General features: G+C 38.5%; 3 protein-coding genes and 1 long non-coding RNA gene across 6 annotated transcripts; 1 reads left to right on the top strand and 3 right to left on the bottom strand.

The window, feature by feature from the left end:
* Positions 1 to 3,257: 3,257 nt before the first annotated feature.
* On the bottom strand, positions 3,258 to 16,308 carry LOC109184393 (carbon catabolite repressor protein 4 homolog 6). Of its 3 annotated transcripts, none has more exons than XM_019334392.1 (16): positions 16,083 to 16,308; positions 15,516 to 15,993; positions 14,892 to 15,058; positions 14,081 to 14,146; positions 12,739 to 12,791; positions 12,147 to 12,228; positions 11,998 to 12,044; positions 11,377 to 11,458; positions 10,594 to 10,686; positions 10,463 to 10,495; positions 10,261 to 10,349; positions 6,786 to 7,533; positions 6,573 to 6,658; positions 5,898 to 5,982; positions 3,674 to 3,760; positions 3,258 to 3,572 (listed from the first exon to the last, which is right to left on the bottom strand). In XM_019334392.1, the coding sequence occupies exons 1-15, from the start codon at positions 16,212 to 16,214 to the stop codon at positions 3,677 to 3,679; spliced, it is 2,325 nt and encodes a 774-aa protein (XP_019189937.1). In that variant the 5' UTR covers positions 16,215 to 16,308; the 3' UTR covers positions 3,258 to 3,572; positions 3,674 to 3,676. The 3 variants fall into 3 exon arrangements, with proteins under 3 accessions (XP_019189937.1, XP_019189938.1, XP_019189936.1); XM_019334393.1 differs by having other exon boundaries at positions 3,258 to 3,760; positions 6,786 to 7,182; positions 7,222 to 7,533; XM_019334391.1 differs by having other exon boundaries at positions 3,258 to 3,760.
* Positions 16,309 to 35,361: 19,053 nt separating this feature from the next.
* LOC109184397 (N-alpha-acetyltransferase 50) lies at positions 35,362 to 39,436 on the top strand. Its single transcript, XM_019334398.1, has 3 exons — positions 35,362 to 35,625; positions 38,198 to 38,320; positions 38,978 to 39,436. Exons 1-3 carry the CDS (start codon positions 35,478 to 35,480, stop codon positions 39,193 to 39,195), a joined length of 489 nt encoding a protein of 162 aa, XP_019189943.1. The 5' UTR covers positions 35,362 to 35,477; the 3' UTR covers positions 39,196 to 39,436.
* On the bottom strand, positions 39,402 to 42,290 carry LOC109184396. The gene is made up of 7 exons (XM_019334397.1): positions 42,100 to 42,290; positions 40,952 to 40,994; positions 40,771 to 40,863; positions 40,612 to 40,674; positions 40,334 to 40,429; positions 40,140 to 40,217; positions 39,402 to 39,715 (listed from the first exon to the last, which is right to left on the bottom strand). The coding sequence occupies exons 1-7, from the start codon at positions 42,234 to 42,236 to the stop codon at positions 39,629 to 39,631; spliced, it is 597 nt and encodes a 198-aa protein (XP_019189942.1). The 5' UTR covers positions 42,237 to 42,290; the 3' UTR covers positions 39,402 to 39,628.
* A 14,138-nt stretch (positions 42,291 to 56,428) lies between these two features.
* Positions 56,429 to 71,874, bottom strand: LOC109184361. The gene is made up of 3 exons (XR_002054752.1): positions 71,863 to 71,874; positions 58,729 to 58,736; positions 56,429 to 56,501 (listed from the first exon to the last, which is right to left on the bottom strand). It is a non-coding gene; the product is annotated as an uncharacterized LOC109184361 (long non-coding RNA).
* Positions 71,875 to 72,089: the final 215 nt, after the last annotated feature.

Raw genomic sequence — 72,089 nt, 5'->3', positions numbered from 1 at the left:
CAACCAACAACAGTTTTACCAGGAGGGAGGGGGACTAACTCCCATATGTCACTAGACTCCCGGGCCTCCATCTCAATCAACATGGTTTGGCGCCAACCTGGATCCGAGAGGACCTCACGAGTGGATTTAGGTATAGACACAGAAGAAAGGTGAGAAAGGAAAGCAAAGTTGATAACTCAAAAAGGTATATATAGGATGAGGGTTACGAGTAGAGCGTGTACCTTTTCGGATAGCAATAGGTGCCTCAGTGAGATCAGTGTCGAATTGCAGTTGAAGTGGTGGAACCGCAACCGGAGGATCGGGTGGCATGGATGAGTCAACAGGAGCCTCAACAGACACAGGGCGTGGACGGCGTTGGTAGACTTGAAGGGGGGCGGTCAGGAGCATTAGGAGCAGTTGGAGGAATAGGATCCTGGGCAAGAGGAAGTGGACCAAGATAAGGAAGAGGGAGAACCTCTGAAATAGAGACTGTGTCACCTGGTGAGGGCTGGAAAAAAAGAGTAGACTCAATAAAAGTGACATTAGCAGACACAAAACAACAATTAAGTTCTGGAGAATAACACCGATAACCCTTTTGGAGCCGGGAATAACCCAAGAAAATACACTTGATAGCCTTAAGGGCCAATTTCGAACGCCCACGAGTCATGTCATGAACAAAACAAACACACCCAAAAATTCAAGGTGGAAGAGGGAAAAGATCAACCGAAGGATACACAATGGAATATGGGGTCTCATTGTTTAGTACTAAGGATGGCATGCGATTTATCAAGTAACACGCAGTAAGGATAACATCTTCCCAAAAATGACGAGGAGCATGAGAATGAACTAACATAGTGCGAGCAATTTCAATTAAATGTCGATTCTTACGCTCAGCCACCCCATTCTGCTAAAGTGTGTAAACACACGACCGTTGGTGTAACATACCCCAATATGTCATATAGGATTGAAAGGGGTTAGAAAGATATTTTTTAGCATCGTCACTACGCAGAACACGAATGGGTTTACCAAATTGAGTTTGTATTTCAGCACGAAAATTTTGGAAAATCTGAAATAACTCAGAACGATCTTTCATAACGAACAACCAAGTACACCTAAAATAATCATCCGTAAAAGTGACATAGTAACGAAACCCCAAAGCAAATTGACACGACATGAACGCCAAACATCAGTATGAACTAAATCAAAAAGAGACGCTGTCGATTATTGACTCTCCGTGGAAAGGACTTACGTGATTGCTTTCCAAGGTGACACGACTCACAGTCTAATGACTCTATAGACAGACCTAGAACCATCCGTCGAAGTTTAGAGAGACTAGGGTGGCCCAAAGCCCCAAACGACTATGGAGAAGCAAGTGAGAGTCTGTGGAACCACAGGCAGCAAGATCATCAACACGAAGGTAATAGAGGCCTTGTGCCAATCACCTTCCCTGTACTATGATCCTGCACAACAACCGAATCAGCACAAAAAATTACGGAACAATTAAGGGTACGGGTGATTTTACTCACAAAGATAAGGTTGAAAAGACTATTAGGAACATATAAGACTGACCCTAAGGGGAAAGATGGTATAGGATGAGCTTGACCAACACCGGCAGCTGGTGTTTGATGACCATTAGCTAGGGTAACCATGGGCAAAGCCTTAGACTTTGTGACACTAGTCATAAGGGATATGTTACCCGAAATATGATATGAGGCAACTATGTCTAGAATCTAAGTATTTGTGTTGCTAGCTTGAGAGAAACACAACATAGAGGAGTTACCAACAGTGAGATATGAAGCCATAATATTATTCAAAAGGACAAGGAAAAACTGCCTCAAGAGATGGTTGGCCGGTAAGTTAACAGCTGACCAGTGAGTAGATCGTTGACGATAAGTTGACCGGCAGAGATGAGGAAACGGAAAACACAATCTAAAGTGTTTCCTGGAGACGAATTCAACGGTGGCAATGGCGTCTCGATCGGAGATCGGAACAGGGAAATATGGGCGGAAAAAAATCCCAAATCTTGGCGACGATGATGGCGTGTGGCGGTGCGTGAGCTCTCCTATGGCGGTGGCGGTGGCGGAAAAGCGATATTTTAGGGTTTAGGCTCTAATACCATGTTGAATGATGTGAAAGAATGAAAGGATTATCTTATTCAATTTAGAACTGTACAGGTACGAACTATTTATATAGGAATAAACTATAACCTAATGGGCCCATTCCTAACAAGCCTAAGGTTTCAACAATTTTGCTAAGGTCACAAGAGGATTATATGTATGGGAAGAAAAAAGTGGAAAATAGGCTAGAGTTACCCGTCATATGATCTGTGGCACCCAAGTCTATGATCCATTTGGAAGAAGACAAGAGAAGGCATGAGGTTGTGTTACCTAAGTCGACAATAGTCTGTCGATAATAGTAGTGACTGAAAAGGCCTAGTACTAAGAAAACTTGGTAAACTCATCAGCAGAGATCAATTCTGACTTGGCGAATGTATCATATTTATTTTCAGCCATACCCAAAAATAAAAAGAAATTACAATGTACAAAAAATTCAAAATGGAATGTGTACGTGACAAACTAACTATGAAGCAAAAGTCATCGACGATGTAATGGTCCAAACCAAATCAATCAAAACATTTTCCAATCACTGAAAACGCCACACGCGTCAATGCATGGAGAGAATGACAATGGGTGACAGTGGCGCGTGAGGCTCACACGCCGGGCAAAATGTCATCAAAATTTCCAGATTTAATCGCCAGACACCGACGTTCCACCCTAGTAAGCGGGCAATGAAAACACTAAAGCGAAAAAAAATTAATTGTAAAGACATGATACCATGTACAAAAGTGAAGAGAATTAGTGAATAGAAAGTTGAAAACACAATCCTATATATACATGCTAAAACACCTCTAAGAAGAAAACAAAGACAAATTATTTCCTTATAACCACCTACCCAAATCCCTATAAATCTCCTACTATATATACATTCCATAACACACTTGAAATTAATTGTATTTTGTACGTTGACTTTTATAAACTTGCCAGTTTTCGAAATCAAATATCAAATTTAATCAATTTTTAAATTAAAAGTGAAAAAGAAAAATGAACTTTTCGTCCATCAATTATACCATTACAAAATTTTTATCCCCAAGTGTGATTCTTTTCATCCCTGAACTGTATGCACGGTGACTTTTTTAATTCAACATGAGATCAGATGGGTGCAATAAACCAAAAAATCAGATAACGCAGTAAAATAATACCAATACACGCGCAAACAAATTTCAAGAGATAATAAACGTATATATATATTTAAATATTTCTTTATTTTCCATGAATTTCAACAACATATTCCAGATAGTCAATTCTCACTGTAAAAATGTATAAACATAAACATATTCACGACCCCCATCTGAAGAATACAGAAAAAATGGCATCACTACTCAAATGAGTGTTATAGAGGTCTTCTGTCATCGGCCTATAAATTTCATGAAATACAAATGAAATGGGTCAATAAATATTGGATCGTTTATACCTGTGGATCGAGTTCTGAATTTTCAAAATCGGATCCTAACGAGAGTGGAGTTTGGGAGAAATCTGTACAGAAACCTCATTGAAGTGGTTGAATGAGTGCCTATCGATGAGAATAGAAACTTTGGAGCTCTTAAAGAGCAGAAGCTAAATGCAAAGTGCAGCACCTGCTACTCAACGTCGATGTCCTTGACAGGAATGTCTTTTGTGAACGCCAATTCCGAAACCAAAGCAATATGATCACTTCCCCATTTCTGAAATAGCATGGCAAACCAATTAGTAAAGAGTATCTGATGAAAGGCACATGCACGGTTGTGATAGAAATAGATTACATCTGTAGTCAACTCTATATTTTGGTATTGGGTAAATAGCAAACTTTGAGTAGGTTCAAAAATTCCTATCAAATATACTAATATAGTGTAAAAATAGTAGAGCATAGCTACAATTTAATGGTTGTAGGCTACTAGTAGCATCATAGCATGTGATTGAGCAATAAACTATCAAAAATGTAACTATCGTGGTACACCTATTGTTCTAGTCACTATTGCAAAAATCGATCTAGGCGGCCGCCTAGGCGCTAGGCGCTCCTAAACCATGACGATTTCCCCCCTAGGCGCCTAACTCGATCGAGTTAACTCGTCCATTTCGGTGGAGTTAGCTGAGTTAACTTGGCCGACTCAGCCTTGCTCATTTTTTCATTATATATATATATATATATATATATATATATATATATATATATATATATATATATATAGAATGAGTGCGAATGCTTCGCCCAGGCGCGAAATAGGAATGAATTCTGTTCGTCCACGTGTCCAGATCTAATGGATGAGAAACACTGATTTTTTTTAAAAACGCGGTGGCATTTTCGTAAATAATTAAACATCAAAGTGCAAGTAAAATGTATTACAAGTGCATGTAAAATGTATTATTGGTGTAAGTAAAAATTTACACTGAGCATCAATACTTAGTTGCACTTATAGTTCTAAGTAATTGCACCTATAGTTCTAAGTAGTTGCACAAATAGTTATAAGTAGTTGCACCTAGGTGTATGAATGTTTGCGAGTGGTTTTCAGGGGTATTACTACCCGCTGAACTCAGATCAATGAATGTTAACAAGACAAATTACATGCACTTATAGGTGAAAGTAGGTGCACCAATAGTTATAAGTAGTTGCATCTATAGTTATAAATAGTTGCACATATAGTTATAAGCACATCAGGTGCATGAATGTTTGCGGAAAGTGAATGCTAACAAGGCAAAATCACATGCACTTATAGGTGAAAGTAGGTGCCTATAGTTATAAGTAGTTGCACCTATAGTTATAAATAGTTGCACACATAGTTATAAGCACACCCAGGTGCATGAATGTTTGCGGAAAGTGAATGCTAACAAGGCAAAATTACATGCACTAATAGGTGAAAGTATATAGGGATGCACTCAGGTGTGAATAAGTGCTCAGGAGGGAAATGCAAACGAATCAGCGCGCGACACGTGTCCAGATCTAATAATTTAAAAAAAAAACGCGGTGGTATTTTCGTAAATAATTGAACATCGAAGTGCAAGTAAATCACTTACAAGTGCACCTACTTTCACCTATTAGTGCATGTAATTTTGCCTTGTTAGCATTCACTTTCCGCAAACATTCATGCACCTGGGTGTGCTTATAACTATGTGTGCAACTATTTATAACTATATGTGCAACTACTTATAACTATATGTGCACCTACTTTCACCTATAAGTGCATGTAATTTCGTCTTGTTAACATTCATTGATCTGAGTTCAGCGAGTAGTAATACTCCTGAAAACCACTCGCAAACATTCATACACTTAGATGCAACTACTTATACCTATGTGTGCAACTACTTAGAACTATAGGTGCAACTACTTAGAACTATAAGTGCAACTAAGTATTGATGCTCAGTATAAATTTTTACTTGCACCTATAATACATTTTACATGCACTTGTAATACATTTTACTTGCACTTCGATGTTCAATTATTTACGAAAATGCCACCGCGTTTTTTTAAAAAATCAGTGTTTCTCATCTATTAGATCTGGACACGTGGACGAACAGAATCCATTCCTATTTCACGCCTGGGCGAGCCGTTCGCACCCGAGTGCAACTCTATATATATATATATATATATATATATATATACCCACACACGTGCACTGTTTTATATTTTTTAGTTAGCCAACTAAGCGCCGCTTAGGCCGTCTAGACGCTACTCTACCGTCCGACTAGCGACTAGTGCCTAGCACCTACTACAACAATGGTTTTAGTATGTGCTTTAATGGTCATGCCAACTTTAATCCATTTCACCTCATGATACCAAGACAACTGTACCATCTCCATAGCATTGTGTATAGGTTGCAATCATACCTTGGTGGGGAAACCCTGAACCCACTGCATGGCTTGTTTTGGAATTGGAGCAAGTACCCTCACAGTTTGAAGACCTTCAGAACGCCTACACATAAATTTATCATTTATAACAATTCAATCAACACTATCAACAAATATAATATAATCTTAAGCTCCAAAAGGTATACTGTTGAGTTTATCTCATATAGGGATTAGGAAAATGAGTGTGAAATAAGGAATAGGAGTGAAGCGGTTGTACAGGGATTAGATGCCTATAAATACATTGGTTGTATCCCTAGGTGTTGGATTACCATCATCACCATCACAAGTACTTAAAGAATAGTTTCACTCCTGTGGACATAGACACATTGTCAAACCACGTAAATCTTGTTTTCTTTACTTTTCTACTATTATAATTGTTTCTCGTTCTTGTTAATCTCAACATATACAGATGCACCAACATGTAGAGATGTGTTTATGTGTGTCTGGAGGGAGAGAGAGAGGGAGAGAGAGTGGGTGGCTTACGGCTTGACAACTTTCTCCAAACTCAAGAGAATTGAGAACATTATATATCTTAAGGTCCCTTCAATGAAAGCTAACCTTGCTTGCGTTGCAACCCAAATAGGTTCCCACAAATTATGCAGAGGCAACTAGCTGCAACCCAGATCAGTTATGAGGAAAACTCTAAAGACTTACCATATGTAATCAACGGTACCCAGGAAGCAGCTGTGATAACTGGTCACTTCAGGTTCTCCAGTAGAATCTCTCGTTCCTGTGACTTCCTGCAATATACAAATGAATGTTGGGATAGAGCAACAACTTATAACAAGCACAGTACCATCTTGCAGGGTCGAGGCATAAAAAGGTATGGAGTATATTTGAAGCTACAATTAATCTTGTAAGAGCTACCTCTACTTCCCGATACACACTTCTTAGCTTCAAACGGTGTTCCATTACCGTGCAATCCACACTGCCCGTTGCAGTTTGTATCTCTATTGGAGTCCAAGCTGATGGATCATAAGTGAATCTGTCGTAATAGAGAATTTCTTTCCCCAAAGCCGATCCCTGAGATTGCTCATCTAATTTTTCAGACTCATATACTTGCAATTGAGTAGATTCAGTTGCACCACATAGCTCAGATAAAAATGCTTCACTGTCTTCACCTATAGACTGATCCTCTGCCTTTTCAAAGACATTGTCCAGTGATAAATTATCCATTTTCTTATCGAACAAAGCATCAGTCTTTTCAGTTGTGTAATTAAATTCATGCGGATTTGGATCACAACCCTCCACATTACCATTTGAAAGCAGTGATACATCTTTCTCTTTAGTTGGAGAGATTGAATCTTCATTATTAGGAGAGACAGCCGAACTATCTTTTGAGACACTAAGAGGAACAGAAAGAGATCTTTGGGAATCATGGAAATTTTCTACTGTTCCTTCTCGACTTTTATCTTCAAAGTGGACACTCACAAAAGAATCACTGGAATTATTTACTACAGAATTCTGATTTTGAGACCTGATGCCTCTGGAAACTCCATCTACAGACTCAATTTCTGGGGACCATGTCCTTACATTTGGTGTTGAAGAGCTCTCTCTTCCTTGTTCCTCCCGTGACACCGGGGAATCTTTAACCGAGTCAGCTGAAGACTGGGCCCTAAATAACAATCAAAGCAGCATGTCAGATCCAAGGATAGATATATTATGCACATAGAATGTTGTTAATTAAAACAAATGCACGAGAAAAGACCGGGAAAATTAATATTCAATAACCAAGGTTGCAAAACACGTTAGGCGCCCCCTAGGCGCCGATTTATTTTTATTTTTTTAAAATTTTTTTTTATTTTTTAAAAAATAACAAAAATTAAAAATTTGTGAAATTCACTAATAAAACATAAGGTTCCTCTAGTTTTTTCTTACAAATTATTTACATAAGTGGTTGTAAAATCGTTTTGAATATTGTTAAAACCATCTAAATACATAAAAAATTAAAATTAAGAGCAAAAGAAGCATTTTTTGGAGAAATTAGAGGGTCAAACCGCCTTGAAAAAATACGCGATTTGAAAAAAAGAATTGTCCAAAACAGATAACCGAGTCAAAAGTTATGTCTTCCCGAACTTTTAACACTTTAAAACGCAAAAAAAAAAAAAAAAAAAAAAATTCAAAAATTCAAAAATTAAAAAAAAAAATTAAAATTAAAATAAATTAAAATAAATGGCCGAACCGGCAACGGAAGAGGCCGATTCCGGCCAGCGGCCGCCTAGCGCCTAGGCACGATTTTTGCAACCATGTCAATAACACAGATAAAAAAAAAAAAAAAAAAAGAAGAAAAAAAAAAAGTGTGTATACCCAAAGCTTTGACATTGAATACAGGACACCAGAAAATAAAAACTGGTAAGGATTTTAATCAATCTAGCCTAAACAAACGCGCGCACAATATTTTTGAAACATGGAAACACCTCATGTAGCAAACATGTTAAATCTAATTAGTTTATCAATATTAGATATTAGAATTTGTTGAATATTAGGAAAGCTGTCTTAGTTTCCTATTCTTATTAGTAGTTTCCTAGACTAATTTAGTATCTAGTTTAGTATATATAGAGGTCCATTGAAGTATAGAACATACATTAAGAGAGACAATCTATTGTAATCTTTCATTATAATATATTCTCTTTATTCTCTTGTTCTTTGGTTCTCACATATTTTGCTTCCGCCTAACTGGCGGGAGGTGGTTATTCTCCACCCGCCAGACCTATCAATACCTCAATTTCAACATGGTATCAGAGCCTACTTTCCTAGGCTGTTTTTCTTCAAATATTAAAACCCTAATATAAACCCTAGCTTTCCGCCGCCGCCGTCACCACCGAAGTTTGCCGCCGCCACCACGACTGCCAATCTCAGATCCGACGTGTCTTTGTGGTTTTTCTTCCATTCTTGCACCACAGCCTTTCTCGGATCATTGTCGCGAGCCTACACCTGGAAACTCGTCACCATCCGCCACCGCACGCGCTGTCACGCGCCACCACCGCCGACGGACTGCTTCAGTTTTTCCGGTCAGATCTCCTCTTCTCCGGCGATTTTCTGGTCTCACCTCCTTCACCGCTGGATTCCTCTCCCTCTTGCGACCTTATCTGGAAAATTTCATCGCTTTCCTCCATCGCCGTCGTCCTCACGCGCCACCGCTTCCGTCACGCGCCGGCGACCTTCCTCACGCGTCGGCGCGTGAGTCTGCCTCCGGCGAGATTTTTCAGATGGTTGTTTTGCCCTTCTTTCGACTTCTTGGTGAAATTTGAAGGCTTCTTTGGGTTTGTTGCCGAACATTTTCCCATGGTGTTTGTGTTTTGGTATAACCGTGTTTGTTTCTTTATCTCCGGTATGCCTTATCCCATGGATGGTCAGTTTCAGCACTACTATAAAGGCCTTTGATTATTTCCCATGTTTCAAGTAAGGGGGAGTGTGACTATCTACAATCGGTGTGCTATCCTTTACTATCATTTGCTATTTTATCTATTATGGGCTCTACTGCGTCCTTTGCTATTCTTTGCTCCCTTTTTGTCTCTACCGCTCTCGTGTTATCTGGAGGTTGTTCATGTTCAACTCTATCCTTGGTGTGTTCATCTTCATTCCCGAGATTCGTGTTCAATTCCGTCCTCGGTGTGTTCATTCCCAAGATCGTGTTTAGCTTCGTCCTTGGTGTCTTCGTCTTTATTCCCAAGGATTGTGTTCAGCTCCGTTCTTGGTGCCTTCGTCTTCATTCCCAAGGAAGGGTCAGACATAGCGCAATCTCTTTTGAAGTCATCCATCCTCGAGTGCTTATATTGTTGTGATGGTGTTCGTGTTTTCCCTTGGTGCCTCCATTCCCAAGGATGTTCGTGACAAGCTTTGCCCCTGGCGTGTTCATTCCCAAGGGTTGCATTGTCCCTCCGAAGCCATCTCGCATTGTGTCCTCTAGTTGCATTTAATTTTCACTTGTAATTTTGAGTGAGGTAGAGTGCTTGTTTTAATCCAAGCTTGGAACTTCAGGTGTTCCAGCTTGAGGGGGAGTGTTGAATATTAGGAAAGTTGTCTTAGTTTCCTATTCTTATTATAGTTTCCTAGACTAATTTAGTATCTAGTTTAGTATATATAGAGGTCCATTGAAGTATAGAACATACATTAAGAGAGACAATCTATTGTAATCTTTCATTATAATATATTCTCTTTATTCTCTTGTTCTTTGGTTCTCACATATTTTGCTTCCGCCTAACTGGCGGGTGGTGGTTATTCTCCACCCGCCAAACCTATCAATCCCTCAATTTCAACAGAATTTAAATGATCTAATCTAAAACTTGACTAATCTAAAAGCAAATACAATTTTGGAACTTCAATTACAGTGACTCAATACCTATTCACAGGAGGTGAGGGGTTCAGTAAATTAAGAGTAGCAGACTCCTGCCCAGAAACCTTATCACGAGGCACTTCTAATATGTTCAGCTGCAGAAGAAAAAGAAAACAAGTAGAGCATTTACATTTGTCCAATGCACAATTTGTAGAGGTAGTTAGGTAGAGGCAACAAAATGAAAGCAAATGTAAAGAACAAATTTTACCTTTTGTTCTGCAATAAAGTTGTACAATGGACTCTGGTAAAAGAAGGGGAAATGCACAAATAAATTAAGCAGTTTGTTGAGCACAGCACAAGTTTAGAACAATAAATAAAGTAGAATGTAAAAGAACACACCTTGGGCGTGCTGTTAAAATCTCCACAAATTACAATAGGAGCACCATCCCACAGTTTTGAAAAATAATCAGCCCTATCAAGAAGCAGTCTTATCTATTCACAAGCAAAATTAAGTTGAAAAATACATTTCATCAGTAAATTCTTTCCGCTTAAACATATATGCAACTACAAAATTTTCAAATGAAAGCACAGCAACTTTAGTGACAATACCAAATACTATAACCATTGATAAATGACATGGACATTTACGACTTGTCCGGAGGTAACAACGGTTGAAAAATAAAGAGTTAGTTTTATTTGTGTCTGTTTATGAATAGGTGTCAGTTATGAATAGTTACTTACAGTTATGTGTTTGTATATATATATGTACTATGTTTCTTTGTTAGAAACATACAGATAATACAGAATCATACATTATCTATACATTTTCCATTCCTTGATTCTTCATTCTTGCTTCCGCTTAACTGGCGGGTGGTTGTTATTCTCCACCCGCCAGGCCATTCCATCTTCCAAATTCAACACAACCAAGGAATAAAAAATTCTTTCCCTGGGTTACAAGCTGCCTCCTTAAGCTAAGGAAAAAGGTATGGAGTGGAAGGCTGTTGGGTCATAATGGATAGCACAATGGAGAAAGCATTTGAAAAGAGGAAAAGAAAACATGGCCTAAGTGAGGCACAAAGAAACAAGAATATCATATTGTTTCCGAGTAGATAATACGAAATTACATGGCGTTCTTACAAGACTTTCAGCAACCTAATAAAGCCCATTTGTAGAAAAGCATACCTGTCCAAGCTTCATCTCTCCCCTTCGAGGATTGAAGAGTACGTGAACATTACAGATTACAACTTTATTTGTATTTGATGAGCTGCAATAGAATTAAAAACTAAATTACTAGAATTATCCCTTACGTATTAAGAAACTGAGTGCATTATAATTGATAAGAACACTAGTTTGCAATTATGAGTTATGACCCACAAATAATTAAAATAGATCACCATAAAAGTTAACTTGGATGACCAAAACTAAATCAAGGACTAAAGAAAGTAATGAAAGATCATACCACCTGAAAATAATGTTTTTGAGCTCAAGATAAATCTGCACTTCAGAATTACCCAAATAAGCCTTAATACTTTCACTTCCCTAAGCTACTTACCAAGATAGTACAAAAATGACCATTTATGTGTACTGCAATCCACCTTCCCCAACCTCCCTAAGAGGGGACAAGTAAAATGTTCTTAATCCTTGTCTCAACATGAAAATTATAGTGAGGATCTTACGTATGTGGTACAAAAATGTTCTATAGAAACTATTTTCTTTGAAAGGAACAGTTCAGAAATATAAAAGATCACATATTTTACAATAAAAAACAAAAATGAATAGGTATATTTCTAACATAACAACTACCTTGTTGAGGAGGCTGCACTAGCATCACCATTACGCTGATCCAATAACTGTTAACAAGAATTGAAGATTAAACCGTACAATACAAAATGACAGAAAAATGGAGAAAAAAATCTGTAAAAGTGGTCAAGTAACACTTTGGGATTATATACCTCAAATACACATATCTGGGCAACATTATCCCGAAGACCATGATTTTTGAATTCAATGGAATCTTCATGCAGCAACTTGAATCTGTAAATTATCACAGAACTAGTTCAATGTAAACAATGTTATGTTGCCAACCTCAAGTATCAATGCCAGGGAACATGGTAAGTGGTGGTGCAATGATGAGACTCGAAGAAAGTTGTCTTTATCTCACACAATTCATAGAGCAATGAATGCACAACTTACATACAGAAGTCACTATCTTTAGTTACAAATCTCAGCTACTATGGAATAAGAACAAAACAAAGACAGTATATTACATAAGTAAGAAAGCCATTTAGATTAAGTGCATTATTCTGTTAAAAGTCAAATATCTTGCTGTTTCCAAATTAGTAAGTTACGTACTTCAGGATGATATACAGTAAAATGTTCTCTTCAATGAATGAAACAACGCATGCATGTTTACAACTATAAACCATGTTCGTAATTAGCTCAAGAACACAAGAAGAAGTTAAACTTGTATTCATTGTTCACAGCAAAAAAAAATATAGATTAATTTAATATTTCATCTCAGCACTGTGAAAGTAGAACTTTTACCTAGAACCACGCCAAAATATTGCACACCCATCAACTGCAACACCAGTTCGCATCTAAACTCAATATTGAATATATGATTAGTCCATACTTCAAGAGAATTCAAATGTAAAGTTTATTTCACTAAATATGCAGTACGTTGAAGTGGATTGTTGTGCTCCTAACAGAATTTCACACCTATAAAACTTTATACTATAGTATTTATTATTGATAAGTACAGAATCCATTAGGAGGCACCAAAGAGATTCCACCCATACAATAAAGATTGTACAGCAAATATACTACAGTATTAAAATCAAAGTAATGTTTAAGAAGTTCTGAAATCAAGATTTCTGAAGATAGGAACTACGGTGATGGATAATCTAGCTGAACCTCTGGTTTCCCAGTGCATCAGTACAGGATGGCAATTTGCTCCTTCACAATAACCCGCCCCTACTAAACTAGAATGGGGTACAGCAAATATACTACAGTACTTTTTTTTTTGTAAGTACATACTGAGAGCTCAAATTTGTGTTTTCAAAAAGAACAAACACAAATTACCTGTATTAATTTTTTTGATAGGTAAAGCAAATTAATTTGATTAGGGAAATAAGAAAAAAATTCAATTGTAACAGGTGTCAAGAAAGGTATTTTCACAAACAATTTTAATCTCTTATGTTCACTGTCATAGCTAACAGCAAGTACAGCACTGCCAATTAATGCCATAAATTTATTTTGAGGGAGAGAGAGACAAATTGGAGAAGTGTTCACACTCAAAATGAGGGACTAAATATTTTTTTAATCGACACATCACAATTAGGTATACAAGTAAAAATTTTTACTTTTAACAATAATAATTAGCATGTATGTCAATATAAATGCCAAATTATACATTTGTTAATATAAGGTAAATGAATGAACAGACGAATGAAAAGCAAAAGTAGAAAAGATTTTAAACCACATGAAATTCAATTAAGCAACACCTAAGCACCTATCATAACCTTGTCAAGCCAGTTCCATGATCACGATTATATTTGACTTTTTGCAGAATAATATTCCTAGGTACAGGGAGGCCCAGAGACACCCAAAAGTTGAACTTTTCAGTGAACCAGTTCACAACCTGAACTATATCTAGTAAAACCAAAAGCTAATCAGCTCTTGTTGATTACTATATAACCATAACTACTGATTACTGAACACTAATATGAGGCCCCTATTAGAGTACAAATATCAGGTATGCATCATCAACTACGTCTCACTTTGTATGCAATAGTAACCTCTGTGTGTATATTTATTTATTTATTATTAGTACTAGTATGAGTATTAGGATTAAACATAAAATACATGTGCATTCTAATTAAAACACCTTCCATATGCCACTGTATCCTCGCAACTGCAATTCAGCCTCTAAGTCCTTAAATCTGTCGACCTCCTGATATGTTTAGAATAAAACAAGAACCAAATGAATATCATCAGGTGTGCAGCAATTTTCAACTGAATATTAAAGAAGATAAAATATGAAAAACATAACATGTACAAAAGTGCTAACGTTTTTCCAGATTCTCTTTATTTCTTTTCAACTTCACATTTGGGAGGTCAATTTAAATCAAACATAACACATGTATTAAATGGAATATAGAAACTAATTTGTCCAGATGAACAAACTGTCACACAACAAACTCCAATTCCAACCAGAATGACTGGACAATGAAGACCAGACAAAGTTCAAAACTTTCTGGTATTATTTGAATGACTTGGTCCATGAGGACTTAGTATAACTAATGGCAAGCACCTTTTTTTCGTAATAGATACTAACCGAAGCATCACATCAGACAACCCTCCATCTAGCTTACCTGTCTATACATGCTGTCTTATATGTTTGAATAAATCTCATGATATTATCACCACCAAAGGACACGCATCAAGGAAATACCCGTTACTATCTTATTTTAATCAATTAAACATCCAAACAAAAAAAAAGGTCTGAAATAGTATTACGAAGTTCCTTTCCTGCTTTTATCAATGGTCTCTTCATTTTAAATGCAATCAAAAATCAGTGAGTATGTGGCATTGTGGCTACAAAATGGAAGTCACCAAATATTTATTCCACGTTTTGTAAACTATCAAACTCTATTTTCAGAAGTCCATAACATGAGCTAATGCATCAGAATGATAACCTGTAAACACAGTATATCAGCTGACCACAGTCCAAGTTCAAAAATAATACTTCTCTTACGCCACTCCCAGTCCAGAATATGCCGAGGTATGTGAAAGTAGAGTCTTCTCCAATGGTCAATTGCATGGCAATCAGCTAGTATGTTGTATGATAGAACAGTGAATCGGTCTGCAAGAGAAGTAGGAAACTGGACCATTTAGTAATGAACATAATTACACATAGGCTTTCAGCAATCAAATCCACAAAGCCAGCTCTAGAAAAGGCCCATTTGATCATGAAAATAGTTGAGCAACACTGCTAGAAACCAAGTTATGCTCCATGACATAACATCAAGCTCTTTTCCCACAAGGTTTCCCATTCTGTGGGTTTTGCAGTGCAGGAAACTGAGGTTTACTTAACTATGGTTTTCTTCTATCACTCGAGGTACCTTTTAATTAGGTATATTCAATCAATTCACAGTTAAGAAATCTAGACAAGGATAACTTGTAATCTTTCTCTTAAATTATAAAATCATGATTTTTTTTCCTGAAAAAAAAAAAAAATCTATGCCAAATATGGAGTGGTGACATACAATCCCTAAATGCCAATTTGAAAGTGAAACGGTAAGAAAGAAAAAAAAAATTACCATAATGTGGCGGAGGTTCAGGTTTGGCATGCTCCCAAACCCGGAAATTCAACGCCTTGGGAGGCTGCGGACGCGGCCGGAACTCATGCGGCGGTCGAGGCGGCCTGAACTGCTGGTTCTGATCAAAAGGCGGCCAGCCTGGGGGTGGTAGTGGTCTATTTAACTGCTGATTATAAAATGAAGGCGGCGGCGGTCTATGAAACTGTTGATTGGAGTATAAATTCGGAGGTGGAGGATGAGCGGAATAATAAGGAGGATGATGAGTGAAAGACGGCGGCGGTGGTCGCGGACTATATGGCCTGGGTTGCGAACGAGAATTCGGAAAGTTCCCACCACGGCTATATGATGGCCGAAACCCTCGATTAGTGTCCTGTACCGACCGGAAATGAGAGTCCCCGGATACCTGCTGGTCTCCACGGCCGCCTCCAGAAGGATGGTCGGAGTAACTTCTCCGACCGCGGCCCCTGCGGCCTCCGAACTGTAAACAGTTGATTAGAGTGAATTTTTATATACAGCGTACTTGAGTGGTTGTCGGTGATGATGTGAAAGTTTAGAATGGGGACTCACGTGCGTATGGTTGTACATGGCAGTACGGGATGCGACAGCGGAGGCAGCGTCAGAAGGCGTAGCGGCGGCTGTGACACCGTCGGAAGACGTTGCGGCGGCGAGGCGGTGGAAGGAAGGAGGAGAGCGCTTCATGAGAGCTCGATTCAGTGTCCGGTACTCCGTTTGTTTTGCAGTAAAGTGATTCTTTAACGTTAACGATCACAGTTACCATCTTTTATTAATTACACTTACAAAAACAATGACATTTTCTTTTCCCATGAATTGAGGGAGGTGATGACAACTATATAAAAGGGTATGGAGTAAATTACAGTTTTGGTCCAATGACTATTGATGTTTAGTTAATTTCAATCCACGACTTTTAAAACTAATAATTGAGTACCTTAACTATTCAATTTTGGTCCATCCTACCAAATTACCGGCGAAAAGTGGCCGGAAATTTTTAATGGCTAAAATCTTGAGGGCAATTTAGTCATTTCTACTTCCTCTTTTCTTCTCCCTCGTTTCTTCGCTTCCCTAGGCCGGAAAATTTGAGATCGAAGAAGGCGACCTCTTTTGGTACTCAAATCTCTCCCCCTCTAATGTCTGTTTTCTATAGGATATATAACTTTTGTATTTTCATTTATGCAGCAAACTTAGTAATCAGAGTCTTTGCGCAGTGAGTTTGAACTCGATCTGAAGCCTTCAAGTGCTTATCAATATCTATTTTTATAAAACAGTTTGTTGAATTTTTTTCTTTGGGGTTGGGAAAGTTGGGTGGTCTTTTCTGGATTCCTCACCTCATATTTATGTCAAAATAAGTATTCATATTCCTATTATTTTTCCTTCAAGTACCCACAACAGTGAAGCATGAGCCAAGAAATGGGAGTTCTCTAATCTGAAACATATCTCAATGACTCGAACTGCTGTTCGATGAGTCAAAGGCGGTGAAATGGACCACAGAAGAAAACAAGAGGTTTGAGGATGCACTCGCCTGTTCGTCGATCTCGAATTTTCCGACGTAGGGAAGAGAAGAAACGGGGGAGAAGAAAAGAGAAAGTGGAAATGACTAAACTGCCCTCAAGATTTTAGTCATTAAAAATTTCCGGTCACTTTTCGCCGGTAATTTGGTCCGATGGACTAAAATTGATAAAAATTGAATAGTTAAGGTACTCAATTGTTAGTTTTGAAAGTCGTGGATTGAAATTAACAAAACATCAATAGTCATTGGACTAAAACTGTAATTTACTCAAAGGGTATATTATGAAATGTAGTTACAATATACATGTAAGAAGAATATATGTACAAGAAGAATTATAGAAAGATTAAAATAGGGAGTCATGCTATAATTTAAATACAAGAATTCTAATACTAGTCCTAATACTCCCCTCAAGCACATGGCATACTTGTAACTCGTAGTTTGTTGAGAAAAAAAATCTAGGATCATATAATGTTTGGTGCGAGCATGAAAGATGGGATTGGCACACATAATATATATATATATGTAGCTCCAAGATTATCACACCATAATTTAGGAACTGAAATACCTGGAACATGAATTGCGCGTAGAAGGGACATGATCCAAATTACCTCAACACAAACATCTGCTAGAGTTTTATATTCAGTCTCGGATCTAGCAACAGTTATTTGCTTCTTGCAGACCCATGATAATATTAGACCAAGAAAAACGGCAAAGCCACTTGTGAATTTTCTATCCTCCGAACAGCCAGCCCAATCAGAGGATGATTGTCTGACTCGTAGACCAAAATTAACAGTTCATTTAACATACCTTAAAACTCTCTTTAGTTGTTCCCAGTGAGTAGGGGCATGCATATGTTGACACAACTGATTTGACTGCAAAGAAAAGATCAAGACGAGTGATAGTTAAATACTGTAATACACCAGCTAAACTCATACTCCTGTAATTGTAAGCAAATAAAATTGAATTACATATTAAAATTCAAAATTCAAAAGTATGGGCCCTGTTTGGTAAAAAAATTGACTTATAGGTCAATTTTGACTTTTTTGATCACTATTAATTGTTTGATTTAGCTAAAATATCAATATAAGTGTTTGGTTAATTAGCTTTTTGCAACTCCAAAATGCTAAAATTCAAAAAGCTACTCCAAGAAACTTTTTCAATTAGCTTTTCTAGAAAAAGAAATTATACCAAACAGCTATCACCAAACACTTTTCTACAATAGCTAATGTTATCAACTAGTTATACCCTCTAATTAACACAATCAGCTAACCGTCATTTACCAAACAGGGTCATGGTGTAAGTACAAGATCTCTGGATCTCTGGATGGACCTCCGATTCTTCAATTGGATGTCTTAACCTTCGAGCTTATATGTTTGTTCTTCGTTGAAGGGACTCTGGGTTCAAATGGCTTGATCAGATTGACAATTTCGCATGATCTTCTGGATCATTTTATTGTGATATCTAAATAATATTTTAGTATGTATATTTTCAGGATGTTTACATGATTTTTTCTAGGATGGTTACCTAGAAATGAGAGGGATGAAAGAGTTTTGATAGGTTCAAACTCTTTTGATATTATATAGTTAAACAAATTTGATATATTTGATAATATCAATAATATTCAAAATATATTCAAATTTAATAATATAAAACAAATCTTTTATCAAATTTTTAGTGTCAATAGTGATATTCAATATAACAACCAATTTAGTATTGCTAAAGAAAAATATATTTCAAAATGAATTTTGAAGATTAATGTTCGATTTTATCAATTTTTAAAACATTATCAACAACAAAGCTACCATTTTACAGATTTACATTTGCATACCCAAGCATAGAAGAGATCTGTGATTTTTCAAAATCAAAGAAAAAACAAAAACGAAAGTACAAAACAATATAGATCTTGAAAATAAGTAGAAAATTATGTGTATTACTCAATCTCACACACAATATTAAAAAAAAGTCTACATTATGACAATCTTATAATGAAACCACACCAAGACATAAATAGAGAACAAGATTATAATTGGACTCCACATATAAAAAGGAGAAATTAGATATAAAATCAACATAGTTGTTACATAAATAAATTTTACATAATATATTTATAATTCAAATTTAATAAGATGAGTAACAATCATATAAGAATTCATTCTTACGTAGGAACCTAGGAACTCACTATAGCCGCCATTTATTTAGGGTGATCAATGATTTAGATTAAAACTTATTTTTATGGAATTTTATGGATATTTTTTTATTTATTTTAGGTAGTTGGGATATTTAGGGTATTTTAATATGTGATCCGTATGTTTAACTATTTCAGTCTGATTTCATTGTTGGTTTCCCTTTTCCTTCTCGATTACGTATTCTCGATCGAAAGAGTACCACTATCGGTGAAACTCATGAACGGAGAAGGAATGAATTATTGGTGGTGGTGGTGGTGGTGGTGGTGGTGGTGGAGGAGGATGTTGTGGATGGAGAGCAAAAGAGAGTAAAAGGAAAGAGAACTTTTCATCATTATTACAGCAGGAAGAAGAAGCCTTCTTTTATACAGAGGAAGGAACCAAAACTGCTAGCCTGCTAACTAACTGATCAGCTAACTAACTGAACAGTTTACACAATTGCTACAGTATTAACTACTTTAACTAACTGCATTATACACCTAAAAGCCCCCCTCAAGCTGGATTGTACAAGTCCAACAATCCAAGCTTGGAGATATAAGAATGGAAAGATTTTGGGCAGTGAGATTTGGTAAAAGGATCAGCCAACTGATTCTCTGAAGTGATGTGCAGCAACTTGATGATCCCATTGTTTAATTTCTCCCTTACCAAGTGGCAGTCTAGCTCAATGTGTTTAGTCCTCTCATGGAACACTGGATTTTCTGCAATAGCAATAGCAGATTTACTGTCACAATATACAGCCACAGCTCCATTGTGATTAATACCCAAATCTGTCAGCAAGAAAAATAGCCACTGTATCTCACAAGTGGTGGCTGCTAAAGCCCTGTACTCAGCCTCTGAGGATGACTTTGAGATTGTGGGCTGCTTCTTGGACTTCCAAGAGATCAAAGCATTCCCTAAGAAAATACAGAAGCCTGTTACTGATCTTCTTGTGTCAATGCAAGCTCCCCAGTCAGAGTCAGAAAAAGCTTTCAATTGCAAGTTGGAGTCTGTTGGAAAGAAGAGCCCTTGGCCAGGGGCAGCTTTTATGTATCTTAACACTCTGTGGGCAGCCTGGAGATGTAAATGAGTGGGTTTGTCCAGATATTGAGATAATTGTTGTGTAGCAAACCCAATGTCAGGTTTAGTGACAGTTAGGTACAGGAGCTTGCCCACTATTCTTCTGTATTGTGTGTTGTCCTCAAGAGGTTGGCCCTCATTTTTACTCAGCTTTTGTGAAAGAACTGTTGGACTATAAACAGGTTTTGAATTTATGAAACCTGTATCATCAAGCAACTCTAGAGCATACTTTCTTTGACAAACAGCAATGCCTTTTGTGTGTCTAGCCACCTCTAACCCAAGGAAATATTTCATAGGTCCCAAGTCTTTTATCTGAAACCTCTCATTGAGTTGTATTTTAACTCCTTGAATAGATTCTAAGTCGGCACTTGCAACCACAATATCATCCACATAGACTAGTAGGGCCATGAAGAACTTACCCTGTCCTTTTGTGAATAAAGAATTATCAGGCAAGGACTGTTTGAATCCCATATCTTGGAGTGCAACATTCAACTTGGTGTTCCATTGCCTGCTAGCCTGTTTCAATCCATATAAGGATTTGTTAAGTCTACAAACTTGTCTTCCTTTATTGGTTAGCAAACCAAGAGGTAACTGCATATATACTTCTTCTTCCAAATCACCATGAAGAAATGCATTGTTGACATCCATTTGGTGTAAGTGCCACTGTTTTGCTGCTGCTACTGCTAGAAGAGTCCTTATGGTTGTCATTTTTACCACTGGACTGAAAGTATCTAAGTAATCAACCCCAAGAGTTTGATTGTAACCTTTTGCCACCAACCTTGCCTTATATCTTTCTATGGTTCCATCAGCCTTATGCTTGATCTTATATACCCACTTGCACCCAATTGGCTTCTTGGAAGGAGGTAGGTCCACAAGATCCCAAGTGTTGTTTCTTTCCAGGGCATTAATCTCTTCTTGCATAGCTGTTTTCCAACACTCATGTTGGATAGCTTCTTGATAATTTCTGGGCTCAGAATGACATGAGATATTCATAACAAAGGATTGATGTGGTGGTTCTAATCTTCTGTAATCCAAGACTTTGGATAAGGGATGAGGAGAAGTTTTGACTGTTGTAGCTTGGCAGATATAATCCTGCAAATAGCTTGGGACCTGTTTCTGTCTTGTGGATCTCCTAGTGTTTTGTTGATTTAATCCTTCTGAGACAAGATGTATGTCTGTCACCTCATTACTGCTGCCATTGTGACTTACTGAAGAAGGAGAGAAGTCTTGGGCTTCATTACTGCTGCTGAGTTGGTTCTGAGTGTGCAAACCATCTATAGACTGCTCATGGCCTTCTTTGTTTGAGATGTCATTTGTGCTTCCATGAACAACTTCCAATTCTCCTTCATGAACTGTATCTGATTCCTCAAAGGGAACACTGCTCATTTTGGGAAGGTTGATCTGAGATGGTTTTTCTGCTGAACTGTTGGGCTGTTGAAAAGGAAACACATGTTCATAGAAGACTACATCTCTGGAAATAAAGAGCTCCTTAGTCATAAGGTCATACATCTTGTAACCCTTAGTGCCACTAGCATAGCCAAGGAAGATACACTTTCTAGCTCTGGCATCCATCTTAGATTTAGGACCCACTGTTGTAGCATAAGCTAAGCATCCAAAAACCTTCAGATTTTTGTAGTCTGGTGTTTCTCTCATTAGAACATGATAGGGAATCTGATTGTTGATGGCAGCTGATGGCAACCTGTTGACTATGTGGGCTGCATGTAGAACACATTCACCCCACAAGTATTCAGGTAGATGGGCTTGAAATCTGAGGGCTCTAGCAACAGTCAGTAAATGGCCATGTTTCCTCTCCACCCTGCTGTTCTGCTGAGGGGTGTGAGTGCATGAAGTTTGATGCACAATACCTTTCTGCTTGTAGAAGTTATCCATACTGAACTCTAGCCCATTGTCAGACCTTATGCATTTAACCTTGGTCCCAAATTGATTCTCAACCAAGGCACAAAAGTTCATGACCAAGTTTCTCACTTCTGACTTCTGTCTCAACAAGTAGATCCAGACAGCCCTACTATGATCATCTAGTATGGTGAGGAAATAATGGTGATTATGGATAGTGGCTATTTTGTAAGGACCCCATATATCAACATGCAATAAATCAAAGCAATTAGCTGCCAAAGAATCACTAGACTGAAATGGGAGCCTCTTTTGTTTGGCAAAATGACAACAATCACAGATCAAGCTTTTATTAACATGAATCAAGGGATATAATTCTTTCAACAAAAGTAATTTTCCATAAGAAGCATGCCCTAGTCTAGTGTGCCACAAAGTACAGTTTTCTGTGTTTGAACTATAGTTGCATACAACAGATGAAACAACAGGAAACACTAGATGATACAATCCATTTTGCAGCTCAGCCCTTCCAATCACTTTCCCATGGGAAACATCCTGTATTATACACTGATTAGAATACATCTTCATGTTGTACTTGGTATTCTTAATGAATGATCCTACTGAAATCAGGTTGTAATGGAATTCTGGGACATATAGCACATCATGCAGCACTAGATCACTAGACAGAAAGACTGAGCCAATAAAAGTAATAGGAGCCTGTTGTCCATTTGGCAAATTGACATGCAAGTTATGAATTCTCTTCTGATTACTTAACAATTCAAGGTCACAAGCAATGTGATGAGTAGCACCACTATCCACAATCCAACCAGTTTTGCTACAACTAACAGAATTAGTTGAAGGGGGTATACCTTCAGACTGTAGATTTGCTGATACAGTATTGGCCAAGGCTTGTGATGGTTGATCAAGAGGTGAATTCAGATTCTCAGCAGCTTGCTTCTTTGTTTGGATGAACTCTAGGAAGTTTTTGAAGTCATCTTGGGTAAAACTCATGTTTATATCTGTGTTAGACTGTTGAATCCCTTGAACTTGGTTCACTGAGGCTTGGCTTCTTGATTTTGGTTTCCATCCAGGTGGATAACCATGCTTCTTGTAGCACTTATCATGGGTATGACCTGTGAATCCACAATAAGTGCAAACCGGCCTCTTAGTATTTCCCATAGCCTTCTTGAAACTTGCTTGGTAATTCCCATCTGTCTTAGCCAAGAACACATTCCCTGCTGATCCATTTTCCCCTGCTTGATGTAATTGGCTTTCAAACACTGTGTTTCCCATCTGAAACTGTCTCTCTTGCTGAGCTATCATTGAGTAAGCTTCATTTACCTCTGGCATAGGTCTCATTAACATAATCTGATTCCTAGCCCCTGTGTATTTCTCATGCAGCCTAATCAAAAAAATGGATAGTTTATCCATTTCAAGCTGCTCATAGAGATCATCAATCTTCTTACCACAATCACACTTAATAGGACAAGTGCAGTACATTGTAGGTCTGAGAATACTTAGTTCATCCCACATCAATTTCTGCTTAGTAAAATATTCATTTAGTGAGTTATCTCCCTGTTTGGTTTGGTAGATCTCACATTTAATCTCAGCAATTCTAAACAGATCTTGTTTGCTAAACCTTCGTTTTAGGTCATTCCAAATACCATAGGCTGTATCTATCCACAGCACACTCCTCCCAATCATTGGAGAAAGGGATCGAACTATCCAGGAGGCAACTATGTTGTTGCACCTTTCCCAAGCCATATACCTTTCTAGGTTATCTGTAGAAGGTTTCTTGATTGCTCCATTGATGAAGGCAATTTTATTCTTGCAAGATAGCGCCATAGTCATGGCTCTTGCCCAGGTGTGGTAATTGGATCCATCTAAGGGGAATGGAACCAATTCTAAGGCCGGATTCTCATTGACATGTAAATAGTAGGGATTAAATTAGTTCTGGGGATTGAATGGTACCTCAGAAGAGTTCGAGCCAGTAGCCGTTGTTGAGGAAGACGGAGCCGAGCTCGTACTCGTCGGATTTCCTGTTGCCGGGACTGGTATACCAGTGGTATTGTTGATCGGAATTGAGTGGTTCCCGATCGTAGGCCACACAGCCGCCATGGGAGAATGATCGAAAAATCAGTGTGTGAGCTCTGATACCATGTTGTGGATGGAGAGCAAAAGAGAGTAAAAGGAAAGAGAACTTTTCATCATTATTACAGCAGGAAGAAGAAGCCTTCTTTTATACAGAGGAGGGAACCAAAACTGCTAGCCTGCTAACTAACTGATCATAACTAACTGAACAGTTTACACAATTGCTACAGTATTAACTACTTTAACTAACTGCATTATACACCTAAAAGATGAGGAGGAGGAGGTTCTGTGTTGGAGCAGACCGAAGATAGACGAAGGGTTGTGGTCCGCGTCATCATCGCCGAGAGAAAGGGAATATGTTGATCCTTCCACTTCCCGTGTGATTATGGTAATAGAATGGGTAGTCAGACATAGAGAGAAACCAACAACAACATTAGTTGTAGTGATCCCTAGGCAGACTCAAAATTAAAAAAAAAAAAAAAAAAAGGAATCTGAACTCTCTTTCAATCTATTTATACTATCTATTTATACTATATATAAAAACAAAATCCTGAACATTAAATTCCCGCCCAATTTCTAAAAAATCTCTCATTCTAATAAAATATATTATTTTATACTTTCATATTCGTACTATAATTCTAGGTTAAAATTCTTATTCTAATATTATAAAATAGTGTAATACAATTCCTTCCCATTCTGATTTATATCTATACTATCTATACTTCTATACTATATATAAAAACAAAATCCTGAACTTTAACTTCCCACCTAATTCCTAAAAAATATCTTTTTCTAATAAAATATATTGTTTTCTACTTTCCTATTCATACAATAATTCTAGGTTCAAATTCATATTCTAATATTATAAAATAGTATAATACAATTCCTAATGGAATATATTATTTACTACTTTCATATTCGTACTATAATTATCTATATATATATATATATATATATATAAAGTAAAATCTTCTTCTCCCAAATCTTTCACATCAACCATGATGCGGACCGTACAATTAGCTCAAAGTAAAATTTCCTTCTAGCATTTTCCGGCCCAAACTCATTGTATTGGTCAAATTATTTAATTATGGTAAACTATGGAATAATTAATGATGGTAATAGAAATCCTAGAAGAATATAGAATACAAGAATATTTAATTATGGTTATATTATTATTGTGCATTACGATCAATATATAATAACAGAACTTGACAGAATAATAATAATAATAATAATAATAATAATAATAATAATAATAATAATAATAATAATAATATAAGTGGTAATAATAATATCTAAAAGTAGTCAAGTGTTAATAATAATAATAATAAAAATATTAACGTTAGAATTATAACATAGAATAAAATGTAATAATCAAAAATGTATATGTGTTATTTTTGTTTTTAGCCGTTTGTAGTAAAAAAGATTAACCCAAAATGTATATGTGTTTTTTTATTTTTAACAGTTTGGAGTAAAATTGCTGAGTTATTAAATAATATTTTTGGTGTTTTGATTAAAGACAAAATGTTAAAATGACGATTACGGTAAATATGTTACCGGTAATAATAATATTAGAACAACGATGTGTGAAAGAGTGACAATAGTTGTATTGCCTTAGTGTCTTAGTATAGAAAGTACAATGTGTCTTTGTCCAGAGTATTGAACGTCCCCTTTGCTAGCTGAGGAGAGCCCCATTTATACTAGAGTCCTAACGGTAACAACATGGGACATAAATGGGGAGCCTAAGCCTTTAATTCTCTCTCATCAATGGTGGCTTCAATGCTGGATTCAATGACAGTAAAGGTGGCACCTGTTGGAATTCCTAACCGTTGGAGTTTTGTCTGTTGGGGTCTTGCCCGTTGGGTTCCCATGTGATGCCGGCTCAGATGCCCACTTATGATCCGGGTCGGGTGCCAGCCCTATTATCCTGTCACCAGTCCCACCTACTCCTAAGTCAACAGATGTGTTTGAGTTGACTAGGGAGTAAGACTGAATTTGCTTGATATCGTGCAGAATCCCGGTTGATCCTGAGTATGTGATTTTATTTTACAAATCACATATGATTTTATTTTATTTTTTATGCTGGCTGAGACAGGCTTTGGCCTAGGTTGGCAGAGGCGCGTGCCTCCGGCCGATCGTGACTGAGGCGTCGCCTAGACCGATCGTGACCGAGGCGTCGCCTCGACCGATCGTGGCCGAGGCGTCGCCTCGACCGATCGTGGCCGAGGCGTCGCCTCGACCGACCGTGGCCGAGGCGTCACCTCAACCGATCGTGGCTGAGGCGTCGCCTCGACCGATCGGGGTCGCCTCGACCGATCGTGGCCGGCTATTGTTTTTTGTTTTCTTTTTTTGCTGAGACGAGCTTCTGCGTTAGTCGAGGCGTGCCTCGGCCAAACCGTGGCCGAGGCGGGCGCCTCGGCCAAACCGTGCCTCGGCCATCCGAGTCGAGTCACGTCTCGGCCAACCTATGGCCGAGGCGTGCGACTCGGTCCCTTTTTTGTTTTGTTTTTTTTTTTAAACAACATGGGCGGACCACGAGCACGAGATATTATTCCAAACGATTTCATAATACAAAGCGGGCGGACCGTGATTACCAAACACTAGTCCCAAATGACTACCAGAATATTAAGGAAAATACTTAATCAAATGTTCCGAGCTCCATACCCGATCGATCATCCTTGCTGATGATGTAGACTTGTGGATCCTTTCTGCCAATCTTTTTGCATGCTTTAACGTAACAACTGCGGGCCGCTCACTTGTCTCTCCTGACGACCCCTATCCCATTCGGAGTAGGAAACTTCATACACAAGTGTTCCACTGACACTATGGCCTTGAGGTTCTCCAGTACCGGCCTCCCCAATATGATGTTGCGCGCACAAGTGAGTCTTACCACGATGAATTCCACGTCAAGTTTGCGAATGTTAGGGCTCGTGCCTTTCTCCACTGGTAAGACCACTGACCCCCCCGTCTCCAATGAATCACCCGTAAATCTATAGAGTGGGGTACGTACTTCTTTGAGCTGGTTCCTAGGTATCTCTAACTTGGTGAAGACGTCGTAATACATCACATTGACTGAGCTTCCCGTGTCGACTAAGATGCGGCGGACAATGACATTGTTGACGTCCATCTCAATCACCAGGGCGTCGCGATGGGGTAACGGGCCCTCTGGGAGGTCATCATCAGAGAAGGTGATGTCCTCCTGTCTCTGTTTCTTTTCTCTGGGAAGACTCACCATTTCTCCCACGTATAGCTGCCGGCTCCACTTCTTTCTTTCCGCGGGCATGTCGCCCCCTGCGGGTCCACCATAGATAAAGTGTATGGTGTGCTTCTTTTGTCGTCTAGGCACCACCTCAGTTTCTTTCTCGCTATCATTCTGCTCAGATATTTGGTCGTGGTCTCTTTTTTTGGCGTTCAAGGTGGACGGCTCGGTGCCATCCTCATTCCTACATACATTTTTTGGTGGATTGTGTTGCGGCTGTTACTACTGCTTGGATCGCTTGACGAAATGTCGGAAGTAGCCCTGTTGGATGATTTCTTCTATTTGTCTCTTCAAAACGCGACACTCATCCGTATTGTGGTCGGCTTGCCTATGAAACCTGCAGTACTTTGTTTGGTCTGCCTTTGGGGAGACCTTCATGCACTCCTCGGGGAATTCTACCATTCCCATCTCCTCAACTTGCTTTAGAATGACACTGACGGGATGGGTAAGAGGAGTTAAATTATGCAAGGGGACCAGGCGAGGTCGTTCGTGGTCTCGGCCTTTCCCTGCGGTCGGGTAGTGGTGTTAGCGAACAGAGCTTTCGGCAAACTACTCGTGTTCGTGTTCAGTAAGCGTTCGTTTATGTTCGTTTGTTAAGGTAAACGAACATTAACAAACAAAATTTAGAGCTCGGTTAATAAACGAACAGGCTTGAACAGTTGTAAGCTCGTTTGCTAAGAAATCGTGAACAAGCTCATTTGTGTTCGTTTACTAATATTCGTGAACAAGCTCGTTTATGTTCGTTTGATAATGTTCGTGAGCAAGTTCGTTTGTGTTCGTTTAATAATGTTCGCGAACATGTTCACAAACATATATATTATATTATATTAGTTTTGTAGTTGTGTTGTTTGTTTGACTATTGTTTGTGAACGTAGATTATTTATTGTTCACGAATGAATTTTGATCATCAACATGTGCAAGTGTTTGTTTGTTAAGTGTTCATGAACATAAATGAATATGTTCGTGAACGTGCTTGTTAATGAACATGTTTGTTAACGTTAACGAACACGTTTGCGAACGTGTTCACGAACGTTAACAAACATGTTCGCGAACATGCGAACGTGTTCACGAACGTTAACAAACACGTTCGCGAACATGTTCATTAACGTTAACGAACACGTTCGTGAACGTGTTCGCGAACGTTAACCAACACTAACAAACGCTTAACAAACGAACACGAACAGGATTTTCAAAAACCTTAACAAACGAACACGAACACGAACACTCCAAATTCCTTAAAAACGAACACGAACAACCTCCGTTCGTTTATGTTCGGTTCGTTAACAGCCCGACGGTTGGGTGGTTCAAGAGTGGTGCCTGGCTGGGCGGACCCGCTTTCCCAGGCTTCCCACCTTTCCTACCATCCTCTTCGTCTTTCTTCTTCCTGTTGACGTCCTCTGCTTCGGCATAGCGGCTAGCCTTCCTTATCATATCTTCGTAAGAGCGGGGGTGGTGGGCGTTCAGCTGCTTGTGGAAATACCCTGATCTTAAGGTATGGATAAATATCGGGATCGCCGCCTTGGAGTCGAAGTCGTAGACATTATTGACTTCCTTTTTGCATTTTATCAGGAAGTCTTTAAGGCTCTCGCCTCTATCTTGCTTCACTACACAGAGGTGAGAGAAGGGTTTCTTGCGCTGTATGCTACCGGAGAAGTATGTCAGGAAGCTCTTGGACAACTCCCCAAAGTTTTGGATCGACCCATCCGGGATGGTGTTGAACCAGTCTTGGGCCGCTCCATCCAGGGTGGACAAGAACGCTCGGCACATGATGGCGTCTCCTGCCCCGATCATTACCATAGCAGCCTTGTACCTTGTCATGTGGACACGTGGGTCAGTGACCCCCGTGTACTCCTTGATGGCGGGCAACCTAAAGTTCCTCAGCAAAGGTACCTCCATGATGCTTGGGGAGAATGGTGCTGCCATCCGTACCTTGGGTTCCGGCGACTGCTCCCGTGCCTCCACCCTTCTTGCTAACTCCTCGATTCTTCTCTGCAGCCTCTCGACCAGGGCCGACTCATCAGGGTGCCGGCGCGGAGCCGGCTGCCGCTCCTCTAAGTGTCGGTGTAGAACCCGCTCATCAACGCGTCGCTTCCCCGCCGAGTGCCAACGCGGAGCCGGCTCTTTGACGCGTCGCTCCTCCAAGTGTCGACGTAAGGCCGACTCATCAACGTGTTGGCGTGGGGTCGGCTCCCGAGACTCGCCCACCTCCCCTGTGGGTGATCTCTCGGCTTCTCTGTTTTCGTGTTGGCGAGGACCTCTGGTAGAGGATCCCTCGGCCCGTGATCCTAATCTTTGCCGCACGGGCGCCCTCTGTCCCAATCGTTCTGGTGCAGATTGGGAAGGGCCTGGTTGTCGTCTGTCCGGTCTACTTCTTTGGGTCTCCACCCCTATTTCCTGGGGCCGCGGCGGGGGCACTTGGCCTTGCAGTCCCACCGCAACCTGATTTAGCGCCGCCGTCACTGCTTGCTGAATGACATTGGCGGTCGCCTGGAGGTTCACGGCTTGGTTCACCCCTCCATTGTTGAGTTGGTCTCGAAGGTCCCCGGGCCTCCCGTTGTTGAGCTGTTCTCGAAGGTCCCCTCCGCGATTGTTGGTGAGTTGGTCCCGGAGGTCACTTGAGGCATTGCCATTGTTCACGTTGCGGGAACCGTGGGAGCTGTGTGACACCATTCTTTCAAGCTTGCTGTTGAAAGAGGAATGAGTTGTGTGTGTCGTTGCCTGCTTGAGTGTGGGATCAGGCTCTCAAGGAAAGCACCAATGACGGTAAATATGTTACCGGTAATAATAATAATATTAGAATAACGCTGTGTGAAAGAGTGACAATAGTTGTATTGTCTTAGTGTCTTAGTATAAAAAGTATAATGTGTCTTTGTCCAGAGTATTGAACGTCCCCTTTGCTAGCTGAGGAGAGCCTCATTTATACTAGAGTCCTAACGGTAACAACATGGGACATAAATGGGGAGCCTAAGCCTTTAATTCTCTCTCATCAATGGTGGCTTCAATGCTGGATTCAATGACAGTAAAGGTGGCACCTGTTGGAATTCTAAACCGTTGGAGTTTTGTCTGTTGGGGTCTTGCCCGTTGGGTTCCCATGTGATGCCGGCTCGGATGCCCGCTTATGATCCGGGTCGGGTGCCAGCCCTATTATCTTGTCAGACGAATTTGTTAAAATTTTAGGGAATTTGTCAATAATCAAACAAGCCCATTATCTAATAATTATTATGCGAAAATAATTTCTGAAAAATGAGTTATTTTTCAGAAAACATTTTCTTTTTAATGTTTGGCTGCACAGCAGAAATTTTTCTAAAAGAAAATTTATATTATTATTATTATTATGTAATAATGTAATAATAAAATAAAATTACAATAATAATAATAATAATATTAATATTAATATTAATATTAATATTAATAATATAATAATAATAAAAAACAAAACTATATACAAAATAAAATTAGAATTAAAAAAAAAAAGGCAAAGGGAAACCACGGGCTCCCCTTTGTAAATGATGTGGGATCATTTTGATCGTACATCGAAAATGTTTGGAAAGAGGAGCTCTGAGCAATGCTCCTCTCCCAAACATAATTGCTTGCCCATAAACGTGGACAAGTATTGAGAAGCCAAAAGGCTCTTATTTAAGAAGTCTTAGCTTAATGACTTCTTATTTTAGTTTTTTTTTTTCAAAAAATATTTTTCTTTATAATGTTTAGTTGCATAACAAAAAATTGTCTCAAAGAAAATTTATATTATTATTATTATTATTATTATTGTTATGTAATATTGTAATAATAAAATAAAATAAAATTATAATAATAATAACAATAATAATAATAATAATAATAATAATATATTAATAATCAAAACAAAATTATATAAAAAATAAAATTAAAATTAAAAAAAAAAAAAACAAAAAACAAAAAGCAAAGTGGCACCACTGGCCCTCCCCTTTGTAAATGACGTGAGATCATTTTGATCATACATCGAAAATGTTTTGGAAAGAAGAGCTCTTATAAGAGGAGCAATGCTTCTTTCCAAACATAATTGCTTGCCCATTAACGTGGTCAAGTATTGAGAAGCCAAAAAGCTCTAAGTTATAGCACTGCATGTATACATCTAAATATTAGTTATTAATTTGAGCAATTATTTGCACAAATTCAAGCAATGATAACATCAAAATACGTAAACAATTCAAATCATATCTTTAATTGCACTATATAATATTTGATGTTCTAATTTAAATAATTATATATCGATTCAAATATTCTTAATATATTACAACAAATCCATTCCGTGCATCGCACGAGTGAAAATACTGGTTCTATTAGAAAAGGAATGAATTTTAAAGCTTTCTTGGATCTTGAACTCTCTTAATTTATTTCATATTTTATTTGTGTGCATATTAGTTGGATGTATATGCATTGTAGGTTTATTGGTTTTGGTTTGTGTATATATCTTTTGTGGTGTGCATTTGGGTTAAACTCTGTGTGCCATAATATTTATGATGTACTATGTTAATTATTTGATGAATTTAGCACATACAAACATGTTTATTGTTCATATGATGACATAGTTTTTGTTTTGTTTTGTTTGTTTGTTTGTTTATTTTTTTTTTAACCCAGGTATCTCTTCTCAAACCAATGATTGATCATTAACGCTTGTCAAATGTTTACTATTAAACACGTTTAGGAGGTATTAGTGCATGCACAGTCGTATATGGGTGCATGCACAGATTCGCTAACCCAAGTGCACACAATATTTCGTATATCAATTTTTTTCGGCATCATGGCACAAACTCCTTAACCCAAGTGCACAAAAAGTTTTATCTAAGTGCACAACAAAATCTTTAACGTCTTTTCATACACAAACTAAGTCTGCAAATTATAGCACACACAGTGTAATCCAAGTGCACACAGTCACCCCAAGTGCACGCAATATGACACAGATAATGCAGTACGGCACATGCTCATCCTCTACGTTATGGCATTGACATTTTTACGCAAGTGCACACAGAAGTGTATAATATCATTCTGTTTTCTATGGATTCAATCTATTTTTGCGCATAATGGACACACAGATCAACGTAAGTGCACGCCGGTTCATGGTCACAATAATTCTACACATTATGGCACACTTAGTTTTACCCATGTGCACAATGTCATCTTTAACATCATCCTGGTTTAAGCGGATCCAATCTATAAGTGTTTTTGCACATTATGACACTCACAGTTCAAACTAAGAGTTGCAGTCTATTAGTAGTATTTTAGCCCATTATTGCACTCACGGTTCAACCTAAGAGCTACATTTTATTAGTAGTATCAATCTAGCTTCTGCAATTACATTCTGTTAGTAGTTTTGCACATTTAGGCGCACACAATGCAGTATGTCACACACCCATCCTCTAGGTTATGGCACAAACATTTTTACGCAAGTGCACACAGAAGTGTATAACAACATCATGGTTTATGTGGATTCAATCTATTACAATTTTCGCATGTAATGACTAATGACACACACAGATCAACCTAAGTGCATCCCAGTTAATGGTCACAATAATACTACACATTATGGCACACGTGGTGTAACCCTCGTGCACACCAACTTCTTGTTCGCCTTTTCGTGCAGAAACTAATTATGCACAGTATGATATACACGTGAAATCCAAGTCCACACCATAGTGTAGCGCCTCATCTTGGTTTCTAAGGTTTCAATCTGTCAGTACCACTGCCCACTTTGGCACACACAGTATAACCCATGTTCACACCAACTTCAGTTTCGTCTTTGGCAGTATGTGTCGCTCTCAGTCTGTACGTCATGGCACAACCATTTTCTCAAAAGTGCACACTGAAAGGTATAACATCATTCTAGTTTCCCTGGATTTGAACTCTCAAATTTTTTGCATATTATGACACACACAGATAAACCTAAGTGCACGTCTGTATTACCAGATTGCGTATTTGAAGATTCATTGACAAATAAGTTCAGTGACCAACCGTCGGGATTTAATTTCATCAATAATGTATTTCCTGATCTTGAGGCTGCTCATGCAATACATGAACTAAAAAGACAAGTTGTTAAGGGTGTGTCACAAAACATTAGTTGGTGACTTGGTGTTAGTGGGTGGCGTTGGGCTACTGGAATGGACGTTTAGAAAAATTAGGACACAATTATACAAATGCAGATTCACATGAAACCAAACAACACTATAGTGAATATAAGGATAATATTTGAATGCCACTCAAATATTAACGTTAATATTATTTAAATATTATAAAATTTAAGTGCCACCGCAAATCATACCAGTGTAGATTCACAAATCAATAGGACTTCTTCCTTATCTTGTCATTCTAAAATATGAGAAAGAATTCAATTATAATATTTGATTTTAATTGGTAACTGGACTAAATTACACTGATGTCCTTTTTAATTAATTATGATTAAGATACACATAAAAATGTTTAATTATCTAACCCATTGATTAAGTAAGTTTGAATGGATTATATTAATTAGTTCTTAGGTTCCTACCTAACAAAGGGTTTTCACTTGAAGCCTCCCCTCAATAAGATTAAGGGTGGTTTGGTTCGCACATGGGAATTGGAATCTGAAGGAGTATTAACTACTTGGTAATGGTAATGAATTTTGGTGGAAGTATTTAACATGTTTGGTAGTAAGGTGGATTGGAATATAATGGTTACTAATAATAGTGCTTGAGAAGGAATAAGGGAATGAAACTCTTATTTTATTTGGGTATGTGTTTTTTAATTAATGGGGTATTCGAAGCTCATAGTAGTGTTCTAAAAACCTATCAACCAAACAATAACTAAAAATTACTTTCATACTCATTCCTGTGAGCAAAACCCATCAACCAAACACATCTTAATAGTTCTTAGTATCATAACATAACAATAATACTTATAATCTTTAGTCTGTATTATACTAGTTCTGTTAGTATATAATGACCGTGAGGCACAATGATAATATAACCATAATTAAATATTCTTGTATTCTATTTCGTGAGGCACAATAATAATATAATCATGATTAAATATGCTTGTATTCTATATTCTTCTAGGATTTCTATTACCATCATTAATTATTCCATAGTTTAGCATAATTAAATAATTTGACCAATACAATGAGTTTGGACGGGAAAATGCTAGAAGGGGAATTTTACTTTTAATGATATATAGATAGACAGATATAGATTGTTCTATTGTATTGCGAATAAGAATTTTAATGTAGAATTATAGTATGAATATGTAAGTAGGAAATAATATATTTTATTAAGAATTGTATTATACTATTTTATAATATTAGAATAATAATTTTAACCTATAATTATAATACGAATAAAAAAATAGAAAACAATATATTTTATTAAAAAGTAACATTTTTTTAGGATTTGGACAGTAAGTTAAAAGTTCAGGATTGTGTTTTTATATATAGTAAGTATAGAAGTATAGAAGTATAGATAATATAGATAAATAGATAGATATAGATAGATTACAAAGAATCCAATTATAATACGGAGTATTTGATTTTAATTGGTAACTAAATTAAATTACATTAATATCTTTTTTGATTAATTATGATTAAGATCACACAAAAATATTTAATTATCTAGAATATTGATTAAACAAGTTTGAATGAATTAGATTAATTCTTAAGTTCCTGCCTAACAAATGATTTTCACTTGAATCTTTCCATTAATAAGATTAATAGTTCTTAGTATCATAACATAACAATAATACTTATAATCTTTAGTTTGTATTACACTAGTTCTAAACTAAACAAAAATCTTATTTGGGCCTTGGTCTCGTTGGCCCAAAAGAGCCCATAATACAGCGCCGTTATACATTGGTTCTGCTTAAATCCCTTTCTCCGACGGCCGACCGATCAGACTAGCCACACGGCGGCTCAAGTTCTTTCTTTCCACACCACCCCCGGCAACCCACTTCCTCTCTATTTATATATATACATCTGTTTCCTGAAGAAACAAAGAATGGGACGCGAAATGGCAATCTCATTGGACGGAGTTAGGGACAAGAACTTGATGCAGCTGAAGAAGCTCAACACCGCTCTCTTCCCTGTCCGTTACAACGATAAGTACTACGCAGATGCTCTTTCTTCCGGCGAATTTACCAAGCTAGGTCTGCCACTCCCCTTCTCCTTTCGCTTATTTTCCGTTTTTATCAAGCGTGCCTTTCTCCTTTTTGATATTGAGCTAGAGGCAAGAAGATGATGCATCTGTGTTTTTATTTTCTGTCGCTGGGTTTTGCTCATAGTTCAATCTTCTCAAGTCTGTATAAAAATTGTTTATGGTCAATATAGTTTTGATTTTGTTCTTTTTTTATGGCTTTGGAAAATTCTATTTCTGGGTTTTGTTCATCTTCCGATGGGTATGAATGGTTATTATTGATTAGTTCAGTAGAAAAAGTGTGGCTCTTAGCTAATGACAGTAGTCTAGCTACAATGTGAGTGTATTTTATCAACTATTGGTTATGGCTTTCTGTTTATACCCAGCTTTATGGATCTCTTGCCTCATTATTGCTATAAGAATTCAGTAATGTAAGGGAGTAGAGATTGCAGAAAATAGTATATGTATATCAAATTCATGGAAGATGGAAATCTTTTATTTTGTTTTTTTTTTTTTGTTTGAAGCTTTGGTTGCAGGAAAATGACATGGTTAACTGCCCTTGAATTAAAAGGAATAAAAATCCATTAGAACTTGCATTAAGAGAGATAACTACACTTATGGTTAATTCTTCGGAGCTGGTTTTGTAAACCAAGTAGTTTGTTTGGAATTAGTAAAGGACCTATGGTTGATTGGTACTGCAATTAATCATTTAATTATATGGTAATAGTCTGGTAATGTGACATTATATCCACCTTACCAAATAGGAAAGGGAGGTGATGTGATAGTAATGTGGTTGCTAACTTCCACTTAGGAATTCTGACATTGCCTTTCAAATATTCAAAGATTTCCCTTTGAATTAGGGGTGTTTTCAACTTTTTCCCTTTGAGAAATAATTATATAAACACACACATATATGTATAAATTTATGTTTATTTATTTATATATATATACATATATTGACGGCATTAAAGTAAAATACACATTCTGATAGAAATGGTTACCATCAACTAAACACGTTAGTATCGCATTCCTGCAATCTTAACGAAACACAGAATTGAACATATTCTCAGTAATGTGCATAAAGTAATGATGTTTAATGTTTTAGAGGATAATCTAACATTCCTTGAACCAAATGCCTTCTTTTTGTGGAACAAAGATGTTGATTGAAGAAAATAAATGAAAAGAAAAATCTCTGTTAATCCTCTATCTCTAAGTTTGTAGTCATATATACATAAAAATTCATTTCATAGAAATGTGATCAGCCACAGCTCTCCTCATTTGGTTGGATTTTAGATTGCTGACTGCTCTGTTAAGATGAGCTTAAACGGAGCTAAGATGTGTACAAGATAAGTAACTAAGAAGAGAGTGCTAAGTTCCAGAAAACAAAAAGAGATCACATTAGATTAATTTTACTTCGTATTTGAAGTGTGACATAAGACAAATTGAGAAAATCAATTCAGATAGTTTGGATGTGTTTACTGTATACATATAGTTTAACCAATTAGGAAAGGAACAGAAAGACCAAAACTTACTTGTTGCTAAGCTACTAAGAAAGATACACTACTATGACTGAAGGGAGATGTAAAATTCTTTTAATCAACCTCAACTAAATTAGAATTATGGTTTAGTTTAGATTTTTTGAGGGTATGTGCAAGAATGTAAGTGGATGCAATGGCCTCATGGACTGTTGGACTTGAGATACATGTTGAGATAGTCAATTTGTACAATTTATCAAATCAGGTCATTTTAATGTCTTTTTATGCTTTTACTTTAGGTTGTTTTTAGTAAGTAATTGTATTAAAGGTTGCTCCATCCTTGGTGCTTTTTCAAGAAAATAATCTTACAGTGATCACCTGAGAGTCTGAGACTTGCTACATGAAAATAAGTGCAGTTCTATACATGTAATTAATTGATTATCCAGTAGCCAGGGGTAAAGTCTAAAATTAAAAATCTTCTGTTATCCCCGCCTTCCACTTTCCCCAACAACATGCTGATGGATCTGCCTATGGTGTGGGATTTTTCACCATAACAGATATAAGAAGTTTCTATGACTTGCATCTTGTTTATAACCCTCAATAAGCTTTTTTTTTTTTTCTTTCTTCCCTAAATGTTATGGATTACTTGCTAATTTTTGAAGGTGTCCTATCTAGTGATTGTTTGATAAAATCTTTAGTTTCTTTCTAATGCTTCCAGTTACTCTCTGTTTGCCATAGTTTTTAATATCTTTTTGTTTTACAATCTTTTTATTGATCAACATATCTGCATCCTCTGCAATCATCTATTCTTATTAGTTATCCTTAGCTTATGCTGTTGCGACAATGATGATTAAGAACATATAAAAGCACAACACTTACATTAATATTGTAAACCAAAAAGTTATTTGAGTCAAACATATAATTCTTGAGATATTAGGAAAATATGGTTCAAGTATTACCTTTTTATTGTAAATTTTTCATGAAAAACTCAATTTTCCATTTCCAAATATTTAAGATATATTTACTTAAGAATCTTATACCTATTAAAAAATTGTTATTTAAATGTTAGGATATTAAAAATATGTGCATGGTCTATTGCTTCTTATGCAGCATACTATAGTGACATTTGTGTTGGTGCAATCGCATGTCGGCTTGAGAAGAAGGAAGGTGGGGCTGTTCGCGTATACATCATGACCTTGGGTGTTTTGGCACCTTATCGTGGATTAGGTGTTGGTAAGAAGTCTATTTAACATCTTGCTTATTGTATGCTTCATTTTCTACCCCCTTGAACAAATGAGGAGAAAAAGGTACTTTGGTTACTAAGATAGCAGTGTTTTGGTAAATTCACTCACTACGATATCAAGTGTTGTAAATGTACTCCTTAATTATCCACAAAATAGCCACTTTGGGGGACTAAAATAGCTACCTTGGAGTACAACTAAGGGGTACATTTGTAACACTGATGCCTTAAGGACTGAATTTGTAAAGCGCTTATCATCATCTTAGAGACTAAAAGTGCTTTTTTCCCAATTCAAGTCACATCAGCATTATAAATCATAAATGTGTTTATATGACTTTTTTTGCTGGGTTGGCTCAAACTCGAACTTTCTTGTTTTAGCCTCTATTTTGTTTTCTTGCCAATCAAATTGGCTAAAATGCATCATGGGTTACTATAGATAGTTTTGAAAACTTTTATTTACCTCGAGTCTGCAGAAGTACATGCTCTCTTAATGACTTTTTTAAGAACTAAGGGCAAGATTTGGTGAACAATTACAAAAATGATTTTGAACTTTTCGTTAGTACAAAATTAGTAAATATGGTTGTGGTTTACATACATCTTGGCAAATTCAAGTTTTTGAGTTTAGTTGATTGTGGTTAATACTACTGCAGGTTCAAAGCTGTTAAATCATGTGCTTGATCTCTGTGCTAAGCAAAACATCAGTGAGATTTACTTGCATGTCCAGACAAATAACGAGGATGCCATCAAATTCTACAAGAAATTTGGGTTTGAGATTACAGAGACCATCCAAAACTATTACACGAACATCACTCCACCAGACTGCTATGTCGTAACCAAATTCATCACTCCATTCCAGGCGAAGAAATAACTCGTTCAGTTAGACTCCAAATCGTGATGGTCAAGCTTCAGTTTTTGCAGTGCCCGTGTTTCTGAAACTTGTTATTACTATTATTGGCAGTGTGCTTTTCATGAATCCCATGGGAATGCCATTGATTGTTTTTTTTTTTGAACTCTTGAGTGCAAGAAAATGATAGTCTAAAGAGTTATTAAGGTACTACTGTAAGAGAAACACAATTTTGTTCAATTCAAGACAATTAATTATTAGATTATCTGCATCTCTAATGCAAGATGCAAATCTATGTTTTATACACTGTTTTATCTACATAACCACCGCTTTGATGATCACTATTTTTATACAAGTATTATTTGTTCAACATATTTACAGACTCAATTATTATATTCATTAACAACAAACATATGCTTCAACAGCCATCTCATCACTGTGATAGTGTGATGGCTGCTCAGTAAGCCACGCCGCCAGAGAAAGCATCTCCGTCATGCAGCAACGACTCTGTCAACCAGTAGCCATCCCACGAACCACCAACCCTCTGTCAGTCAGAAACCACTTGTCAAATACCATCATCATATGTATGTAAAATGCATGGAAGAGGACTTCTAGTGGATTAGAGAGATGGGAGCATTTGGCCATTTGATGTTGGGCAAATTATTCTGTGAACCTGGGTCAAAAATACACAATTTACATATTGAATGTTCACAATTTATATACTAAATATTCATAATTTACATACTAAATGCTAATAATTCAAATTGTGAACATTCAGTATGTAAATTGTGTATTTTGGACCCGGGTCTACCTATAACAGTCATTGATGTTGATGGATATCAAGCTCCCTCCCAAATCCCAATGGGTGCATATTGCATATGACCCAGATGACAGAATTTGAAGCCAAAACCCCAAATAACAACAACATATGAACTGAAGTTTGATTTAAATAGGAGCAAAGCAAAAACCTGAACCATGGTAAATTGGAAGTTTTCTTCCTCCTCAGGTCGAGATCCCCGGACCCAAACTCTTTGCTTATACTGATTCTATGACATGCATATATTCAGAAAGTAGAACCACCATTATTAGATGATCATCTTTGTATCAGTTACTCTAAAAACTATGGCCATCAATGATGACACGAATGTCAAACTTTTCATACCTCGTTAACTTGCAAACTACTCAAAATTCTCCTCTCCCGATGCCCAAGCAGAATCCTATAGGTTGAATGGTGAAAAATCCGTCTGAATCGTTCAAACTGCATGATGGAAGAGCAGTCCAGTACAAAACAAGTTACCCAAACAAATCATTTCTTTCTTTCTTTCTTTTGTTCTAGAGTGCAGTTTTTCTGTCGAAAGACTTTTTTTTTTTTTTTTTTTTTTTGAATGCATAGTTCCATAAAATACAATGTTGCGGTGAGAATATTATAAATTTACTGACCTGTCCCAGATCAAAGAAGCGTCCAAAATATGTAGATCTTTCAAAAGGATCAAAGCCAGCAAACTATACAAAAAGTAAAAAAGATAATAAAATTATCCAACTTGAGCATCAGCAGCTTACACAAAAGACAGAGTAATATGTTTTAGTTCAAAATTGCACCCTATACATGACTTCAATTCCGTAATCTTGACGGGGCTGGTCATTAAACATCAATGCATCAAGTTGGTACAGGACAGCATCTTCTGCGCTAAACTATTGAAAATACAGTAGTAAATGGATGCATTTAAGATCAAACAGAGATTTCTATAGTAACTGTTTGGAGTGGAAGTTACATGCTTACACTTAGTCTCGGTCCAAAAGGCCTTTTTTGACGTGATTCAAGCCTAAGAAAACAAATACAATAATTAGAATTCATACTGCCATATAACAGAAATAAACTCAAAGTTAGGCCAAGATAAAGGAAGACCATCCATTTGCTCCCAAAAGAAAACATAATCTAAAGAATGATTACTTAAACCAATTATCCCAACTTTTCCGTTATCAAAAAAAAAAAAAAAATTATCCCAACTTTTCCATTTTCAGTTTTACCAAAAAAGGTATTAACATCATATCTACACTGCAGATATAAACATAGGATTATCATTGAAGGATCTACACTTGAGTAAATGCATCCAAAGTGAGACAAAATTTAAGAAAATATATATACCACCAAAGAAGATATCTAACTCAAACACTGGTGAGTATCTGTCTTAAATGGAGGCTATAGAGGAGCATGTTCTAAAAATTTACACAAATGGCTCAGTACTATACAATCCAAACATGCCAATTTTGATCGGTTCTTCCTCAAAACCTCACATATTCACATTTTCTTGTGTTAGTAGTAAACCAATACATATTCCAACTGATATGAGATTATAGGTTCTCAACATGAAGCAATTTACTCTATCCAAACAATGGCGCCATAATTCAATAATAATGACATAGCCTGCAGCATCCTTTCCATTATGTTTACTGTTTAGTGTTCTATCAAGACTTTTATGGACCATTAAGTCTGAATTTTCATTTATAACCAATGGGAGATTCCATACCTCAGACCAAAATAAAAACATTTTACTTGTTCATTAGTTTATAATGTTCCTCAAGGTAAAGTTTTATGTTATTCTTTTTGTTAATTTATTTTACTAGTTACTGAAATCTCAATGAATTTATAAATAATTCATCTGGCATTATCACAAGCCTAATTTACTTGTTCTCATTAGAATAAATAAATAGTTATAAAAACAAAAGAAATCAATTCCAGTACTTAAAAAAAAAAAACATTTTATCGGCAAAATAAAAATAAAAAATAATTTAGACTGAGAGCTTCAACATTTGGTTTTGTTTTCATTCCATTATAAAAATCCAATTTTTGAACATATATTCAGAACATAAAATTGATCAAAATACGTCAAAACTACAAAAACAATACATATACAGATGTGTGTGTACCAATCGGCTCTGAGGAAGTCAGGGACATCCGCTGAAGCACTGATACGAGAGCTGAAACGTTTGGCGGAGCTGAAGGGCTTGGAGAAGAGGGACGGAGACTGCGGGTTCGAGGAGGGCAGTAACGAGCAAGACGACATCGTATGCTGACTATGCTCCGACCAATTCTTTCCCCTAAAATGGTGTAGACGATTTTTTCCCCTCAAATTTATTTGCTTTTCTTTTTTTAATGTAAACACATAATTAAAATACATAAATAAATATCTTTAAAAAATAATACTCCATAAGAGAAAATTTCAATTTTTAACACACGAGGGGCATTGTTAATTTCAGCACCTGACTTTTAAAAGTGTCAATTTAGTACATTGACTATGTAATTTTTGTCAATTTTTGTCACTCCTACCAAATTGATGGTCAAATTTGACTGAAAAAATTTAATCCAACATTTAATCTATAATAATATGAGGGGCAAAATCGTCTTTTGATCCTTTTTCCTAATTTTGAAAATATGGTCCGAATTAAGCCCAAGTGCAGTTGACTTGGTTCGGCTGTTTATGTGTGGTTCGAATTAAGCCCAAGTGCTTAATTCGGACTACATTTTCACGATTAGGAGAAAGGATCAAAAGACCATTTTGTTCCTCAGATTATAGATTAATGTTGGATTAAATTTTTCCAGCCATTCAAAAAAAAAAAAAATTTCTAGCCAAATTTGACTGTCAATTTGATCGGAGTGATCAAAATTGACAAAAATTACATAATCAAGGTACTAAATTGACACTTTTAAAAGTCAAGTGCTGAAATTAACAATGCCCATATAGTCATGTGACCAAAATTGAAATTTTCTCTACTCCGTAATAAATAGAGCACATATATGGCACCTTTGTGTCTTTCTACCTCTTCATCAAATCTAATCATCAAATCTACCATCTATATACAAATATAATAAGAGGCAATAAAGTTAAGCCTTAATGGAAACAAAAAAAATATATATATATTGGTGTAATTTTTTTTTGAAATGAATTGTTCATATTATTTTTTAAAATTTATTAATTAATTATATTCACTATATTGTCCATTGTATTCTTTTTAAGCTATCTTGTAATTAAATATAAAATTTATAATATAAAATATGTTATATATTTATTTACCAAGTATTTTATTAGTACCATGAAAAAAAAAGTTGAAGTCAATCATATTAATTATTTGGGGTGAATTTGCTAACAAAAATGGTATTCAAATAAGAAACTGAAGCATGGAATTAGCCCGTAATATCTCTGGATTACATTACAGTTGTTCATTTTAAAGGTAAATCATATTTCTTTATTAAGATGATTTAAAATGTATTAATTTTTAGTACCTTATCTAATTTTATTCCTTAAATAAACTTAGAATTTCTCTATCCACAAGAACTCATTCAACAATAATGGTTGAACCAAAAGTACATTGAGCAGAACACCTAAAAGACTGATATGCTTTTATGCTAATAATAACATGTAAATGGTAATTAGATCATTATCTTACGTAGCTACATTTAAAACTCATTATTAAAAATGCCAATGTAGGGTAATAGAACATCGTGAGTTCGTGACACACTTAAATGCTGAGCGAATGTGTCCAAGGTAAGTGAGTCCTAGGAACACATCCCAAGAAAGATATTTCCTAAGAAAGCTTAACATTTTGTGTAGAACAAAAAGATATGTTTGCAATTTAAGTCTTTAATGGCTGAACAATCTGACATGCTCACCTACTATTCGGATAAATGCTCCGGGAGAAACGAGTGGTAGATGCTCACACAAGCACTCGAATAGTTACTCGAAAGCAGTGTTTCAAAAATCTCGCTTAGGCACCCGATTAATCGGCTCCTAGGCATTAGGCGCTTGCCGGCCACCTAGCGTATCACCATAATCGGTGGTCTAGGCAGCCGGTCGGCCGCCTAAGCGCCACCTAGGCATCGACTAGGTCGCCTATTCGACCGATTAGCTATTGTTCCCTTCTTTAAAAAAAAAAAGTTATTTCACTCAAAACGACATCATTTTGAGCGAAATAACCCTAAATTGTTCAAACTCTAAATGTTTTTAGGTTAATATTTAATATTTTATTATTAATTATCAAAGTATTAAATAGTTTATAATTACAAGTCTTAAAAATTAAACAAATTTTTAAAAAATAAAAAATACACGGGCGCCTAAGCGCCGATTAATCGTTGGCTAGGCGCTATGCGCCCCCAAGCGCCTAACGATTTTTTCAATCATGCTCAAAAGGTGACAGAAAGAGGAACGTGCTTGTAACCGAAGAGTCAACCGAGAAGGTGACCAACGAATCGTGTTCCTCCAGTTCAAGCTCATAGAGTGAAAGCTCAGGAGATGAGAAAGGACTGATCTACCTACTTAGTCAACATGAATCATATAAAGAACTTTGCTTAATGGCTAAGGATGAAGAGGTAAATTCTTTATCATCTTTTACCCAATGTGAATCTGATTCTAATTGCAAAGAAGATCTTATGGATTCAGTCTTTAAACTGATGAAAGACTTCAAAAATCTTAAGAGTACTCAATCTAATTGAAAAGAAGAAAATGCTTGACTCTTGGCCGAACGTGAATCTCTCAAGAGTATCGTGCTCAACAATTCTTGGATGATAAGCACAATAGGCCAGTTTGAGAAGCAAGTTCTCTTACTCAAAAAAGAGTGCAAAGCAAGAGAGGTAAGAGAGCAAAAATTGCGTGAGGTCATAGCCACCTTCACTAATTCATTCAAAATAATGGATCGAATGGTGGGTGAGCATTTGAGCAAAGACCGAATAGTGATAAGGCCGGACTAGGCTATAATCTCAGCTCTTCCTCACATGAATTATTGAACAAACCAACAAACCCTTCAATCAGTGGAGGTCTAAATTTTGTGTTCGTTAAAGGTCAACCCTCGCTGCTTGAACCTATAAGAGTTGTTGACAAAGGCAAGGAACCACAAACGAGCAGTCAACCGAAAGGTAACACTACTCGAAAGGCTGTGGAACCTCCGAAAGGTAAACCTTCTAAAGGTAACTCGAAAGGTGTTCAAAACACTACTCAGAACAGACCAAGTGATAAAGAACCGAATGATCAATCCACGAATGGTCAATCATAGAAGAATAATCATTTGAGAGGTAAGCCTAATAACTACTCGGGTAACAACCATTCGCCAAACAGACCGAATTGAAATCATTTGAATGGTAAACCCAAGAGGTTCAATAAGCCTCAAAGATCATCTAAAGACCAATGAGAGGCGTTGGAAGATTATTTCCTTCCGATGAGGACTGACTTATGGTCCATGAATCGATGTCAGAAGCGCAATTTGAACGGTTTCATAGACACAAGAAAACGTTCTATTCTAGGGTGCATAGCAATGTGTATAAACCCCAATTTCAAAAATCATATGCACCTAAAAATCCCAAAAATTTTCACAATATCCCTTATGATTATGAAGTTTTTAATGACTACATTCGACCAAGACTTGGTTTAACTAGCTCAAGGTTTAAATGGATGCCTAAGCTCACTAACCTGCAAGTTCCAAAGGTTATTTTTTGTGGTGAGGCAAGTGGACAAACCAAAGGGATTTCTGATGTCTCAAGGAACGGGCTGACTATAAAGGACGTATCTTTTGTTGAAGGGTTGAAGTTAAACCTTCTAAGCACTAGTCAGTTCTACAACAAAGGCTATAAGGTTGAATTCTCCAAGGACAAATGTTGTATAATCAATGAGGAGAATGGTGAAGTTGTTCTTTTGGCAAGGAGACAAAAACATATATGTAGTAGAGTGGGATTCAGCCAAACCGAATGTTTGCCTGGTAGAGAAAGGTAATTCAGACCTTAGTTGGGAGTGGCACAACAAACTCAACTATCTCAACTTTAAGGCAATTAATAAGCTAACCAGAGGAGAATTGGTAGAGGGACTGCCAAATGTGACTTATAAAAAAGATAAAGTTTGTGAAGCCTATCAAAAGGGGAAACAAATCAAATCTTTATTTAAGTCAAAATCCATTGATTCAAATTCTAGACTTTTGAGTTTTCTTCACATGAATTTATTTAGGTCAGTAGACCTAGTAAGGCTAAGTGGTAGAAAGTATACTTTAGTGGTAGTAGATGACTACACTAGATGTACTTGGATAATCTTCTTAAGGAAAAAGAATGAAATCGATAAGTTACTACTCGAGCTGTTAAAGCAACTACAAAACGAGAAGGGATCAAGTATAGTAAAGATCAGGTCAAGCCTAGGTACGGAATTCATTAATCAAGTAATTAAAGGTTTTTTGTGGTCAATTTGGTATTCTCCATCAACTCTCAACTGCTAGGACACCATAGCAAAATGGTGTTGCCGAAAAAAGGAACCGTACTCCCAAAGAAGCTGCGAGGTCAATGATTTCTCTTTTCATCTTACCTACAAGGTTTTATCTTGTATAGTGCAGTCCAAGATCACGAGTATACCTAAGGTATCTCATAACCTTTACTATTTCCTTCTAGTGCATATCACTAGGGTTACTCGTATATCTACTGAGTCTACTAACCGCAAAGACAATATCCGGCCTAGTACAACTTATAAGATACATCAAACTACCAACAATTCGAGCATATTTTACTTGAGAAATACCCTCTTTATGGTTTTTGGTTAGATGAACATTTGTATCAAACGGTATCCTAGCCAATTGATTATGATCCTTGTTAAATTTTGCAAGGATTTTATCAATATAGTGAGATTGGCTCAACACTATTCATCAGGTCTTCTAATGATTTTAATCCCGAGAATTAAATCAGCCAAACACATATCTTTCATGTCAAATCTCTCCTTTAACATGTTTTTGGTAGATTTGATCATTCGATCATTACTACCAACGATGATTATATCATCTACGTATAAACAAAGAATGTTATACTCGTCTATCTTTTCCTTAACATATACACACTTGTCACTCTCGTATATTTTAAACCCATTTGTTAACATCGCATGGTCAAAGTTCTCATGCCATTGTTTAGGAGCTTATTTTAAACCATATAACGATTTAACCAACCTACATACTTTTCTTTTCTTGGTTCGGAACAACAAACCCTTCGGGTTGTTCTATATAGATTTCTTCATCTAACTCGCCATTTAATAAAGCGATTTTCACATCCATTTGGTGAACTTCCAAATTCCACAATGTGGCTATGGCAAGTATCATCCTAATGGAGTTTATTCTCATCACGGGAGAATACATGTTGAAGTAATCAAGGCCCTCGTGTTGCTTGTAACCTTTAATTACAAGCCTAGTGTTATACTTCTCGATGGAACCATCCAGTTTCATCTTCCTTTTAAAGACCCACTCGGATCCTAAGGGTTTACTACCCGGAGAAAGATCAACAAGTTCCCAAGTGTAATTCTATAGAATAGAATCCACTTCACTTTTAATAGCCTCTCTCCACATTGGTCCTTCCGTAGAAATCACGACTTCTACATACGTCCAATGCTCACTTTCTAAGAAACAAGTTAGAAAATCCGGTTCATTTTCTAATAAACAAGTTAGACTACTAGAATCATACTGTAACAAGTAAGTTTGAAAATCAGGAACAAATTATTTTTCAACTCTTGCCCGTTTACTGTGTCTAGGCTCGAGCTCAGGTTTTTTCTCAGATTCCCCACTATCACTATCCATAGCTTTGTCAAATGTTCGTTTTGACGTACTCAGTCCCTCGTTGGACCTACAATGAAATATATTTTCAAAGAAAGATGCATTCCTTGATTCTATTATCGTGTTCTTATGTATGTCCAGATTATGGGATTCGTATACTAAGAACCGATAAACACTACTATTATGTTCATTGCCAATAAAGATACAATCCACTGTTTTATGATCTATCTTTATTTTCTTAGGTGTTGGCACCAACACTTTGGCAAGACACCCCCACACTTTTAGGTATTGGTAGGAATGCTTCCTACCTTTCCACAGCTCATAAAGAATCTTATCGAGCTTCTTGCGGAGTACCTCATTTAAAAGGTAATTACTTGTCAAAATCGTCTCACTCCACATATTTTGAGGTAGGCCTGAACTTATAAGCATCGCATTATATTCATCATCTCTTTCAATGTGTGATTCTTGTGTTCGGCAACACCATTCGACTGATGTGCGTAAGGTGTCGTACGCTTGTGTACAATACCTATACTTGTGTAGAAATCACCGGTAGGTGCTTTGTACTCACCACCTCTATCACTTCTAACCTTTCTAATCGTTCGATTAAGTTGGTTTTCAACTTCATTCTTATAAAGAATGATTTTTTTCCAAGGCTTCATCTTTGCCTTTTAGCAAATACACATCGCAAAAACGTGTGCTATCATCGATAAACGTGATAAAATATTTATTATCACCTCTTATTTGTATTGATTTAAAATCACACAAATCACTATGGATTAATTCAAGTGATTCCCTTTGCCTTTTAACCGATTTGAAAGGTGCCTTAGTTAGTTTTGCTTCAACGTAACACAAACGGTTTGGTTTAAGATCCCTAGATTTCAACATTTCCTAATTTTCGAACATACTACCAAACAATACATATTCACATAATCACATAATCCAAATCCAAACTCTAAACATTATATAACAAAATAGCAATCCAAAGTTCAAACACAAATACACAATACTAAGTACTAATTACCAAGCATCAGTTAACTTTTTTGCACAACCGACTCTTCAGTTGGTTTACTTGGAATATTTTTATTGACAAGATGAATAATCATCTATCTGTATAGTTGATATTAGAAGAACAAGTGTAAAGTACTATATAGTTAATTTTTGGACACAATCTGTCAGTGCTAGTGCACTCGAAATATATTCCAGTACTATAAAATAATTCTAGTGCACTGGAAATCAAAATTAGAATGACTGTAAAAACACATTAAATTTATAGAAACATGAAACAAAGGAAAATACTAAATATTGTAAATATAACTCAAGTTAGATATAATTGTGAGGTAAAGAACAATTGCAACAAACAACAAAAGTACAATGTAGAGAACAAGCTATAAAGAAATCAAATAAAAAAATTTAAGGGTGATACCAGTGAGAATAAGAACAGAACGGCGGAGCAGGCATCAAAGGACTTGGATTTACTTATTATTATTATTATTATTATTATTATTATTAATAATAAAAAATCATATGATATTCGGTTCGATTTGATTTTTATCAAACCGTTCGATTTCGGTTCAGTTTTCTATTACTAGTTCGATTTAATTCGAATTAGTTCGATTCGATTAAACCGAACCAAATTACCCACCCCTAGTTATGATTACTTAGTTGACAATGAAAAATATTTTTATATTATAATATGATGAACCTTTTCATTACAAATATTATGCAACATTCCTTCCATACAACATTTGTTCCTAACCATGCAAAGGTCATGGTCAAACTTAATCAAACCCATAAACTTGGTTCAATATGTCTATTCAGGGCCGGTCCTAAGCAAGGACAAATTGAACCCTTACCTAGGACCCATGCTTGGAAGGGGCTACCCACCAATTGTTATATCATGCACCAGGGCGCACAATTGTGCGCCCTAAAAATCCCATGTTTCGTATGTACATAATTGTATAGTAAAATACACATAAACTCCTAACATAATATATAATACACATAAATTCTTAACATAATAAACATAAACTTTTAACATGATACAAGTGAACTCTTAACATAATACACATAAACTCTTAATATAATACACGTAAACTATTAACATAATATACATAAACTCTTAATATAATACACATCATACAATACAATGTGCACTCACGATATAAATTGCCCGCCACCCATCCTTTTTAAATATATAGTATATGCATATTCCTATATATAAATAAAATGCATATGTTGCAAAGATGAAGTGGCTTAGTTGGTAGCATACATGCGCTTTTTAGCAACGTACATGGGGTCGACACCATTGATTTGGGTATTTTTTTTCCAACACTATTAAATAAAAATTTTTATCTGTAAGATCTATATATAATTTTGAAATTTATATATAATTGAGTAATTTAATACTTGTATTTATAATTATTAGTGTTAGTTTGTGAACTTTTATAATGAGTTATGAATTATAAAAATTATTTAACTTGATTAATTAATTTATATGAAATATATTTTTTGATTTAGTTATTAATAAAAATTTAAATGATAGGTTGTTTTTTTTAAGGAATCAATGCCCAAAATAATAAATGTTGATTCCTAGGACATACATGTCTAACACCTTTATTACAAATTAAACCATAGCCACGCTCGTGTTGATGCTTGGGGTTGGAGTTGATAGTTCTCAGAAGCTCTCCATCACGAGACCTATCACGCTTATGATGTGGTTCGTGATAACAACATATTTGACTTTTATCCTATTTTGTTCTATTTTCTCCAATTTATCCAAATTTTTTATACTTTCTCCATCAACAAATAATTCTGTGCATCCGTATGCACCCTGCGTGGTACATACGGATGCAAAAACGACGTCGTTTTGTATAAAACGCGAGCTCTACTTAAAAAAAAAAAATCAGTTTCGATTCCCAACAACAACATTATGTTATTCATTTTTAGTTCATTCATTTTGGATTTTTTAGTTATGAAATTCTGGAAGTGTAGTTATGCAATTCTGGAAGTGTAGTTATGCAATTCTAGATGTGTAGCTATGAAGTTATGGATGTGTAGTTATGCAATTCTGGAATTATAGTTATGCAATTCTGGAAGTGTAGTTATGCAATTCTGGAAGTGTAGTTATGCAATTCTGGATGTATAGTTATGAAATTATGGATGTGTAGTTAAATTATGGATGTATAGTTATGCAATTCTGGAAGTGTAGTTATGCAATTCTGGATGTGTAGTTATGAAGTTATGGATGTGTAGTTATGCAATTCTGGAATTATAGTTATGCAATTCTGGAAGTGTAGTTATGCAATTCTGGATGTGTAGTTATGCAATTCTGGAAGTGTAGTTATGCAATTCTGGATGTATAGTTATGAAATTATGGATGTGTAGTTAAATTATGGATGTGTAGTTATGCAATTCTGATTTTTTTTTTTTTTAAAGTTAGACGCCAAAACGACGTCAGTTTTTCATAATATTAAATAGAATATTAATATACAAAATTTATATATTTAGAAACTACACTAAAAGTAATATTAAATACAAAAAAAATTAAAAATAAGTAAAAAATACTAAAGGAAATAAAAAAAAAAGAGTTTATTTAACCAATGAATAATAAGTAGAACAGATAAAATGAAACAGAAACAGTATATTATAACAATTTTGAAAAATCTTTTTATATTAAGCAAATTCAATATAATAGTTGATTACTATCTGCCACCAACTTATTAATTATTATTTATCAAATCTCATGCATATAATAAAGATGAGATGGACGAAGCATTTAATGGTCGTCATTTATCTTTTACTACTATAAAAAAAGTTTTTTTTTTTGTTTTTTTTTTTTTTTTTGTTTTTTTTGTTTTGTTTTGTTTTGTTTTTTGTTTTTTTTTTGTTTTTTTTTTTTTATTTTTGTTTTTTGGGTATTAAGAAGAACGTTACAAGTAACGGCAATGCATTTGACTACTTTCTAGTTTCTACCACAAATATTTGTTATCAATAGTAAAATATTTGTGCGATAGACGAATACATTTTTTTATTATATATTTAGATAATAAAATTAAAGATTAAATTTTAAACACTTTTAATATTTAAAAGTGTATGTTTATTTAATTATAAAATTAGTGTAAAAATATTACTCAAATATAATTGAATAATATTCTTGAAGATTATACACTGAAGGTTTATGATTGGTTTATAATTGTACTTTTTTCTTTAATTAGCTAAGTTTTTCTAACTGAGTTTTCTTATAGTAAAGGCTTTAATAAGGCAACTCTTATAACATATGATTTTGAATACATCATGTACTCTTTTTTCCTCGATTAGTTTTTTCTCACCGAATTTTTCTAGCTAGTTTTTAACGAGACACGAGTGTAGTAAGATAATGTCGAAGGGGAAATGTTATAAATAATAAAAAATATATGGCCATTATCTGAGTGGATTTGTTATTCTTTCTAGTTTCAAGGATCGTACATGTTGTATGTTGAAATGTAATGTTACTAGATGAATGAGAATGGCCATGAATTTTTCTGTTCAATTTTTACATTTTAGTTTTTCTCTCTCAGTTTTATCTCGTATTCTGTAATGAGGCTTCGAACAAAGATCAATCACACATGATAATACACAACAATTATTATGACTTATTAAATGTTTTTCTAAATTTTTATAATAGAAAAGTTCAATAAACTTGATAAGTAATTATATATTTTAGTGATTTAGAAGGAAGGCTAATTTTTCAATAATTTTTAATCGGTTGATTTCACACTTAAAATCATTTAAATTTTCACAAGATAAAAGAAATTATTAAATTTTAAAAAGACTGAATTTATTTATAAATGTTACCATTCTAATCAACACCACAAGGTATTAATACATATATTGAAAGAAGTCATTTTCTTTTAATTAAGTCTCATTTGGACTGCTGCACAATTGACATCAGGACTAATCTTAAAAGGAACACTGACTTTACAATAATCCGGAATAGCTTGAACCCGTTTTAGCTGATCCGATGTGAGTTTAGAAACCCCAGCTTTCATGCACTCGCACGCGCTTTGCCTGTCTAGCTTCGTCTTTAAATTATTCACAATGGTTTGCATGGCCTTACAACATTCCTCCGGTATGGTACCTCCTCCCAACACGTAGCTCATGCACGGTAAAAGGTTGTGGACAAGGTCGCTGCATGATACCTGCGCCTCGGCGGCCCACGGCGGCATAACGGCGGAGATGATGATACATAGGAGGAGCAATGACGTCAGCTGCTTTCGGTTTCCGACGACTGCCATTATGTAGCTAGCTTTAATTTGCTCAATTTAAGAATAGGATTAGTGTGGGAATAGTTGGGAGGAAAAGGGGGTATATATAGCCGCCATTTTGCAGGTATTAGTAATTTAGTAGTGATTGTATTTATTAATTATTATCGATGATTAGGTTAAAAAGAGTTTGGTTGTATTTAAATTAAATCTTAATTATATTCAAGCCAGATAGAATAATATAGAGTTAATACTTAATTTAATTCTCGGTTATAGTGGTTTTTTCGATTTAGTCCTAAATGATTTTTTGTGCTTAATTAGGTCATCGACTTTGATGGTTTTATCCAGTTGAGTCCTAGGCTATTAGAAAAAAAAAATACTCATTAGTTAAAATCATCAAAGTCGAGGACCTAATTAAGCACAAAAAGTCATTTAAGAGTAAATCGATAAAAATCACTATAGTCGATGACTAAATTAGGTATTTAACTTTGTATTTGAACTAATATCGAATGAATTTTTTTTTTTTTTTGAGTATTATTGACTTTATGGCTCTAACCTATTATCTTCTATTTGAGAAAGTCACTTAATGTCGCTTGATCATCCATAAGGTCATTTACATATCGGTGGAATATATAATATTGTATTAAGTAAACTTTAATTTAATTTCAATTAAAGTTAATAGAGTACTATCTGCCACCAACTTATTAAGTACTATTTATCAAATCTCATGCATATAATAAAGATGAGATGGACGAAGCATTTAATGGTCATCTTTTACTAATATAAAAAAGTACTTTTCTTTTGGTATTAAGAAGAACGTTACAAGTAACGGCAACGCATTTGATTACTTTCTACCACAAATATTTGTTATCATAGTAAATTACTTGTGCGATGCATGGATAAAATTATTTTTATTATATATTTTGATAATAAAATTAAAGATAAAATTATAAATAATTTTAATATTTAAAAGTGTATATTTATTTGATTATAAAATTAGTGTAAAATTATCATATATCACTCAAATAACTGAATAATATATGACTCGTTCGTCTATAATTATCTTGGATAAATAAATATGTAATCTGATTTATGTCATCGACTTTGATGGTTTTACTCAATTGAGTAATCGGCTATTAGAATCAAGGATTAATTTGATAACAAACATTATAGTCGATAACTAAATTGGGTAAAATCACAATTTGTGCAATTACCAATTAGCTATCTTAGGGTCCGTTTGGAAACCTAAAAAATGATTTATGGAAAATATTTTTCGAGTTTTTAGTGTTTGGATGCAATAGAAAAATCTAGTCAACGGAAAACATTTTCCGTTGACTGGGGAAAATGAAGCCATTTTGACAGAAAATAACTTACGTCAAAATTTGGCAGAAGTCATTTTCCGTCAACACGCTAAGACATGGTTTTCGCCGGAAACCAACTTTGTTTTTGTTTTGTTTTGTTTTGTTTTTTTTTTTTTTGTTTTTTTTAAATTTTTTGATTATATTATAACCTTATTCATCAAATTAATTCATTCATTCCTTACTCATCCAAAGCATATTTTCCATCACCAAGAATAATATCATAAACTACACACACAGTCTTTATTGATATGAATATGTAATCCATCCAGTAGGGTTTTTTTATTGTCTTCATTTTCTGCATTTTGCTCTTTCCTTTGTAGATTGATACTATATTTATAGAGCTGATGGGTATATATCTAAATAAAATATATAAAATGTTTAATTATATAATTTTACTCATTTTCCTAAAAATAACCAAACATACCAAGACAGTTTTACAGAATGCAACCAAACACTGGAAAAGAAAATGTTTTCAGACAAATGACTAATTTTTTAGAAAACATATTCCGGATTAACGGACTCTAAATCAAGAAAAATTACTATAGTCGATAGACTAATATAAACTAGGTATTTAACTTTGTTTTTTTTGAAAGTGGTATTTAACTTTGTATTTGAACTAATACTGGAGGAATATATATATGTTTTTAGTACTATTGATTTTATGGCTCGAACCTATGACCTCCCATTTGAAAAAGTCTCTTTATGTCACTTGACCACAAGATCATTGGCATATCGGAGGAATATATAATTTTGTATTAAGTAAACTTTAATTTCAATTATAGAGTTAATACCCAAAATCGTCCTCGACTATAGTGGTTTTTCTCAATTTCGTCCTAAACGACTTTGGTGACCTAATATCGTCCCAGACTTTTGTGTTTCGCTCAATTTAGTCCCAGACTTTTGTGTTTTTGCTCAATTTAGTCTCTCATTTGTTATTCTGTCCATTTGGTGCTAAATAAATAGACAATTCAGTAATTTTAATATTGGCATCTCTTTACTCATAGACATGTGAACTGCGAAATCCTTTTTTTTTTACGAATTACTTCCAGAATTACTTCTAAAACTGCGAATATAAAATTTGATTTGTAGGTCCGGGAGTAATTCTGGGTGTAATTCGTACAAGAAAGAAGAATTTCGCACTTCACAAGTTGAAAGTAAAGAGAGATCAATATTGACATTATTGAATTGTCCCTTTATTTAACACCAATTTGACGGAATAACAAATGGAGGACTAAATTGAGCGAAACACAAAAGTCTGGGACGATATTAGGTCACCAAAGTCGTTTAGGACGAAATTGAGAAAAACCACTATAGTCGAGGACGATTTTGGGTATTAACTCATTAAAGTTTATAGAGTACTATCTGCCACCAACTTATTAATTATTACTACGTATTTATCAAATCTCATGCATATAGTAAAGATGAGATGGACAAGCATTTAATGGTCATCTTTTACTAATATAAAAAAAAGCACTTTTTTTTTTTTTTTTTTTTTTTTTTTTTTTTTTTTTTTTTTTTTGGGTATTAAGAAGAACGTTACAAGTAACGGCAAGCAATTGACTAGTTTCTACCACAAATATTTGTTATCACGAGTAAATTACTTGTGCGATGGACAAATAATTTTTTTATTATATATTTATATAATAAAAAAATGAAATTATAAATAATTCTAATGTTTAAAAGTGTACATTTATTTAATTATAAGACTAGTATAAAAATATCACTCAAATAATTGAATAATATATGACTTGTTTGTCTGGAATTATCTTAGAAAAATAAATATGTAATATGATTTATCTAATTATATTATTAATAAAATAAATATGAAAAAAGAAAAAATAATTTAATTTTAATTATTACATCTGTGCAATTAATTATAAGTCAATTATTCTAAAATTCAAGAGTTAATTTTCAAAATGGTCCTCCGACTATGATCTTCTCTCAAATTGGTTCTTTGACTTTTAATTGCATCCAAAGTGGTTCTCCAATTATTAAATTTTAAACCAAAATGGTCCTCCGCTAGATTTGGTGTTAAGTGGATGTTAAAATGAGGAGTAAAACTGGTAATTCAAGGTTTTCATTATAGTCAGAGGATTTCTTTGGGTGCAATTAAAAGTCAAATGACCAATTTGAAAAAATGCCATAGTCGGAGGATCATTTTGAAAATTTTCTCTTTATAGTTCATCATGTACTTATTTTCATTTTCTAAATAAACAATCTTTTTTACTTTAATTGTTAGGTAGAAAATTATTATATTTTTTTTTTAAAAATAAGAGTGAATTCCATTTTTGGTCCTATTGTTATATTATGGGTCATTCCAATTTGAGTCCACCATAATTATTTTTGCCACATTGTATCCACTATTATTAAAAGTGTTCCAATTTTAGTCCACGAAAAATCTAAAAATGGACTAAAATTTGAACACTTTTAATAATAGTGGACGCAATGTGTCAAAAATAATTATGGTGGACTAAAATTGGAAAAGCCCCTATAACAGTAGGACCAAAAATGGAATTCACTCAAAAAATAACTTAGAATAATAATTTTGATTATTAGCCTAGTACTTATATATAGTTGTACAAACTAACATTAACTTTGGATTAACTCTTTATTATTCAGGAATGCTTGACATTATGTATTTGGATTTTGATTTTCTATGATCATAAATAGGCATACATATAATGACGAGAAGAAAGAATCTGACTATGAACACGATGGGTTGGATGACCCAAACGATCATGCCAAACTGACACGGTGACCCGAGCTAAAAGAAAAGCGGTAGGAGATGAATTTGGAATGGGAAGCTTGTAAAGCCCCCCCAGAGCTATTGCCCCATAGAAGAATTTCCTTGGTATTGGTATCCTTCACAAAAAAAAAAAAAAAAAAAAAAAAAGAAAAAAAAAGATGGGTGAAACTCAAAAAACACTTTATTATCTGACGCAAATTTTTGGACTGATAAAAAAGATGTAGACAAACTAGAAACATGAAGAATATTAGACACTTGAAAAGACCTAGAAGGGGTATTAAAAGTAGCATGACCAACACGACTAATAGATAAGCTCATATCGTCACAGACACGTAATGTGGCTAGGGGTGTAAATGAGCCGAGCAGCTTGCGAGCGGCTCGGTCAAAGCTCGGCTCGAGCTCGGTCAAAATCGAGCTCGAGCCGAGCTCGAGCTGCTCGTTTAGTAATCGAGCTCGAGTCGAGCCTATATATTCTAGGCTCGTGGCTCGTCGAGCCGCTCGCGAGCCATATAATATATAATATATATAATACATAATATAATATAATATAATATAATAATAATATATAAAAATAACAATTAAAAATTAAAATTTTAAACTTAAAATCCCTAAAAGATTTCTATTATTTATGTATGGATAAAACAAAGTAGTTTGAATTTTAAATCAAAAGTATTAAATAGGTCAAATTTAATGTCAAAATCGAGCTCGAACTCGAGCTCAAGATCAAGCTCGAGTTCGAACTCGAACAATCGAGCTGCTCGAGCCGAGCTCGAGCAGCCCGAAAATTACCGAGCTCGAGCTCGAGCATCAATTCTCAAGCTCGATCGAGCTCGAGCTCGAACTCGAGCCGAGCCTTCATTAACGAGCTCGAGCTTGAGCCTACCCAGGCTCGAGCTCGGCTCGGCTCGTTTACACCCCTAAATGTGGCATTACCATTAAGAAAAATATTTGATGCACCGGCGATATATAGATGCTATACAGCGACGGTGAACCAAAATGCAACACATCATTAAAAAATAAATATAAGATTAATGAGGATTGTTTTGTGCAAATAAACCATAGCCTTTAATTAATTATATTTATTTATTAACAGAAACTATACGCATAAACTATTCCCAAATTTGCGAGCTTCGTCGACTTATCAAACGAATATTTCGTAGCATAACCACAAAACAACCCAAGATAGGGTTGGAGTTCAACCTTTTGGAAGAATGAAAAAAACCCAAGGCTTTGATGAGTATCCATTGAGAGCCCACTGGGATGATGAACACACTGCTGTAAATTATGGAATTTCCGATCACCTGAAAGTGATCTTATATCAAGTCGAAAGCAAAAAGTGGTTGAAAATAGCAACAAAGGTTTTTCCGGATACCAAAAGTGGTCGGAACAAGGCTTTCGACTTGATTTAAGATCATTTTCAGGTGGTAGGAAATTCCATAATTTCCAGCAGTGATACTTGCCAAGGAGAATCAATAATAATGAAGAAAGAGATTATTTTGTTGCCTGGCTGTGACTACAACTACTGACTTATAGTCATGAACTTCCCCAAAGACCTACCCCTACTAGAGAGAAGATGATGGACACTTATCTTAATACACTACCTCCCTACTATTCTTGGCATGCAGTACAGAATTGAAGAAGCACAGAAGACCTTGTATGCTTTTAGAACAACGAACCACTTATGCGAGATTTCAGTGCACCGTATTTGAAGAAGCATCATATCAAAAAAGTGATTTAATGAATGACAAAGACTTATGTGGAGGGGATGTGATGGATTTAATTACCTGAGGTGGTCCGAATCACTAAATTCGGAATAAGAACGTGGATAGAAAATGAACAAATAGAACGATGTCGTAAAGGCCGTGAAGACCATATATCGTATTATATGCCGTAAATAGGCTATTACAATGGTTTGCTGAGGACAAAGTATGTAAGGTAAGTAGAATCTCTCTTAATTGGACAAAGGGAGGGCCTTTTATACAAGTCATGGCCTCCTAACTGTCCTCCTAAATCGGGGGAAACAGTTATCCCCGCCTTGACACAATTCCGGCCGGCCGGCATGTAACCCACGTAGCAACTACGTGTCTCCACCCCGCGAGAAAATGGGCCAGGATTAAAAAGTCGAATCAACCGCCACAAAACCCGACCGGACAACTGTCATTCTGTCGTGCCACGTGTCGACTTCTGCGCGCCTCAGAGACTGCAACGATCACCTCGGAGTCTGGAACGGTCACCTCGCGCAATTGGGCCGTTTCCCGCCCAAATGTTCTCCTATAAATAGGCCCTTCTGAGATTCATTTGAACTTCTACCAACCCTCTAAGTCGATCGGAGCATCCCGAGCAAGCAACTCCAAAAGTTGGTTGAGCAATCGCAACTTCAGCTTTTCAGCGAACTGCAATCACTCAGTAAGTTCTCCCTCCTTTAGCTTTTTACTTTTCTGCTTTACATTACCTCACAATGGCCGATTACGGGCCCTAACTGACCACGATCGGGTCGTACGCGACCCTAACAAAATCCCGACCGCCCTTTAGGAAGACAGAATGTCGGACACAGACAGTTAGAACGTCTCAGGTGCGGACTATGATGACGCGGTCAAGTAGCTGAGCGAGGAGATAGATATCGAGGCGTCTTCACCAGAGGTCGTTCAACGACCACAGAAAGCCTCCAAGCGACAAAGGTCGTCTAGCTCGGAGGGGTCATCTAGCTCGAGCGGATCGGGCAGCGGAAGCGGCGAGACTACTACGAGCGAGCAACGCTCCCCGATCGAAGCCGCTCGGGAAACGACGACCCGGGTGATTGGGGCGTACCCCCAGGCCGCACCTCCGACCAACGATCGGGAGGCCACACCAGACCCGGTCGAAGAAGACCCAGCTGCCCCACCTGCACCGGCCGACGACGAGTTCGTCTTCCTGAATAGTGAGAGCGTCGAGCACCAAGAGTGCTTGCTGACGTCGGGTGAAGCAGCGAGGATTTCCGCCATGCTCAACGGTCGAGTTCGTTTCGACACCCGACGGCATCTTGGCAATATCATCGAGCGCCATCAAGGCAAATGGATCGGGATGCACTATGACTCACTGCAAGCCCCGATCGCGTTCTCCTTCTCCGCCCTCTTGACCGCGTTCCTGGGCTACTACCGAGTGGTCCCGACCCAGATCTGCCCGAACGCACATAGGATCTTGGCCTGCTTCCCACAGATCTGTGCTCGGCACGAGGTTGCGTGCACGATGGAGCTGTTCAACATCATCTATCAGGTGAAGACCCTACCGGCCAAGTATGGAGGCGGATTCCTGATGATCCAATCCCGGACGGACTTGTGCACGATCGAGCACTTGCCCGGGAATAACAAGGGCTGGAAGAATAGGATCTTCTCAGTCGAGTACGACCCGTGGATCCTCCCGGTCGAGAGGACGTGGAGCACCCACTACAGGAAACAAGTCACGCCGGTCGAGACTAAGGCCCTCTGGGATGCCGTCTCCAAGATCTCGAGCGAGATCCATGAATATAAGATCTTCCGATCAAGTGAGAGCTACGACGAGGCCCGACTGCTACCGCCGCTGTAAGACCTTGAGGAGAAGTACCAGCCTGAGCCACCGGGCGTAACGATTGCGAGGGCAGCTACTCGGGTCGAGCTGGCGAATGAAGGTCTAACACTAACTGATCATCCCCGACCCTAACTCCCCGATCTAGCTTTGACCTAGCTCTAACGATTGGTTCTTTGTTTGCAGAAATAGCACGGGGTTTCGATGAGGAGGAAGCACCCCGAGCCCCCCGAGCGAAGATTGCACTCGGGAAGAAGAAGACAACGGCCGGGTCGTCCAAAGATCAACAAATCCCGGTCGCCCGGCCACTATGCGCGACCACGACTGTCACCACAGCCGAAGGCTATGTGGTTGAGATATTTGACGTCCTGATCTCCCGGGTGGCTGCCCGTAAGGGCAAGGAGAAGGCGGTCGAGAAAGAGGCCGAAGATGGCGGCGCACTGAAGCGCCGAAGGAAGTAGGGCAGCCCGAGCCCTCCGGTCGGGGCCCTCACGGGCGACACGTCACTCCTTACCCGGATCGGCAATCTCAAGCCGGTCAAAGATGACATGACGAAGCTGACCCCAGTTCAGGTGGCCGAGAAGATTGGCCACGATCTGGTTGAGGTAAGAATCTTCTGTCTTCATATTTTCATACAACTGCCATCGCTCGGGCTAATCCCGATCGCTTTTACAGATATCCCGAGCGGCTCAAGTCCTCCAACACCGAGCGCTACTGGCCAATTAGGCCGACGCGTTAAAGAAGGTCGCCGACCGGCAATTGGGGGAGATTACCGACCTCCAAGCTGAACTGAAGAAAGCGAAGGCGGATTGGGATCTTGCCGAGAAGGCCGCCCGGGAGGCGAAGGGAGCTCAGGAGCTTGCTGAGAAAGCCGCTTAACAAGCCCTCGGTTAAGCGGCCGGCTCAAAGCCCGATTGGGTAATCTTGGCGATCTAACGCGATTCCTCTGTCGGGACAAAGCGTCGGCCAAGGACTTCTTCCGTGAGCTGCGGAAGGACAAGGTCGGGGAGGTCATTATATGGAAGTTCGGGCGTTGGGCGTTCAAATCCGGTCAAAGGAGGATGCGCGCCAAGACTCAATCGATAATGGAGGAAGTCCTCGACGCTGAGGACCTTCAGCTGGTCTTGTCAACCCTCCCTGACGAGGTCGCCGACCCCGGCCCGCCGCCGTTCGGCCTCGAAGAGGATGTACCCGAGCCGAGCAGCGCCGTGGGGAAGTAGATTAGGTCGTGTAGTTTCCGACCGTGTATTTTTACTTCTTCGATTCTTGTTAAGTGAACTCCGTCGGGAGCCCGGTCCCGATCTGTACCGGGCACTTTTTGAATGATTAATGAAATTGTTTTACACAACTTGACTCGCTCGGTTTGTCGTATTTATCTTTGTTTGTATATCGGTCGTCCTTTGCCCGACCCATTGGCCTAGTGGCCTGGTCGTTCATGTCCCGACCCATCGGCCTATTTGCCTCTAAAAAATTCTTCGGCCTTTTCATTCGGGACTTGCCCGACCGTTTGGCCTTGTTCGGCCTATTGGCCTCTAAAAAATTCTTCGGCCTTTTAATTCGGGACTTGCCCGACCGTTTGGCCTTTTGCCGCCTATTGGCCTTCAAAAAATTCTTCGGTCTTTTCGTTCGGGACTTGCCCGACCGTTTGGCCTTGTGCGTTCCTTCCTTCACCCTAGCCCCCACACTGTTGTGCACACGAGGCACGATTGAGTGCGACAGTGGAAAGAAGTTAGACGGATCGGGGATATCTTGGTATAGCTCTGGTTTCCCCGATCGATGGCGTGACCCAAGTGTCCGCTGAAGATGAGTGCATTAGCCGGTCGTTAATGTTCGGCAGGCCAAGAGGTAGATGGCTATTAGAGCCAATTAGTTGTACACCCCTATCGGTCGGGACCGAGGGAGAGGTGTTATGTGGGGCGAAAAGCCCCTCTTCCTTCGTTGATGCTAAGTCTCGATCGGGTAGATTCCGAGCACGACCGGTTGATGAAGCAGATTTAGAACAATCTACCTCCTACTTAAGCAATTGAAATAACCAATCGGGCCACTGTGTGCAAACGGTCGAGCAATCACTGATCGTATATACATTAATATTTTCCGTTTGCAGACGGTTAATAATTTACAAATATACAGATGATAAGCGATGGACGGGCCCACTTGCAGGTTTAAGCCCCCACTCCATCTATAATTACAAAAATGACTAATGTCTAAATAAAACGAGGTGCTCGGAATTCCACGTGCACTCGATCTGTCTCCCGGTCGTTGTCTCTAACCGGTAGGTTCCCGGCTGCACGACGGCCGTGATGATATACGGACCTTCCCAATTTTGAGCTAGCTTTCCCCCTTCCAAAGGCTGACTTGCCTCCCGACGGCGTAGAACGTAGTCTCGGACTTAGAAGTACCGAGGGTTAACCCGAACGTCCTTCGAACTCTTCACTCTCTTCTGATACTCGGCCATACGCCGAGCGGCTAGCTCTCTCTTTTCCTCGATCCCGTCAAGATCCACAACCATAGAATGTTCATTTTCCTCGGCGTTGTAAGATCGCTCCCTAGCGGTCGGGATCCATGCCTCGATCGGGAGTCGAGCCTCGGTCCCATAGACTAGGGCGAATGGTGTCTCCAAAGTTGCTTCTCTTGGGGTCGTGCGATAAGTTCAGAGAACATAAGGGAGCTCATCGGCCCAGCTACGACCGGCAGAATGCAACTTCTTCTTCAGACCTTCCAAAATTGTCTGGTTGGCATTCTCGACTTGTTCGTTTCCCTGGGGGTAAGCCACTGACGATCGGATGGAAGTTGTCCTGATCGCTGCAAGAAAGTTCTGAAAGTATTGGCTTACAAACTGTTGGGCGTTGTCGCTGATTAGATGAACGGGCATGCCGAACCGGGAAATGACATTCCGCCAAAGAAACCTAGCACATTGTTGGGAAGTGATCGTGGCTAATGACTCGACCTCGATCCACTTGGAGAAATAGTCGATGGCGACAATGACGAACCGTCTCCGACCAGATAGTTGCGGGAATGGCCCCAAAATGTCCACCCCCCACCTAGCAAAAGGAATTGCAGTCGTGACCGGCTGGTAGAAAGTCGCCGGTCGTCCAGGCATCCGAGCGAATAATTAGCACGTCTCACACCCTCTTGCAAGCTTCTCACAGTCTAGCTGAAGAGACGGCCAGTAGTACCCGATCAGCATAATACGGCGAGCTAGTGATCGGCCTCCTTGATGCGACGAGTAGATGTCCGAAGCGATTCCTTCATTACCAAATCAGCTTCGGATGCAGTTAAACAACGCATGAGCGGGCCTCCATATGACCGCCTATACAGACGACCGTCTTGGACCTGAAACCTTGGAGCTCTGAGTTTGGCCTTCCGAGCACGCTGGGGGTCGTCTGGTAGCCGACCGTGCTGGAGGTATTCCATCAAATCTGTGATCCAAGTATCCTCCGCCGGTTGAATGGGTGCGATCGGCAACCGGCGAATGCTGTGCCTCGGGATCACTAAAATCTGAGCAATTTTAGACATGTTTTCCGTGGCATCTTGTGCCAACTTAGACAAGATGTCCGCATCAGCATTGTCGAGTCGGGGAACATGTCGAATGGTGTATCCCCGGAACAAGGTGAGATTCTCCATAGCAAGGTCCCGGTAGGCTTGTAATCGCTCACCATTTACTTCATAGTCACCCAGGACCTGACCGACCACAAGCGCAGAATCTGTCTGAGCCCGGATGTACTCAGCCCCCAAGTCCCGAGTGCATTGCAGGCCATTGACAAAGGTCTCATACTCGGCTTCATTATTGGTCGGATGGAACTGATACATTAATGCAAAGTATACCTTGAAACCCTCCGGGCTCGTGACCACGACCCCTCCTCCTGCTCCTTTTTTGCTACTTGATCCATCGGTGGCCAATGACCACCACGCCGCCTCGGGGTCCTCAACCTCCGGGGGTCAGGTCTCCTGAGCGGTGCACTCGACCAAGAAGTCTGCCAACGCTTGACCCTTTATTACTGCTCGTGGTCGGTATTCAATGGCATACTGAGTCAACATGAGCGCCCACTTAACTAAGCGCCCTGAAGAAGAAGCGGTGCGGAGTACTGGTTCGATCGGCTGATCGGTCAACACATGGATGGCTCTACCTTGAAAGTAGGGAGCTAACTTCTTCGCAGCTATGTATAGAGCGTATACGACCTTCTCTAGCCGGGAGTACCGGAACTCGGGACCATGGAGCGCATGGTTCACATAGTAAACCGGTCGCTGGACCCCTTCCGAATCGGTTCGGCACAAAACTGCACTTACTGCTCGATCGGATACGGCGAGATAAATCTCTAGCTGTTCCCCGAGCTCTGGCTTCGACAGTACGATCGGCGACATAAGATATTCCTTCAACTCGTCGAAAGCCGCTCGACATTCATCGTCCCAGACGAATCCATTTACTTTGCGCAATACCTTTAAGAATGGTAAGGCGTGCTCGGCTAACTTGGAGAGGAAACGGCTCAAGGCTGCCAACCGACCGGTCAATTGTTGAACTTCCCGAACGGAAGTGGGCGATTGCAATCCAGAATAGCCTTGACCTTGGCCGGGTTGGGCTCGATCCCTCTTTTAGTCGTCATATAGCCAAGGAATTTCCCCGTTTGAAACGCAAATGTGCACTTGTTAGGGTTCAATCTCAGCTGGTACCTCCGCATAATTTGAAAACATTCTCGGAGGTCCCGAGTGTGGTCGGCTCGGTCCAGACTCTTGACCAGCATATCGTCTATGTATGCTTCCATCGTTCGGCCCAAGAGATCCTCAAAGAGCATGTTGACCATCCTCTGATATGTTGCTCCCGCGTTGCGAAGGTCGAATGGCATCACTCGATAACAGTACAGCCCATCCGGGGTCACAAAGGCTGTCTTACTCTCATCTTCATGGTGCATCATTATCTGGTGATAACCCTTAAAGGCATCCATGAAGCTCATGAGCTCGGCCCCGGCCGTTTCATCGACAATTTGATGAATGCTCGGGAGCGGGTACAGGTCGAGCGGGCATGCTTTGTTGAGGTCGGTAAAGTCTATGCACATCCTCCATGCTGGGGGCTTGGGAACAAGAACAATATTTACCACCCACTCGGGATAGATAACAGGTCGGATGTGCTCGATTGCCGCTATCTTTTTGACCTCTTCTCTCACGAACTCTCGACGATCGGAAGATAAATGCCGCGCCTTCTGAACAACCGGCTTTGCCGCGGGATCCATGGCAAGTTTGTGGCAAATGACTGTACGGTCGATCCCGGGCATGTCCTCGGGCCCCCATGCAAAGATATCGGCAAATTCCCGAAGGATTGCCAGTACTTCCAACCGTAGCTCCGGGGTAAGGGCCCGACCAATCTTGATCTTCCTGTCCGGTCGGTCCTCGGACAAGGGAACTTTTTCGATTTCCTCAGAAGGTTCAGGTTGGTCCTTCCGATCACTGGTAGCTTCCTTCACGATCGTATTCACCCGGGAAGACGTGCTATATCACGCTTGTTGATGGCCTGGGTGTAACATTTCCTCGCGGATTGGACATCTCCGCGTACCACGCCGACCCCGTTCTGGGTGGGGAATTTCATGCATAGATGGGGCATTGAAATAATCCACCGATCTTCATTATGGCCGGTCGGCCCAAGATGATGTTGTGGACGCAGTGCAAATTTACCACAACAAACTCCAACTCGGTCTTAACAGATTTTGGCGGGGTGCCGATCTCGACCGGGAGCGTGATTTTTCCTTCGGGGCGAATGAGCGCCCCGGTGAATCCCGACAAGGGTACGCCGACCGGAATCAGCTCGCTCTTGTCCAAGTTAAGCTTTTCAAATACGTCCAAATAAAGGACGTTGACACTGCTTCCCGTGTCCACCATGACTCTGTGGACATCGGTCCCGTTGACATCAATTGTGACCACGAGGGATTCTAATCCGTGGTCTCCGCTGTTAGGCTGGTCCTCCAAGGTGAAGGTGATGGGCTCCATCTTCAGCATTTTCCCGGTATCACGGGAGTCTACGATCGCGACCGGGCAATTCTCCTCGGTCGGGAGGCGTCCTCCAAACCGCCAAAGATCACATGGATGGTCGGTTTGGCCGCCGGTCGGCTGCTGGATGGAGGGTCCAGGTCTCTGCGGTCTTGACCCGACCGATCTGAACGGTCTGAACGATCAGAGCGATCTGAGCGGTGGTGAGAGCGCCTGTGATCTCTCCGATCGATATCCTTTTTTGTCTCTTCCCTTTTACCCACACACTTATTCAACTTTCCCAGACTCAGCAAATCTTCCAATAGCTGCCTTAAGTGTGTGCACTCCTCCGTGTCATGCCCGGCACAACGGTGATAAGCGCAATGCTTAGATTTATCCGGTCCATCTTGCCCGGGATAAGGGAGGCGAACGAGATTGCAAGACTGGGCGTACTGCATAGCTTCCGCCGCCGATCGGTTCAAAGCCGTAAACTCGCCAGGCCGAGTGCAGGGTCGGGGATGATCATCACCCGATCGATGTTCCGCCCGACGGGTGGGTTTGCGGGATGAAGTCCCGACCTCCTGCGATCTCTTGACGGCGTTTGCTTCTCCGGCGTTAGCGTAATCCGTCACTCTTCGGAGGGCCTCTTTATACGTGGTCGGGGGATGGAGGATGAAGTCCGGGTATAAATAGCCGGCCCGAAGGGAAATATGGAGCATATGGATGGCAGTAAGGTCATCCATCGGTTTAACCTCCTCGACCGCGGCTTTCCACTTGACAAAAAATTCGGATAAGCTCTCCCCCTCTAACTGCTGGCCTTCTCCAAGTACATGTAGGGCTTTCTCACAATCTTGGAAGTAACGAACTTCCGCATAAACTTCATTGCCAAAGTGGCAAAATCAGAGATGGAACCCGGCTACAATGTACAAAACCACTCCACCGCACGACCGGAAAGCGTGGAGTAGAAAGCCCTACACATCACGGCGTCAGACACGCCCATCATCATCATGTTGCCGTAATAAGTGTTGACATGGACCTCAGGGTCCGTTCTCCCATCATAACCCTTGTTGCCCGGGACTTGCAGATCGAGCGGGTAAGGCTGGGCCATTATCTTCGCCGTGAAGGGTGTCCTCAGCAAGGAGGCTGATTGATCGACCAGGGGCCTCATTGCGTGCTCGTTTCGAAACCGAGCGAACTCTGCTTGGAAGTCGTTGAGCAGTCCTCGGGTCTCATTAAGCTCAATCATCTGTGTCTGGGCCGGTTCCCGGGCACGTCGTCGACGGTGTGATTTTGACCCACTATGCCCAGATGATCCCTCCTGGCTGGCCTCTCTCATCGGTAAATCTACTAAGCGCCGGCTCGGGTCCTGTGGTCCCAATCGTTGACGCATGGCTGGTCGGAGCCGCTCGAACGCCACTTCCCGATTGGCTTATACTTCGGGATCTTCCGCCAGGGCTTGCATTTCCGGCTGTACCTGCTGGGCCTGCCGTGGTACCTCCATGGCCTCGGCACCTTGCGACCCCAACCTCGAACGAGCCGAGCGCCTAGCCCGAGAAGTGGGCTGAAGCTCCGGCTCAGTCAGGATAGTCGGGTAAATCGGAGGAGCGGAGGCTGGAGCCGTGTGCACATGCATATACTGGGGATAGCCGGTCGGGGGTGTGTAGTACATCGGCTGATCGGGCCAGTACCCATATTGTGGAGGTGGGACCGGGTACGGATACTGCCCAGGGAAAGGAAACTGCTGACCGGGAGGTGGATATCCCGGTTGAATATAGCTGACCGGTTGCTGGGCGGCCGGGTATTGTGCCGCCGGGTGAGGCGGTGACTGGTTGAGGTTGAGGTCTACGGTTTGACCTTGATACTGAGTGGGCTGATGATCGGATGAGCTCACTACATTTGCTTGATCATCGCTTAGAGTGTGATACATGAATGGATACATTGTGAGAGATAGAACCGGTGCTCGTCAAACGTTAGCTTTCGTGCACGGGTCCACACAAACGGCGCCAAAATGATAGTACTAATTCCACCTAATGCGGTCAAAGTAAGAAATACGACCAAGTCAAGGCAAGTAAAGTCTTTTATTGATCGTGTAGAAGGACCTAATACAATCTAAATGACTATTCCGAGGGCCGACTGACTGCGGTCGGGCAGCTCTGTAAATAGCCTATCGATCGTTCCAAAAGTCCCCCACACTGTTGCCGCCGTGGGTATTTATAGCCGCTAGGCTGGAGACACAATTTCGGCCGGCCGGCATGTAACCCACGTAGCAACCACGTGTCTCCACCCCGCGAGCCCTGCCTGTCAACGTGTAACGTTGCCATGTGCTTCTTCCCAACTCTCTCATCCAAAACCCATCGATCGGGTGTTGAAGACGTTGGTCGGGAGATGCACCGGTCGGGTCCGACCGGGTTCCTTCAGGAATATCCGACCTGTAAACCTGCATAAACGACAATAAAACATGTGGCATGTCGGTCGGTGTATTTCCTATTTTTTTTTTAATGACTACTCCCGTCGGGGTTGGTACGCGAGGTCGGGCCTCGTTCCCCCTTAGGGTGCGACCCCCTTAGGGGCTCTTTCGTCGGGGTTGGTACGCAAGGTTGGGCCTCGTGCCCCCTTAGGGTGCTATAGCCGCTCCGTCCTAGCTCTTTGAGCCTAGGTACTTGGGCTCTTCCGTCGGGGTTGGTACGTGAGGTCAGGCCTCGTGCCCCCTTAGGGTGCGATAGCCGCTCTGATGTATTCGACGACGGATGCATCTCCTTGGTGAAGAGATTGCTGCTGGCCGAGTAGGTTTAAGCCACGAGACTGGGACGACAACACCAGGGAGCCTACGACGGCGGTCCAAACTGCCTGGCTGGTGTGATTTCTGATGGCCAACAACATCACCTCAACAGATAATGACGACATAAGCATGGACAAGAGAGGCTGATCCTGTCGAACCCAAGCTCGATGTGCGGGATTCGATTGCGCCGGCGTACCATCGTCACTGTCGGAAAGAAAAGCTGACAGCGGGACATCGATTTGTACCATCAATGAACCCCATCAAATCATGACCATCAAGAAAAGGAACAACTTGTGCTCTCCAAAACAGGAGGTTCTTATAAGTCAGTTTTATACTAATAAAGTTGTGAGTGATGGACAAAGAATTCACGGTCGATGTGACCGAAGAGATACTACCAGGTCCGACCTCGCGTACCAACCTTGACGGAAGAGCCTAACGGCCTGGTGTCAAATTACTTCGGTCGAAGGGCAATCACCCTAAGGGGGCATGAGGTCCAACCTCGCGTACCAACCCCGACGGAAGAGCCTCACGGCCTAGTGTCAAATGACTCTGGTCGAAGGGCTATCACCCTAAGGGGGCACGAGGTCCGACCTCGCGTACCAACCTCGACGGAAGAGCCTAACGGCCTGGTGTCAAATGACTTCGGTCGAAGGGCTATCACCCTAAGGGGGCATGAGGTCCGACCTCGCGTACCGACCCCGACGGAAAAGCCTAACGGCCTGATGTCAAATGACTTTGGTCGAAGGGCTATCACCCTAAGGGGGCACGAGGTCCGACCTCGCGTACCAACCCCGACGGAAAAGCCTAACGGCCCAGTGTCAAAAGACTCGGGTCGAAGGCTATCACCTTAAGGGGGCACGAGGTCGACGTCATTTGCCACTCGACGGAAGAGTTTATGGACCTAGACTACCCTTGGTCAAATAACTACATACTACATAAAATGAAAAAATAAATAAAATCATGCGAGCAAAAATCTAATAAGCGACCCTGCGTCGTCCAGAAAGCCCGCTCTCGAACGGAGAAGACATGAATCACAAAGCTAAAAGCTTAAAAGGTGTTGGAATAAGCGAAATATTCTTTCAAGTGGACCCTGAAGCATTCATCCAAGCATGGAGCCCGAGCAGTTTCAATTGGGCCAAACATTTACTCTCTCTCGTTGTCGACAACTCGCAACTCAGAGAGTGGGGGACTGATGATGGATATATTAGAAATGGCCCAATAATAATAGAGACCCGGGGTCTGGGATGGCAATTTATGTCCTGCACCAGGGCGCGCGTTGCATTGTGCGCCCAGATGCAAAACGACGTCGTTAATTTTTTTTTTTTTTTGAAATTTCGCTACCCAGTGATTGGCAGTTAATTTTACTTAGAAAATCTAATGTTCAAAAATGTACATAATGTTATACTAGAATACACATAATTGTATACATGAATGTACATAATTATATAACAAAATACACATACTCTTTTTTAAAAGATAATACACATAATCTAACATAATACATAATAAACATAAACTTTTAACATAATACACATCAACTCTTAACATAATACACAAAAAATTCCTGATTCGGATGTACATAATTGTATAAAAAAAATGTACATAATTGTATAAAAAATGTACATAATAAAAAATATACATAATTGTATAAACAAATATACATAATCATGTCAACTTCCTACCGCGCCTCCCAAAACGACGTCATTTTGGGAGGCGTGGGGCGCACAGTGCACTGTGCGCCGTGGTGCAGGGTATAACGATTGGTCTGGGATGTATAACTCGAGCAGCCCACGAAGACTCTCAAACCCGAAGCCTGCCTACGGGCCCAGAATGATGGGCCTTGACTTAGTCTCACGGCCCACCACCTGGGCTTGGACTTAGTCATACGGCCCACCGCATGGGCATTAACTTAGTCTTTTGGCCCATCGTGAAATTAGCGAGTTAGTTAGGGTTGTTTTGTATAAATAGGCATGTGTTTGTCCTATTAAGGGATCACCTTCTATCTTGTCTTAATCTTCTACTGTAATAGCGTTACACCTGTTGTAATCCGCTTATCAATTCACTATTCAATACGATATTGTCCCTGTGACATTCGTCTATCTTGTTACTCTGCCTATTGCGTTATCAATTTACTATTTTCCGTATACGTTCTTATCCGGATTTAATAATAAAATATAATTATTATATATTCAATCAATTTATTGTGATGTCATATGTATAATTTATTATCATATATATTTAATCGATTTGTTTATTACAATAATACTTTATATTAAAATATAATTTGTAGACCGTGCATTGCACGGATACAATATTAGTTCTTAGAAAAATACAATTAGATGAGTGGCGGTGAAACTTATTCATCACTGGAGGAATTCTTTAGCGTTCAATACTCTATTGGCATAGTATATGAAGCTAATAGTATCAGTGACCTAAAGATTTGAACAATACCAATAATATGAAAGTATTTTTGGTTGTTTATTTAGTTATGACAAGTTGCATTCGTTGGACAACATGTAACATTTACATTATGTCACCATTAAGTGGTGCAAGTTAATAGGCCATTTATGGCCATAATGTTGTGGTTTGAAACGGAAGTAACGGTTTCCGTTACTTAACCTATAATGATGGCACGTAGGTTATATATGTGTGTATGGTCCTCCCACTGCTCCTGTAATTTGTGACTACACCATCTAGTAGAATAGGAGACCAAGTGGTAGACAAAATCAGCTCTTTAC

This window comes from Ipomoea nil, unplaced genomic scaffold (genome assembly GCF_001879475.1).
Source record: "Ipomoea nil cultivar Tokyo-kokei standard unplaced genomic scaffold, Asagao_1.1 scaffold1259, whole genome shotgun sequence".
Classification (NCBI taxonomy): Eukaryota; Viridiplantae; Streptophyta; class Magnoliopsida; order Solanales; family Convolvulaceae; genus Ipomoea; species Ipomoea nil.
This window is presented reverse-complemented; position numbering and strand designations above follow the sequence as displayed.

Excerpts from the sequence above, each read along its gene's own strand:
- LOC109184393 (XM_019334391.1), bottom strand. The coding sequence starts at position 16,214 with ATGAAGCGCTCTCCTCCTTCCTTCCACCGCCTCGCCGCCGCAACGTCT. Across the intron at positions 11,459-11,997 it reads AGTGCAGCCTCCTCAACAAG|CTCATCAAATACAAATAAAG; the intron begins GTAGTTGTTATG and ends ATTCTATTGCAG. Across the intron at positions 10,687-11,376 it reads GAGAGATGAAGCTTGGACAG|ATAAGACTGCTTCTTGATAG; the intron begins GTATGCTTTTCT and ends GCTTGTGAATAG.
- LOC109184397 (XM_019334398.1), top strand. The coding sequence starts at position 35,478 with ATGGGACGCGAAATGGCAATCTCATTGGACGGAGTTAGGGACAAGAAC. Across the intron at positions 35,626-38,197 it reads CGGCGAATTTACCAAGCTAG|CATACTATAGTGACATTTGT; the intron begins GTCTGCCACTCC and ends CTTCTTATGCAG. Across the intron at positions 38,321-38,977 it reads TTATCGTGGATTAGGTGTTG|GTTCAAAGCTGTTAAATCAT; the intron begins GTAAGAAGTCTA and ends ATACTACTGCAG.
- LOC109184396 (XM_019334397.1), bottom strand. The coding sequence starts at position 42,236 with ATGTCGTCTTGCTCGTTACTGCCCTCCTCGAACCCGCAGTCTCCGTCC. Across the intron at positions 40,675-40,770 it reads GAATTGAAGTCATGTATAGG|TTTGCTGGCTTTGATCCTTT; the intron begins GTGCAATTTTGA and ends CTTTTTGTATAG. Across the intron at positions 39,716-40,139 it reads TCCAATTTACCATGGTTCAG|AGGGTTGGTGGTTCGTGGGA; the intron begins GTTTTTGCTTTG and ends TCTGACTGACAG.